The following is a 64,013-nucleotide window of genomic DNA, read 5'->3' as shown; positions in this document are numbered from 1 at the left end:
TATTATATATTGGACAAATTAGACACATTGTTTAATTTCATAAATCTTGTATTTTATAGTAATTTAATACTACATTCAATCCTTAATATAAGAGCTAGTTAACTAATTTAAGATATTAGAGAATTTTATTAAGTTAGTTATTTATAATAAATAGATATTATATTCCCTATAACACTCTTACTAATTATGTGTATTGGCTAGACCCACTATTTAATGCTACATTTAATATGTGCAATTACTACTATTGGCAACACCTAGAAAAATACTCCATCCGTTCCTTATTATAAGAGACATTTGATGCTTATGGCATGTTCCTATATATAAGAGACACTTACAAGTTGTCTCTATTTTTTTGTATTGATTTACTATTTTACCCATATTTATTATCTCCAACTCACACTCTCTCTCCCTCTCACTTATCTTTCTTTTAATAATTTAATTGTTTTCTCTCATGCTCTCTCTCCTTATTAATGAGGGCATTTTTGAAAAAAAAAATTATACTTTTTACACATTAATTGTTCTTAACTAATTTTAACTGTTTTTTTGATCAACTTACTTCGGTTATTTGTCTCTTATAATAAGGAACGGAGGGAGTAACAAAAGTATGGTTCGAGTCGTGTCTAAAAACACTGTCCTTAAAAGTTATTCCACCACACAAGTTAGAATAAAAGGTGGCACTCCCCAAGATTAAACGAACCCTTCCTGCGTAGAGTGAAGTGACAGAATAATAGAAATTTAAAACTCAAGAAAAGAGAAAAAGGAAGAGAGCTCGGGGATAGAACTCAACGTGTTTTAACCATGCACCACAAGTTGCCTTTTATAGGCAAATAATATGTGATCGTTGGACTGTCATAATGGTGATTAAAGATGGTTTTAATAACAATTAAAAGAGTGGTTTTTAAAAAATTGATTAAGGTGAATTAAATCATCTTAAGGGCATTGACTATAGTTTATGAAAAAATAAAACCAACTAATTAAGACACATAAATACTTCAACGATCGTTTCTAATAGTCAGTTCTAAAGACTTATATTCTTAGCCAGTTTATTAGCTGAAGCTCAAATCTTAATAAACACTAAGGTTTTCTCAATCCTGAGTAATATGAAACTTCTTTTGACATACTCACATACTAAAACTCTAACAACTACAAAGATTACTTTGAAAAAATAATAAATAAATATGAGAGATAAAGTAGATCGAAGTTTTATATTTAGAATCAAATTGAATGTCAAACTAAGTCTTATATTATAAGAATTGGATGTAATAATATAGTTAGGTTCATCCCTCCCCATTGTTCCCATTGTTTGGAATATAAGAGATCCATCGCTTAAAATAGTATCAAAGCTTATTATCTAAATTTACTTAGGGCTCTTTCCTGTTTTGATAAATGCTCAGTCAGGCAATTAATGCAATAATGATAAATATCTGGTACATTGAAGAAAAATGGTAGCTAGGAATGGCTCGTCGGTTTTGTCATATTTCCAAGTTGATTTCATTTTCATGTTAGACAACGTGACGGTGACGTTTAAGGTTGTGATCAATAGTTGCACAGATGAATGAAATTTGAGTGGGATTTTCTTCTTCTTTTTTTTTTGTGGCAGCGGCATACGTGGCGCTCCGAATCCACCACGGAGGGAAGTTGCCATTAAATCAAAATAGAAATTCATTATAAACCCTCTCTAATATTTCTTATATACCTCACAAAATCCGAATACTTCAAATAAGAAAAAGTCTTATATCGATGATTTCAATCCTTCTACAACATCGTGGATCCTGTCTTTATGGTGTATGAATATCGTTATTCGTTTTAAAATCGTTTATTTTGTTCTTGCTCCTCTTGGCCCTTTTTTCCTCTTTTAAAAAAAAATGTTCTTGCTTTTTCTTTTGGATTTGCAGATCTGTTAATCAAATCTTTAATTGATTCACGTTACATCATGATAAGATAATTAAATTACCCTTCATGATGATAAGATTCTTCGTCCCCCATATATCCGCCTCTATGCTTTATAATTATTATTTATACCCCGTGCGGGTCAGTTAAATCTAATTTTTTATGGAGTCATTTGTATAAATTATTAGAACTTATTGTCATTATTATTATATTTATTTAGGTTAAATTATACGACACTGTTTTGAACTCTGAATTAGGTATAAATAATCCTCTTAAGTCTTAACCTTTAAAACTTAATAAATTAGTATTATATATCTCCTTAAACTATTATTGATGCGTAAATAATTTTCATGAAGTTTAAGATATGTACAGATAAAAAATTAATCGCAGTTAAATGCATAAATGTAAGATTTTAAAGGAATTCATTGAAGAGTTCCCAAGGTTATGAAGATTAATAGGTATATGTTTCAAAGTTCAAAGAAGTTATATATAATTCGCCCTTTTATATACCATATAGATATACTGTAGGCCCCGAGGTTTTAGAGTTTTCGTCATAATGAAAATTAAATATAAATGAAATGATGATCTTCTAATTTAGTCATTAAGATATTTAAAACGGTGAATACTTTATAATGCGACTCTGTGTTTTTATTCTTTTTTTTTTTTTGTTAATCCAATATATTCATAAATTATTTTAGATTTAAAACTAATTTCTTATCTATCATTCTAACAAGTACAATTCTCGAATGCCGACCTCTCTCTTTCTTTCTTTTTTTTGAATTAAAAATCTCATATTAACATTTTAATTCCCCATAATGATCTCTTAATAATCCGCTTTGCGATATTTATTAGTTGATTATATATATATATATATATACACACATATATATAAAGGGTACACACCACTTTTGACTGTTCTTTATATATACTCTCCTCATGAACTTCGTATTCCTTCTCATTTTTGTGACTTCTGATTGTTCTATATATACGTACCATCCGTTTTAATATCTGCCACGGTTTCAGCCTTTAATCAATCTCTCCATCTCTAAATATGGAACTCAAAAAGTAAATGTAATCTTGTCAAATTCAACCGCGCACAGAGTTTAGTTTTTAATACAAAAATTGGAATCAGAGACATTGAAATAAAAATAAAACTTGTAAAACCCAAAACCAAGATATCGCTAGCAATTTATCAGCGTGTCAAGGGTCCAACTATAATCACATAAAATATTAAAAAAAAATGAGTTGCATATAAATCGTGAGTAATGCACTCATTAAAAATTTTATTTTATAATATTGTAAGTTGTGAGTTTTATTGTAGATTTTATTATATGTATTAATAGATAGCGATGATTATCCATTAAATGCACATGATGATGCAAAAGCACTATAGTCAAAAGTTCACGTGATGTCCCAACCATAAGATTAACAAATTGGTATAATTGTGTTGCAGTGGAGGACCTTGAAGGGGTTCTACTTTATTCAGGTATTGTGTAGTTTTATGACAGCAACGAGCATTGAAAATTCCACCCATCCACATGTTGAAACATAAGTAAGTCATGGCAACATAAATCTAGTTGGTAAGACATAAAGAAATATTCTTCATATATTAATAGCAAATGATGGTCTTAATTAGGCTAATTAAGTGGGGTTTTCGAAGGGATTGAAAGCTGCCTTTCATTTGAGGCATCATTTAAGACCACTTTATTTTGGTAACAAAACCTCTTAGTGGATTTGCCCCAAATGATTCTTCAGACACAGCCCAAAGTGGCCCATATTCTTATGAAATAACATCTAGTGTAGTTGACCACAATTAAATTTAAAATATTACAAGTTTAATAATGAATGGACATGATTTTTTTCTATATCAAAATATCAAAACGGTAAGCTCAGTAAGTAAACTTGCAAGTTCAACCAAGCTAGCATAAATTTAAGATCAAGTTAACATGATTTTATGAGGGAGAGATGTAAAAACAGTAAACTAATAGAATCAAACTGCGAGTGTAATAAGAATGTTTGCCTTAGGAACATAAAATCATTTAAAGTAAACTAATATAACCCAAACACAGCCTAAACAGGGTTAGAAATAATAATGTTAATGTACAAGTGGCAAGGAGGTTAGATTGCCGTGAAGTAATTCAAAAGAGTGAAATAGAGAAAGTAAGGGGCATCTTACGTCTAGATCACTGGATTCTATTAAGGTAGCAGTGCTCTATTTATTCTCTTTCACCTCCTCACTCTCTGACCATATGTCAAATAATGATTCCGTATAAGAGAAGAAAATCAGAAAAATGTGAATCTCAAAGTTTCTGATCGATCCTGTTATAAAAGGCAAAGATGCTTGGAATGAGAAACCTTGAGCACACCCTTCTCCTTCCTTTGATATGATGTTGAAGATATCAATTCATAATTCAGAGCAAAGATAGATGCAAGAGGTTCATGCTCAGTCATAAAAGGATTCGAGCTCCTTAATGGTCGCGCACACAGATTCAAACATGGGTGGCAGAGATGGGACTTGTTTGGAGATCATTAATAATTATGTGCAGTACGTAGCAACATGGTTCATCTTTGATGAGTGGATTTTGCTTTAGAAAGAACTTTGAGAAGATCGAAGGTGGAGATGCATGGGCACGTATGTATGAAGCGTAGTAGCTGGGCGACGCCGTGGAGATATTCATCTCCATCTTTCGCCACCAACGTTATTTAGTTTCATGCATACGATGTAATCCCTCCTTTCAAAGGACAGAATCTTGCTCATGTTGATTCGCCCTTGGTCGCGATTCTTTAGGCATGAAATTACAGATTTGTAATGAATTTCCACTCTTCCTATTGTTTATGGTCTCAATGTACTTGGAAAGTCTTTGGTCCTCCTGTGAAGGAAAAACCGTATGTTGATCCTGTCATCTTACCAAAAAGAAACAGGAAAGGAGAAAACAGGAACTAATTTCCACATGCTACTTTAACTAACCATCATTGTGTCAAAAAATTAATCATGATCGAATTCAATCAACTCCAATTCATTAGTCGCAGGACGACGACGACGGCGCGTCCTGTGAAGACGACGTCGTCTGCTGTTGCAACGACGGCGTGGCCTGTTGCAACGACGGCGTGGCCTGTTGCAACGACGGCGTGGCCTGCGGCGACGACGATGTCGTGGCATGTTGCAACGACGGCGAGTCGCGACACACAGGACACGACCAATTAATCCTCAGCCATTCGTCGAGGCATATAAGGTGAAAGTAATGCCCACATTTTGGCATCATCCTTATCATCTCCGACTCCAAATACTCGCACATGCAAATCGGACATGTCGTGTTGTTTCGTTCGTCGGCTTTCGTATGACAGTACAAGAAACTCGGGTACGAGTTGATGACGGCTTCAACTTCAAGGACTCTATTAGGGGTTATTCCCCCCGCTTCATTGTGGACGGGGTTCTCTTCGTCGTGATGGCCGTCGGGATTATTACCAGATGAGTCAGGGACGCCGTCACCTCGGTGGCTGCTTTGTTGATGGTTGCCGCCGCGGCACGAGCGGAAAATGGTGATAGATACGCGGATGACGACGAAGACGAAGAGGAGGATGAGGAGTGCCTTGGTGAATAAGGAGCCGATGCTGAGGTCGGTGACGAAAGAGGTGGTGCCCGCATCAGCACAGTCGTCATTGGCGGCGAGGATGGAGGGTTCCGGCGACGACATGGGGATTAAGGGAGGTGGTTACCGAGAGAAAGGGAGGGGATATATTTCCATAATATATCATAAGAAGAGGCATTTGGAAAACCAGAAAGGTCGAACCCGGAAATGATAGGTATGAGCAGTTGTGTTCTGTTAGACAATTCACCAGACAGGTGCAAGCCATTGTAAGCTGTTTATAACAGAAATCTGCGAGAGTTGAATTTTATATATAACTGTTTTTCTTTTGTTTCAAGATGATTATCGTTGTTAACTACCATTATCCGATTGAATTTACAGTTTTATTTTTAGTTTTATACGTTAAAAGATGAGAATTAATTCCATGCATGTTGTTCTGGTCAAAGGGGGAAAACATTCTGGTCGTCTTGTTTTTCTCTGATTTCAGTTGTTTTCTTCTTTTTTTTTTATCAAAAGAAACTTTTATTTCTGTTGACTGCAGAAAAAGAACAGCACAAGAACTGTCCAAGCAAGTATCTTAATACATCAGAATCAGAAACCACAAGAAAATGAAAAACTTCTTGCTACTAACTACGCAGTCAAAAAGTTTCTTACCGTCAGGTTCAATCACAGCGTTTGGCACCTGAATTTCAGTTGTTTTTCCCCCCCAATTTTTATCTTTATCATATATAAAATTTAATTTTATTTTAATATAATTAATTTTTTAAATTATTCGAATTATATCTTCTTTTATCTACTGCTAAAGTGTCGAAAAGTCCGCATGCGAACACTTTTTATGTTAAACAACTTAAAATGACAATGTTAGGGAAAAATTAAGAATGTTAGGGCATGATAGATGAGAAAATAACCATGAATAGCCCTGCATTTGACTATATGTATGACGCCACTTTGACTAATTAGATTGGACTCACTGGAATAGGTATGGCTAGGCCCCATGTTTAACACGTACAGTAACAAAAGGGGGGGGGAGAGAAATCAGAAAATATTATTGCCAGTATTAATATAAAATACTATGGCCAAAACGTATTAGTATAAAATTTAAAAAATCATACTGTTTGATCATAATTCGTGAATAATACTATCTCCGGTCCTAATTATAAGAACCAGTTGACTAATTTAAAGAGATTAAGAAAGTAAGTTAAGTTAGTTATTTGTCCTAAATAGGTGTTGTCTTTCATAAAATATTCTTATTAATCAAATGTATTGACTAGAACTATTATTATTAGAAGGGTTACTTTGAAAAATATATATATAAATATGAGAGACAAAGTGGATTTGGGTCTTATAGTTAGGATCAAAATAAAAATTAAATTAAACAGGATTCTTATATTAAAATTTAAAAAATCATACTATTTGATCATAATTCGTGAATAATACTATCTCCGGTCCTAATTATAAGAACCAGTTGACTAATTTAAGGAGATTAAGAAAGTAAGTTAAGTTAGTTATTTGTCCTAAATAGGTGTTGTCCTTCATAAAATATTCTTACTAATCAAATGTATTGACTAGAACTATTATTATTAGAAGGGTTACTTTGAAAAATATATATAAATATGAGAGACAAAGTGGATTGGGGTCTTATATTTATGATCAAAATAAAAATTAAATTAAACAGGATTCTTATATTAAGGACTGGAAGTAGTATTATTGCCCAAACAGCTATTTCTTTTTTAAATGATATCAACTGTGCGCTAGTTGGTAGTTGGTACCAGGTTTTTAATGAGATAGTTCAGCAGTCCCACGCAGATTTTTTAATTTTCAAACAAGAAATAGTGATGAATTTTATGCTTGCTTTGTTTGTGTGATTCGGCCGCAAGTTATTATTCTTCTCTTTTTATTTATAAGATACTTCTAATATGTTTTACATAGATCAGAAAAAATTTAAAACTTTATTAACTCTCATTTAAAATTTAATAATTTTTTAATTTTATCCTTATTTAATATATATTATACCTCATGTGAACAAAATCAACACAATAATAAATGAAGAGTAAAATTATACATTCATACAAAAAATTTCTCTTAGTGTCCCATAAATAGAACCAAAAAATGTATTCTCTCTCTGCTCTTATGGGAGTATTTTCATAAAATTAACTTGTTATTCATGCAAATTCAAGTTCTTATCTATATATAAATCATGCCTATGCTGGATATTGCTCATGTATAGTAATATTTTACATTATTAATGTCCACCATTTTTATAAAATTGTCCAGTCACCGGCTGTCGGCCCAGCCCAACTGTTGTCGGCCCACAGACTGTTGAGGGGGTGAGCTTTTTATATCTTTAGAAAACAGGGCGTTTTAGTAATTGTGTTTTAAAAATTATTTGCAATCAAGAACGTGAGTCTTCATGTATTTTATGAGACTTTTTTTTTCAAAAGGCATATGTATACTCATATTAGAGATAATACTCTTCAAGACACTATAAGTATTAAATGTAAACATCTCTTTTAATAAAAAACCGAATTTTAATTGAGAAAAAACCTATTCTACCTTATGTTTTAAGTGGCCTTTGTGTGACTCCAAATTTATAGCGAATATACTTTTATCTTATGCTCTTTTTTTTAATTCATACTTTGACTGGTGTCTTAGGCATAAAAGAACCACACCAATTCATTCTGAACCAAAATTTACTGTGATGACGGTACTGCAGGGGATGTCTTGCGGGAAAATAGCACGGTAATTTTCCTCGTCGTTCACTTCAGTCCAAGATAGTGCGTCGTTAGAACTTAGATGAGCCATCTTTGTCAGTTCCAGAGGAAAAAACGAACACGAAAAACGCTGACCCATTCTTTGTGGACACTCGACAAATGGATCAAGTCGGTTGTCAACTGTCAGGTCCATAAATGCATGAAGACAAAGTTCAGTTCAGGACTTGGAAATTCAAATTTCCACAGCTTAACGAATGCCTATAACCACCAGTTGTTACCATATTTTCCTTTTCAATGAAAGGCTCGTTATTTTTAATCAGTTGATAGGCATTTTTTTCAGTTAAGTGTTATTATCCGGTGGACAAAACTCTGCTCCTAATTTTTTTCGTTTCACTTTCAAACGACGCAAAATAAGCTGTTTATATTCATTACCAACAATTTAAACTTTGGTGTTTTGTCCTCATTTAACATAACAGAGCCCATAGCCCATAAAAATGAACAGTTTAAACTGTATAAACTATAGGGAAAATTTCCAACCAAAAAAATTGAAATTACTAAATCCCAAATCGGGTAACAACACTTTATTAGGCTTTGACAATACTAGACTTACAAATAACAACACGTTGTCATAAAAATTTCTTATTTGAAATTTAGTAATTTCAATTTTTTTTGTGGGATTCTTCCTAGCTCTTCCTTTAAATATTTTAGAATTCTATGATGTGGAATTTCAAATATAGACATATTACCTCCTGTTCTTGATATGAAAATTAGTCTGACATTTATTTTAGTTTTAAATATAAGACTTTAATATATTTTATCTCTTGTATTTATCTAATTTTTTTTTAAAATACGTATTGTGGTTGTTTCACATATTAAATATTTTATCAAACAATACACATGACTAGCTACAAATATATTTTAGAAAAATGATATATATTTATTACAAATAACCAACTTAACTAATTTTTTTAATTTATTCTAAATTAATTTTTATATTAAATATTGCGCATACTCCTTATATCAACTTTCAAGAAAGCACATATCGTCGCGGCTTTTGTTTTGTTTTGTCTTTTTCCTTTCTTTTTTTTTTTTTTTCCGGGTCATGGCATGAAGAGTTAGTCGCACACGTGCTTCGAAGTTCGAACGTGTGTTTTTTCATGTTTTTGGCGAACGAAGAGATATGGGTTTTATTTTGAGAATATCGCCCATCACTTTCATTTTTGGTGCACCGTCTATTAAAGTATTAATATTAGTGGTGCCTCAACTATTCTTTTTGCCTGGACCCTAGATACATAAAAAAAAAAAATACAATAAAAAGAATTTAAAAAAATTGAAAATTATTAAATATCAAATTAGGTTTAGTAACAATACGTTAGGGTTGACAACATTAAATTTATAAGTGACAAATTTGGCATTTACAAATTTTCAATTTTTTTAATCTTTTTTTAAAAATGATATTAGGACTAGACACATATAAAAAAATATTTTAAAGTGTTGGAGGCACTAAAAAATACTACTTCTAGTTCTTAATATAAAACCTTATTTTATTACTACAAATCATAATTCAAGGAACGCAAGTTTATTTTTCCCAGCTTTTTTATTATATAAGAGATTATATCATGTTTTACCATAACCTGTTGTTCGATTCTGGAATTTCTCCACTTTTTCGTCACTTCCTCCAATTCCTGATTCATTCCTTTCACCAGCTACCGCCTGGACCGGAATATATATAAACTTACGCGTTTTTAGCACGTCTTGACTTTTTTATTAATTTAATTTGATATTTATCCTATATATAAAATCTATTTTTATATATTTAAATTAATAATAATCAAGGAAAGAGGGAAAAAAAGAGAATTAAAAAATTGTTAGAATATTTTTTAAAAAATAACATATTAAATAATTTAATTAATATTTTTAATTTGTTTAAATTAGTTAATTATATATAGTAGTCACTGGAAACTAGTCATGTCAGAATTTAATATAAAACCGTTTTTACTTTAAAAAAAAAAAAGGTAAAGTAAGATGGAGATGGTAAAGACGAGAGAGATAGACCCACTTTTGAACATGTAGGTCCCACAACAAGGTTCCCCACCCTCTCTGGTTCATCTCACTTGACGGGTCCCTCTGACCACCCATAACATTCGAACCTCGAAGATCAGGGGAATAAATAAATAAAAATAAGAAAACTGGAATATTGATCGATTTCTAAAAATCATATCTAAGCAAAGGAGCTGTTGTTTATCTACCCATAGTTGAAATTAGAACCACGTAAATCTCTACACCATAAAAATAAAGACACAAACCTGATGAAAACTTATGACGAAAAATCGTATCTAAAGTCTAACCTTACGCTTGCAAATCATATCCTTGACCGATCGGCCACTAATATCAATAGTCAAAGAGCAATTCATCTTGATCTCCACATGTTTCTTCACGATATTCCAAATATTCACTCTTCCCGGAACTATCGAGTAGCTGGTCATGTTCATCTCGCCGCCGGTGATGTCGGTGAAGAGGCCCGAGCTGCTTATCAGTCGGTCCGCCAAGACGTCTACCGTGAGATTCATCGGAAACGTGCTCCTCGCCTTCGCCCGGCCCGGCGGCCCATACGCCTCCGCCACCGTGGTGCCGTGGTAGTTGATGGTGGTGGTGGTGTTGTCAAATCTGAAGGACACCGCATTAGGATTTTTGATCGACATGGCCACCGCCAGAGTCATATTAACCCTAACTTGAAGCCGAGGCACTGCATCGACCTTGAGATCCAGATTTGTGACTTTCACCTGATTCATTGTTATTTCGGGATCTTTGACCTTGAACACTGTAAATATTAAGATGATGATGATCACTATAATTACAAGTAGAAGAGAGACTGATATACATCCGCACCATTTCATTCTTCTCCGACGAGCTCCCTTATCGGCGCCGGCGCCCGAAGTTGGGGCTAGCGGCTGAGCTTGCTCGGGCCCGCCCATAGATGACCGGAGAAAAGAAATGAAGTAATTGAAGGCCGATATGAAAGACCAAGGAGATGAATTTATTTGGGGGCTGAGAATATATAAATACGAGTATATATATAATTAATTAATCGAGTCAATTGTCAGCAATAAGAGTGTTTCTTCTATTTGTTAGGGAATAGAAAGAAACTTGGAAACGGACTTCTATTGGAACATGAACCGACCGACTAAAGCAGCAAGCTGGTTTTGGGTCCCATTTATTATGTTTTAAGAATATCTATGTATTATGTCCGTACTATATTCTCGTTTTATTTGAAATTTCTTTTTTTTTTTTGGTTGGAAAACTTGTTAAACGATCTAAATTTTATCTTTTTCATTTTTTGTTTTAATATTTTCATTTTAACCGAAATAAAAATATAAGATGAAAACTTTTTCCCTCCAGTGTTCTTATAAAACTTTTAACTTTATTTATTTTGCCATCCAAAAACATTTAACTTATAGAAAAAAAATGAGTAAAGAGTGTTTTTTTTGGATAAAGCAAAGAGTGTTTATTATAATTTAAACCATTTAAATTAATTTTGAATGTCCTAAATTCAATTTAATTTCTTTATTTTTAAACAATTTTTTATTTTAATAGGTAAAAAAATTTAAAATATCTTATAAATGTAATTTATTTTAAAAAATAAGTTTATCATTAAAAATTTTAAATTTGTATTAGATTTTGATTAGAGTGTTGGATATTAGGGGTGTTCATGGAACGAAATAGAACAAGGATTTTGTCCTGTGTCCCGTGACGGGATGGGGACGTCCCGCTTTCTTTTTTTTAATAAAAAAATACTATAATTTTTTTATATGAATTTTTTATGTTATAATGCTTATTTTTTTATTGGACTTCTAAAGATAAAAACACTGTAAAAAATATTATGTAGAAAACTCAATTATATAGTATAAAAAAAGGTACAAAAATGATACTGTAAAAAAAATACCATAAAAGAAACACTATATAATAATTTTATAAATTATTTTATTGAGGAGGGAGATTTTGTTGAGATAATACTACAACTTAAGAGTTAAAAATACCATAAAAATAAGATTTATTATTAATAAGTAAATTAAATAATCTAATAATAATTATTAATAAATAATTTTTTTTTTAAAAACCCGAAATGGGACAATCCCACCCCGCATCCCATCCTATCTCAGTTAGTGTCTCGTCCTATTCCATCCCATTTTTGTCCAGTCTTGAAAAATTTTTTTGTCTCATCCCATCCTGAACTCATCAAGACTAGAATTGAATGACCGGAATGAAACAAATTGAACACTCCTACTAGTTACCCGAGAGCTGAAATTTTAAAGAAGTAAAAAAGTCTCGCAAACAATAAATGCATCACAGCCAAGAAAAAGGAAAAAAACGAGTCAGACTTTCTGGAAGGCAGCTTCTCAATGAGAATAGTGACACGAGACGCATGATTTCTTCTCCAAGAAATTAATTTTTAATTTTGACTTTCTAGGAATAATTTAGATCAAATTTTTTAACTTATTTTAAATATTTTCCTTCCATTTTTTTTTCACCTTGGGTATTTTCTTTCAATGAAAGTGACGTATTTGAGAATAGTAATTATTTTTTAATCGAGATAATTTGAAAAATCAAATAATTACAATTTGTAAGACTCCTGTGGTGGCAGCAGGACCCCACATCCATTCTGTATCTCTTCCACCAGCCTTTTGGTGGCCCTCAACTCTTTGCTCCCGACATCCTTGACTTTGCCACCTGGCAAAGTACCATGGTCCCACCTGCCACTTTACTCATCTTCAATTTCTCTTCCCAAGGCTAAAAATTATAGGAAAAACTGGGGATAAATTCCCGTTAAAAAATTAACTGACAAACGATCCCGTTGTATATATTAAAAAAAAAGGCTACACATAAAAAAAAAAGTTAAATGATACAACATATTATTTACACATAAAGAATTAATTTGCACATAAGGAAAAAAAAGATTGCATACAAAGGAAGATAGGAAACCGGTTTCGGTGCTTATTGGTTTGATGAGCATCTTAAACTCATCAAATCAAGATCGTTCATGTCTCATTTGGATGATTCAGATTTGATTTATTTTTTATTTTTATTTGTTTAAAATAATTATTTTAATATATATAGAATCTAAAATAGAAATAATCTCTTAACTATCATTTTTCAAAAATAATTTTTATTTAAAAATAACTAATTAAAAATTTTAAATCTAAATCGTTCAAATCAGATATAAATTATTTAGATGTGATGAGTTTATAGTGCTTATCAAGGTGATGAGCACTGAAATTAGTTCCGGAAAGATAAACTGTATGTAACATAAAGAAATTAAATTACACACAAGAAAAGTTGAGTTGTATAAAATCCTAAGAGGCTATTTGCCAATTAATTTCTCAATAAAGATTTATCTCAATTAGCCCAAAATTATAATAAATATTTTCCAAAATTAAATAAAATATTGACTAAAGTATACATTTGGTCCTTTAACTTTATGTAAAGTTTTAGTTTAGTTCCTTTACTTTAAAAAGTATATTTTTAGTCATTTAACTTTAAAATTGTTAGTTTTAAATGATGATTTTTTTTATAACAATTATGGTTGTTTTGAATATTAAACTTAATATATTGACATTTAATATTGTTTTATCAGCATTTAAAAGCTTAATATCATATTTTTTGTTAACAGTTTTAGGGTGAAAAGATTAAAAGTTTACTTTTTAAAGTTAAGGGATCAAAATAAAATTTTAGGTAAAATTAAATGGCTAAAAGTATACTTTAGCATAAAATTTTAAAGGAAGAGCTTTCATTGGGTTAATATGTTTATTATTAACTAACTCAACATATAGAATTCGTAATACCTTTTTGTGGATATTCATAATTAATTAGCTCAAAATAGGTCAAATCTCTATATTCTTAAAATTGTTATGAAGTTATTTATTGTTTCATCCAAAAAAATTATTTATTGTTTTATTCTTTTATTAGAAATTTATCAGTGAAGGGGAATGTAAAAAAATTATTTTTTTCAAAAAATAAAAAATTTAATCATAGATAAAATTGAGATTTATTTTTAAATAAAATTAATGGGTTAATGACCCCCCTGTTAAAAATAAGGCAGGGTATGATGAATTTATGAGACAAGTGATAAAAAGTTGATGTGGTTTGAATCAGACCCGGCCAAACCCATGCCATGTGGGAAGCAACAAAAAGTTGCGTTGGCATTAAAATTACTTTTGGAGCATGAGCCTTTTTTTTTTTCATATTCAAAAGTGATCTTTGAAAAAAAAAATTTGGACTTGAAGTCACTTTTTGAGTGTTGAAAGCCAGATTTAGCTCACCCTTGATCAGCGTCTTAGACTATAGAAGTTTAGCTATAGGCCCCCCAGAAACACAACATGAACAGGGGAGTTTCTCCAGACGGGTCTTCGGGCCCGGACAGGCCTAATTCTGTCGATATGTTGCAAATTTCCCCAGGAGTAAAATTAGCCAACAGATTCTTGTACGACTATTGAAACACCCAAAACCGAGGCATGACAGAACCAGATCATACATAGGAAGACACAAACAACAATATAGTAAGTCTTTGACTCCTGAGACTTTGTAACGCGACATACAAACGAAATCCAGCATGTACTCGTGAACAATGCGAGCATTAAACGACATTACATCAAAGGTAATGGCAGAGAAATACTAGATGGAACAAGCGAATGTTATAATTGTTTTGAGAAATGAGAATAAAAAAGATGTCATATATAATTGAGCTAGGCAAACCAATCAGAGAGGGTAGGAAGCTTGATCTCGCCCTGCTGCGAAACAGGAATCTTGATGTTGCCGATGACAGGGAGATCAATTATGAACACCAAATCCAATTTATAGTCTATGTCCCAGTCCTTGGCCACGTCCCTTCCCAAGCTCAATAATATACTGTGAGCCACCTTCACTGGCACTTCCACCATTGTCGATGCCTTCGCCTTCAACGACCCCGGGTCTGGTATCACCCCTGTTGCTATCTCCCTGCAACCACATTCTCAATCATTTAAGAACTAGATTTGTAATTCATCTTTCTAATCTATCTTTGTAATTCCATTTTCAATCCTGTGGCTTCAAGAACAGTAGCGAACGTACCTGCCATCGCTCTTGAGCGAGTAGGATATTTCACAAATGGGCAGAGGAGTTGGGTATGGATTGGAAACAGAGACCTTGGCCAAGTACTCGACTCCCTCCCGGCTCACGCTCTTGAAGTCGACATCATCTACACTCGCCTCCGGCATCGGCACGTCGGCGATCTTCTTCGCAACGTACGTCTTGACGGCCTGCGACAGTTTCCATAAACCTATTATCACACTCACAGATATCACAGCCGCCGTCACTTTTGTCCTCAACCTCCATCCCCCCTTCATTTTCAAACAAAACTCACTCCCGCGTACGTAGTCGTATCGATCGGAGGCCCGAGGCTGCACGTGACCTCCGATCTCTGAGATCTGAGATTCTCGATCGATCGCTAACGACGGGAATGGAGGATAGATCCAAATCCCACGACTTGGCGTGGTGTTATTTCGATTTCCAACTTGGTCGGTGCTTTGATTGGACGCTTCTTTTATGGTGACGATTAATTATATGGCGTCTTGCATCTTAATCTGGATTATTACTTCACATGGTTTGAAATTTGAATCTTAATATTAATTGTGTGGGATCTTGTGTAAATTAAGGTTCATGAAAACTGCAGCTTCACGTGAATTTTATAATTCATATGGGGACAGAATGGAAAATTAAATTAAATTTTTGATATTTCAAAAGAACACTTTACTCATTCATACTTGAGAATTGAAAGTTTGAGATGATGGGGATAATCAAACATCACCTAATATTGTTTTTCCCCTTTTTGAGCCAAAAAGAGTGAACTGTTGTTTTCCCCAGAAGATCCAAGGTAGGTGATGAGTAAGGTTATTGCTTATAACCATCCGCACATACGAATGCGACAGTTTCACGTATTTATTGGGGGAAAAAAAAAGTAAAGCAATTGTGAAGGCGTGTGACTGGTTTTCTTTTCTTGATTTGTGAACAAATTTCCGGGAAAAACTGCAAAATGCTGCGTCCATGATTAATAACAATTAAAGACGTGGGATGATGCTACATATATGAAGTTTTTCAGGAAACTGATTTGAATCGTAAACCTCGTCATCGAGAATAAATCAAAAAACAGATTAAAGGATGAGGAGAGATGTGCTTGGATGAAGATATAAATTAACGAGAAAGGTGAGGGGAAAAGCGAAGGAAAAAATTAAAATTGCAGAGAAATGAAAGAAAGAAACTGACCTCCATTGATGAGCGCTGTGTGTGGACGACGATTGTGGGTACAAGGAAGAAGAAAATGCGGTGAATGGAGATTAAGGAATGAAGTTATATATGTGTATATATATAACTTAATTTGTGCATCTCGGCAAGCAGGCGTTACTTCTATTTATGTAGAATTTTTTCAGACGTATGCGACAGGTTAATGGCCAAAGCTAGCCCGCAATATATATGATATTCTTCCGGTCTTTAATATAAGACCCATTTAACTAATTTGATTAGATTAAAAAAGTTAGGTAAGTTAGTTAATTATAAAAAAATGGCACATTTTTCCTAAAACACCATAATCATCTTTTTTAATACCCCCTCTCCCTCTTCTATTTGATTATGATTGAGGGAGTATCTATAAGGGTAATTTAGAGAAAATTGATAAATATAAGAAATGGGTCTTATATTTAGGATCAAAATCAACTCAAAAATTAGATCCTATATTAAGAACCGGAGGAGTATTAAAATTGTACTTAATGGGAAAATAACACTCTCGATCCTCCTCTCTGACGATAATATACATGTATATATAATTATATGGGGGTGTGTGTGTGTGTTAAATGTGGCCATATCTTCAAATTAATGTGCCCTAAAAAAACGAAATTAATGCTTGTGTGTATATATACATATATATACACATTTGTGAGAGGTGCTTTCTTTAATATTGATTAGGCTACCCCATTAGGACTAAATCGTATATGGGTTATTTATTTAGTTTGCCATTCTGTTTAAGGTCGCGAATCGGGGGAATTTGGCAAATGAATATACAAGAAGTCGGTACAAAAGGGATTTCAATAATTAATTACACACGGCAGATCTGACAATAAATATTTATTTTCATAAGCAACAAAGTGCATGGAACCTAGCTTAATATACAAGGGGTACAAAAGGGAATACATAAAATAATGTTCCCTTGATTGCGGCGATTACTCCGAATAAAATTCAATAGCGAAAGAATATTGAATTGGAGTTAAATAGTTAATCACTACTCCTAGGCATAACGCCAGGCTAAAAATAATCAATACTGCACTACCTTACTCTTCAAGAAGAATTGAATTACTAGCTCCCGCGTTATGTAATGGCCAATTGAAAATTAAAAAAAAAAAAAAACTACGGACTCCCTCAACTCTTGCATTTTAAAAGTGTGAGCAACAAACCAGCCGGCATTGTTGGGAAGATACCATGTTCATAAAGTACTACTTTTTGACTTTTTCACATTGTTATTTTCAATTTTTCATACATCTATTCCAAAATATACTCCTCCGGTCTTTAATATAAGACCCATTTAACTAATTTGATTAGATTAAGAAAGTTAGGTAAGTTAGTTAATTATAAGAAAAGTGACACATTTTTCCTAAAATACCATAATCATCTTTCTTAATACTCCCTCTCTCTTTTCTACTTGATTATAGTTGAGGGAATATCTATAGGGGTAATTTAGAGAAAATTGATAAATATAAGAAATGGGTCTTATATTTAGGACCAAAACCAACTCACTAATTGGGTCCTATATTAAGGACCGGAGGAGTAACATACAACATCAGTGTTTGATAATTAAATATAGTAGTAATATAATTTGAGAGGGGATGACGATCTGAGTTAAGCCGAGCTCAGACTCGGACTGAGCGGCAATTAAAAAGACATTGCCATTTTTTTTGCTAAAAAAGACGTTGCCATTCATATACTCTTCTGCGTATTATGTCGAGCCCATTCTTCTTTGGGCCGCACAATGTAAATAAAATAACTGTTGTGGGCCCACTCTTTACTGGCTCAAGCCCGCTTGCTTAGCCCAGACTAGGAATTCTACGCATGCGACTCGCTCACAGTCACACCGGAGGGCATTACTGCTTTCTTCCTTTCTTTGTGCTCGCCTCTGTTCTAATTAAAGAGCTGTGGCGGCGGCCACTTTCAGAGGAAGAGGAAACTAGCAAAGTTGCTGATTGGGTGTCATACGGTACTTGGGACTTTGTTAGATTAGCGACAACTATACCTAGTAATGTTGCTCAGAAATTAATTAATCACGTACGGTCTTACCCCCCGTGATAGAGGCTGGAAATAATACTATTTCTTGGAACGCCACTGATGACTGGAACTTCACAGTGAAGAGTGCTTACTTTATACTTGAACAGTCCCCTAACAATGCTTTCCAATCTACTCTCAAAGCAGCAGTATGGAAGTGAAGAGGGATAAACGCATCAGAGTATTGGTCGCTTTTAATAATCGACTTCCTGCAAACTCATGGAGGAGCATGTGGTCTCAAGCTTCGCCGTTGTGTCCTCATTATGATGATGGCTGTGAGGATGTGTTGCATATCCTTAGTCGTTAGGCACTCTGAATACGCAAGATCTTGTCTGGTTACATTTGTTAAACCCCAGGTATGATTCTCAATTTTTCTCATCTTCGTTACGTGATTGGTCTGCTCTAAATTTGAAGAGAGATTTGGGAAATGATCATAACGGTGATTGGCAATTTATTTGGGGTGTTTCAATCTGGAAGCTTCGGTTATAGCATAATAATGCGGTGTTTGATGATGATTTTATTAAGCCCTCCGAGGCAGCTTTTATCATTTTACATGCCTGGAAGCACTGTGTGAAGATACAGGATTTTGAATCTGACTGAGACTCCTCCCAGATTAATAATTCTACCTGGACACCTCCCCCCAGGGATGGGTTAAACTTAATGTGGATGGTGCAGTTACACATTCTCAGAACAGAGCGGGATGTGGGGGCAGATGAATGAGCTATGTTTAAGGGTCTCAATCTTGCTTGGGATCTTGGTTTAAAGAAGGTCATCCTCGAGTCAGATGCACAGAACTTGATCAACATGATGATCAAATGGTTCTTTAGAAGATAGAGGTAACCTACTGTTTTTTCAAATCAAAAACTTCATGCGATATCCCAGGGAGCTGCGAGTTTGCTATATTTCCAGGGAAAGAAACAAGGTGGCTGATCAGTGGAAGGAGTTTCCAACTATTCCTTTTTAGACAGGAGTTCTCTCAATTTGAGGATCCTAGTGGCTAACGATTGTCTGGGATCTACTCCCCATGTTTAGTCTTTTTATTTTCTAGGCTTCAAGCCTTCTCTTGTATAAGAAGCCAAAAAAAAAAAAAAAAACAGGCTCGCCTTTTTTCTTTTTCTTTTTCTTTAAAGCTATGCCTTGTTTAGTTTTTGTTATTAATCATGTAATTAGGTTCACAAATTTTGTTGTTAGAATTTATTGATTTTAAGTTTTTATTTGTAATGTCTTAAAGGGACAATACTTTTGTTAAAAAAAAAAAAGAATAAAAATAAAGTTAGTATTTATCCCACGAAATTTTAGGAGGAGAAAATAGTTACGTTATTTAAGAAATAATGACATTATTTCCATTTTTATTACTTTAGAAAAACAAATGAGCAAAATGTGTTTATCTTAAATTTGACACCAATATAAGGGGATATAAAGTCCATAGACATGGGCATGAATCTCAAAATTGAAAAACTGTTCTTTTTAATATTTTGCTATCTAATCTAAACCGTCTTCACGAGTTGGCCTAGAAATCCAGCAGCCAATAAACCTGAACTCCTATGGTACTATTCATAGGATAGAGAGAGATAGTTTTTCTTGATCCTATTTATAAATCACTTCATTAAATTTTTGTCATCAATGTACTATGTACATTGTCCTCTATTTATTAAAGTATAGATGGTTTTTTTTTTAAAGTCTATATATGAAATATGGGTAAAGTTGAAAAGTTGTTATATTTTAATAAAGAGTTAATAGAGTTTAATGTTTTCTTAGTTTGTGTGAAACATATTAGAAGTCCCTTATCCAGAGAAGTGTGTGTGTGTGTGTAAAACTAGATGATTAGAGGCACTGCATATATAAGTCGTACGTATACACAAATTTATATGTTTACAAACAAACGAGTATGTAAAATGAAGCGTAGAAGACATATAGCTAGAACCAAGCCAAGCAGTTGAAAGAAAATGAGTGTGATCAACCTTATTTTACAGACGTTTATTCTTTCTGTACCTTTTTTTTTCTTTTCTTTTTCCTGACATCAGAAACATTTGAAAGGGACGGAAGATGATGGAGGGGGCAGGTGGTAGCTAGCTAGAACCTGGTAAGGAATTGGATCTGCTTGAGGAGAGGGGTGAGGGTTTCCATGAGCTTCTCACACGGGTGGTTGTGAATTCCCTCGTACGTTGTCACCACGATGCCTGTATCTCTCGACAACCTCTGCACCTGTTTCTTCACATTGCATGTGTGGTGCGTGCATCTGTAGTAGCTCCTTTATTTTCCATTGTTTCCATTGTTTCATGTCAAACACACCAACCCGCCCATGTCAATATTATATTTATATATACATATATATTCACCTCATTCATATATATATATATATATATATATATATGCGCATGTAATTAAACCTAATTAACAATCATAAATGTTTGCTCAAAAAAAAAAATCATAAATGCATGTTCTTATATGGATTTGGATTCAATCAGAAAAGAACACATAGTAATACTACCTCCGGTCCTAATTATAAGAGCTAGTTGGCTAATTTGAGGAGATTAAGGAAAGAAGTTAAATTAGTTATTTGTAATAAATAGATGTTATTTTTTTCTAAAAATATCCTTACTAATCAAGTATATTAATTAGAACCATTATTGTTAAAAAGATTATCTTAGAAAAAAATACATAAATATGAGAGACAAAGTAGATTAAGGTCTTATATTTAGGACCAAAATAAAAGTCAAACAAGGTTTGATATTAAAGATCGGAGGTAGTACAATAGCAGCAGTACACCATTCCATCTTCAAATTAAAGAGCTTATCTTTTTAAATTTTAGGACAATTATTTATAGGTATATATAAACTTGAATACCAAAAGTTATATGTTTCTCCGAATTATTAGTTTTTCAAAATATGTGGGGCAGATGGATTATTGATGAAGTTCTTGCCGAATTCCTAATAAGTTTTCATGAAGACGGATGGATCTACAGGATCACCAAACATCACCTACTAGAAACTGATGCGAACATATACATAAATCGCATGATGATGTTATGAAACACTTAAAACACAATTAGCTTAACCAATTTTTTTTATTAGTCTGACTTTTCAATTCCTGACAAACAGCCTCTTTTCTTTTCTGGGTAATGGTCTCTTTGACCATGCAATAAACTCTACCTAAGGAGGTTTAACTAATTATGCTCTGTGTGTGTATCCAAAGCACCTTTTTTTTTTTTCCTAAAAAGAAAACTCTAATACTTTTACATTCGGTTTCACATAAAAAATATGTACACGGTTGAAGAATCAAGTGTGTGTGTGTGTGTGTGTGTATCATGCACCCACTGTAAAGTGATTAATTAAGATTTAAGAAGGGAAAAGTTATTTTTCCCCAGACATCTATTATTAGAGGAGAAGAGATTATCAGTGTAAAAGGAGCTCGTTTCACAGGGTTTGGTTGATTTTGGTTAAGACTCGAATCCAACTGATAATGTTTTTGCACTGTCCCGGCCGGCCCTGAATTAAACTGATAGTTCTAATTAACTTAACAAATTGATCAAAAATGAACTTAGAAAATATTGGACCTGGTTGGCTTAGTTAGTTATTTAAATATGCATGGATATCCAATATAATTTGATAAAATTATCAATATGTTATGTATAATAATCTATTAGAAATTCATAAGTCATAAACAGTATAACATATCTTGGATTTGTGCACCACATAGGGTCACACGCATGCACTTCCTGCAATACATGTATTTAATGCACGATAGCATCTGTTACATAAGTTAATATACTTACGACTTCACAGTTAAAGGAGAAAATTCGATTAAAAATAGTCATACACACACACACACGAGAAATTGGTAAAAGAAGTTTCAATAATAAATTAAATTTAGACCAGATTAATGTCTCGCAAAAGATTATAGACCTAATGAGTATTTAGTAGGATGATTAGAGAGTATTCGAAAGTTAAGAAATGCAGGTTGAACTAGTCTAGTTATAGGTCTGAATATTGCACTCTCTATTATGGTCCAAGCTTTTATGTCAAGCCCTGGACTCTTTCAAACTCAACCTAATTCAACTGTTTATTTCTTCAAACTCTTAGTCTATTTAACTAAGTTAATCTGTACAATTAACAGAGAAAAACGTTAAATCTGATGTTTCCTTTTACTTGTTTGCCCTAAATGTGTTATATATTTCTGCCATATACTAACATATTCAATTTTTAGCACGCGAAATAATCTCCATTATATATATTAACATGCATACTCTATCTTATTCTTCTTTGTACTTAATTATAAGAGTGCAATGAGATGACTTATGGATAGGCATCTGTCTTTGGGGGGGGGGGGAAAGAAAGAGTTTGAAATGACCTCTACGAGATGCTTAAGTTTCAAATTAAAGGCTATCAAAAGTTTAATTTATGTATTAGTGACACATGGAATATGCTGAAAAAAGAAATTAAAAAGAAAGTTTTCGTAGTTTAAACATACTAGTCCTCGCAGGATGGATATTTCAATTTTATCATTTTCATTTTATTGGGGTTCATGCTCTTATTTACCCCTTTGTCTTTTAAGAAAAGATGTCAAGGCATATAGATATATCTCACCGGGATTATAAATTTGCGTTTCGGGTCCATAAAAACGTTGTGGTTTTACTGTCTTTTAACGCTCACCATAGGTATCTTCCGTGATTATATGCATTTATTGTTACGTTAGAGATCATTACTTGTCATCATCCTAGCAAGTTCCCCGTAAGAAGTAAAACAACTACTTTTTTATGCTATCAACATTGTAAATTAAACTTAGCTTGTTTTATTTATGGATACCTGCACTCTCCCCAGTAATTTAATATAAAATTTTCTCATCATTTTTTTTCTTCATCAAACTAGTTACTCTCTCATCTCTTTCTAACAAGTTTACAATATAACATGTCTCGTCCAATAAATTACTACTTCTGACCTAATTAATCAACCCAATTCATCTAACTAAGTGTTTGCTTTTTTGAAGGCAATTTTGATATTTTACAAGAAATACTTAATTTGAAATGGTTAATTGGAACTTATATAAAAAAGGGAAGGAGTAATTTGTTCAGAAAACATTACAAGTGACACGAAGGGAATAAATAGAGGCAGTATCAAAGGATTAAAAGAAAAACTTATTAAAGCACAGTTAAAAGATACACAAACCTGGGATATACGCTGTTCTTGACAGCTTTCTGGCCGTACTTCCTCCAACGATAACCATCGTCGAGAATATCATCAGCACTTCTGGTCTGAAAAGCAAACCTCGGCCTCGTCGACTTCTTCAGCCTACCTCCTCCTCCTCTTCTTTTCTCTTTATTATGACTCTCCTTTTCCATATCCTCATGACCTCCATTCATTTCACCCATTAAAGTCGACGATGATAAACCACCAACACCACCACCTCCTCCTTCCATCATTGGCTTGTAACTGCTTGTAATATTAACGGCGTCCCCAACCCCAACCTGAAAGTTATTGCTCTGCCCTGAGAATATGTTAGCCCAGTCAATGTCAAGCAGCCCTTGAGGGTCCAGCGGCTTTTCCAGCACCGATGACGACGATGCTTCCACCCCTGGCGGTGAGCCCGGGAAGATGAAGGTAGGGTTTTGAGGCGGCGATGATGGAAGCAGCGGCGGAGGTGGAGGGCTTGGTGGGTCCACCTGCAGGAGGTGGTTTTCCATGTTGTTGAGCTGCGTTTTCTAGGGTTTGGCTGTGAGAAACGGAAAGAAGTTGATAGAGAGAATGAAAGTGTGTTTGAAGGTTGAAATTTATAGAGAAAACAAGAGGAGGAGAAAGGTGGTGGGTGGTAGAAGAAGTTGGGCAGACATTAATACTAAACAAGACAGATAATATATATATATATATATTAAATGAATTAATTTGATCAACTATTTTTATGGACATATAAATGTTTGTGAAGGGAGGATTAGTTCATTGGTGATAACGAAAGGAGAAGAGGAGGTTGGTGGGTAAGGAACGCTTACTTGTGAGAAATGGGAATGAATGTGAGAATGAAGAGGAAGTACGGGAAGGGTTTGAGGCAGTTGAACGGAAGTAGTTGAAATTTAGGTTGGGTTAAGCATGGCTTACAAGATAGCTTAATTGCCTTCCTGTTAATTACTACTTAATGACATTCATTAGCTTAATTAACTTTGGGCTAATCACTTAATACACAACATCTATTCATACCACCATGGTCTTGGGTGGTCAATTCTCATCATCCCTAAGACATCTCACTATTTACAACTTGCCTCAACAACCGTACACCATTCTTACGTTCATTCATTTTGTTCCTTCCATTTTACGACTCATTCAACTCTACTTTTTATTTCATAATTCGCACGTGCTGAATTCTTTTTCTTTTCCTTTTTTTTTTTTGCTGGTGGGATGCTCGTAAAGTTTGAGTTTTCAAAGTTTTTGAATTTGGATACTGGTAAAGGTTGTATTGCTAATAAATGCTACATGCGTATCATTTTGGGAAACCAATGGATTATCATATCAAATTAGATGGTTTAAATTTAACATGGTATAAAATTAATAAATTTTGAAAAATAATAACACTATGAATAATTAAAGGATGAAGGTGCAAATATACCTATGAACTTATACCAAATGTGCGCCTGGCACCATAAACAAACATTGGGTGCAAAAATACACATGATGGTTTCAAAAAATTGCAAAAATACAATGACTGTTAATTTTTGTAACAATGACTATTTGTTTGATCGAAGGCACTGATGTGGATGCTGACATGGCTTAGAGAGTCTAATAAAAAAGAGTGAATGTGCAAATATACCTGCGAACTTTTGTCAAATATATGTCAAACACCAAACATAAACCCAAGGCACATAAATACCTACTATCATTCTAAAGAACCCTAAGATACTATAGTTGTTTAATTCATTAAAAATGATTGTCTAACTCAAACTTTTGACCAAACAAGGTGACCTGGACGTTAAGTTAGTATTTCAGTCTTCCTCCTTCAAGTGTAAGTCCCTCCTTTTTGCAAATTAGAGGAGATGTGACAAGAACAACTGAGAGAGAGTAGGGTTGCTCTCTTTAGAAAAAGAGAGATTTTGATAGATAAAATGATGGAGCAAGTTTTGTGAAGAGTTTTAACTTATTTATTTTCAATGGAAGTGCAATAGTGAGGAGAAAACATCATTGGGATCGGAGGGAGACTGAAACGTGATCATTTGAAAGGAGAAGCAAATTGCACTTGAAGGAGGGAGACTGAAACACTAGCTCAAGGTCCGTGTTACCTTTTTTAGTTAAAAGTTTGAACTAAAAAGTCATCTTTGATTAATTAAACAATTATAGCATTTTAGGATTGTTTTGAAATGATCATAGATATTTTTGTACCCAAGGTTTGTTTATGATGTCAAGTGCATATTTGGAACAAGTTCATAGGTATATTTACATCTTTATTCTTTTTTATCAGACCTTCTAAGCCACATAAGCATTTATGTTAGCATCTACGTCAACACCTTCGATCAAACAAACAATCAACATTACAAAAATTAACGGTTGGGGTATTTTTATAACTTTTTGAAATCATCATGTGTCTTTTTAATCCAAGATTTATTTATGGTATCAGACACACATTTAATATAAGTTTATTGGTATATTTACAGCTTCACCCATACTTAAAATGAGTCAAATTGAGAGCGTGACTTGCACAAACTCATTTTTAGGATAAATCCAATATACCATTTATGGTAATGAAATACAAGTTCAATGAGAGAGAAAAAAACTGTTAATTTCACAAAATCATGCGATCTTTTGGAAAATTTAATAGTCTGCTGTGAAAATAGAGAAACGCTAGCCGATCCCGGCCCATAATGAAGTAAGACAGACATATACAAACCCAGTTTGACATACTGCATAGGCTATCATCCCGGCCCTTCACGGATGACTTAAAAGTAAATATACATTACGGGAAAAAGCCCCGAAACAAAATCAATTTTTTAAAATTAAATTATTATTATTGAGAATAAAATACATAAGGTGCACAGAAGGAAATGGAGTTTTAAACAGCGCCCTTCTTGCTTCCAATAACTCAAGAAAGTTTCAAAAATTTGCAATGCCTCATTTAACTTGAAAACAAATTGAAATCTTCAATTGCCTCTAGCAATTCTATATTAGCTCGATCCTCTCTTCGAGATCCTCTATATTCATTCTATCAACTAACTCGCAACGATCTTAAAAATTGATACATACAGACCATGGAGCTCCAAGAAACAAGTCCCTGTGTAACTTCGGCGTAGCGATTAATATCAGCTGATGATCATCTTGTTCAGAAATTCAGCATGGTCGGGAAAATATTCCATCAGTTCATTCTTTGTCACCCAAACAAAATCCTCACACTTACGAATGTTGAACTTGTTTTTTGCAATTACTTGTGACTTGAAGAAGAATTTCTGACAAGATTTCAGCAAAAAAGAAGAATGGTAAGCATAATTCACAGTGAGAAATAAATGCAGCGTGGGATCACATGAAAAAGCCAACTTCCATATTCATGCAGTACAACTGCACCAAGACAAGAAAGAAAGAAAAACCCTCAAAGATGGGTAAAAAAAGGTATTTGGACTAGATTTAGGAGAAGTCCTAGAGGGTTGAATTTTTATCAACTCCTGGAAAAAAAGCTCCCCAAATTTTTATGATTATATTTAAAAACACTTGATAAAAAATATCTAATAATTGTACTTAAGCTTTTCTCCTATGAAATTACGTATGACCAGAGGCTAAAAATTGCAATAACAAAGCACTGAAAAATTTCTCATCAAGGCACCTTGAAGGATGCAGACCCTGGCGCATCATCTGTAGACTGAACAACCATATGGGCCATTGGAGCATTTCCGACAAAATAGGTGCTAGAAAGATCTCCTATGACTGATTCCAAAGCAGACTCAGCACACTGCAAATTGTTAAAACTATGAGGGGGAAAAGAAAAGGAAATAAATGTTAAAGAAAAAAAAGAAGAAGTCATATAGCAGTTTCCACCTTGCGTAGTGTCTCCTCTGATTCATAAACTTTTTCTGGAAAATGCCAGACGGGCTTTCCACTTGGAGCCCCATATGGTATACCTTTCAAAAGAAGGTACAATCTTCTGTCAAGAGCTCTTTGCAATGACCTGAAGGGGTGTAATTTAAAAATGTTTAATAAACAATTAAAAGAGTACGCCAAACTAATGAGTTTCCACATCTTTCAGATTCTCAAATTATACAAGCTACTGCCACCTCATTCACCATATGTAAACATTAAAAGTTACATATACGAGCATTCTTCATTATCAATCAAACCAACATGCGCAAGCATGTTCAACATTGCAACCCATTCATATGTAACAAGTAAACACCAGTAACCAAAAGGCAAGGCCATAGGTATGGCCTATGAATAAAAAGAAGAATAAGAGTGCATTATTATAATAATAAATGGCAGTTTAAATTAACTTTGCCTGACAAAGATTTAGTTAAAATATAACTAGGCCATACTTGTATGTCACTAGTTTTACACTAACATATGGTATAAAGTTCTACTAATGAAACAACAATTAATATAACTGAGGCACACACAGGAGTAGTTGGCTGCTAAACCAACCCAATTACAAATAATCAAGTCAAGTAATATGAAAGAGAACCCATGCAATAACTTATTAAGAATGCCCTTAACTAATACCATCCAAGAGGGATGGACAATTGCCCAGTCTGAAGGATGCTAGGATAAGGTAAAATAAATACATATTTCATTGGATTGACATAAATGTATGACATTTCGGGTCCCTGTATGTAGAACCATTTCATTTTCCCTCATAAGTTCCCGAGTATTCTTGCCATTTTTATTTTTTTTTAAAAAAAGAAAGATACCTTCTCAGGGTAAATCATGCAAATCCAGCAACTTAATGCATACCTTCTATCATTGCTTTTGTCAGCTTCAGTGACTCGAGGAGCTGGCACATAGTCAATCTGATAGTCACCTTTCCCCCTGGATGTAACATAATATTTGCATAAAGCTATGCGAAATCAAATACTTATTTTTACTTTTTTTCAATTATCATTATTTATCTCTTTAATGGATGCATACAGGAAAGAGAAGACACTAAAAGAAAGACTATGAAGGTGAAGAAAGTAAAATCATGAGAACAGGTTGTAACCATATTGCCCCAAACTAGGACCAAACAAAGAAATACAAGTTATAGTTGCACCAATTCATTTTTCAGGTCATAAGAATTACATTGATGCAACAGCTAGAGTTTCACTGCACCATACGGTTTAATAAGGACAGTGGAAAACAGTAAGACATATTAATAAGATAGCATATATAAAATTACAAGAAGTTCCCACTCAGGAGCACAATAACAGATTGGGGCAGTTTTGAAACTGAATTAACATTTGCAATTCAATAGGAAAAAGGAAAGGGAACATTGGAACCAAATCAGTTCTTTTTATGAGTCACAGCATTATAAATTAATGTCCGGTATAAATATCTAGACTTAATGATGTGACCATAAGCAAGTACGCCAAGGATTGAGATCACCATAATGAGGGAAACCAGGAAACATAACAATCATATCAAAGCTTGGTATTTCAACATCAAGTATTAAAAACATAAATAAAAACAAACTAATACCTTGCATTCGATCTGTCTAGAAACTCATCTGGATATCTGCGCCGATACTGCTGTCGCCACCGAAACCTAAGCATCCCAACCCATAGTAATAAAAATCATAGTTCTAAGACAATCATCAACAGAATTGCGACATAGTAAATGGCACAGAGAATGTAGAAGAGTAAAATAAGAACCACCACTGCAACCATCGGTTCTTCAAGTATGCTGAGCAAATTCAACCACAACAAAAACACTCATTTAGTTGCCTTAAAGATTGGAAGAGGCAAGAACTTGATACTAAGTTACGTGCATTTTATAGTTCCCTTCATTTGGGTCTGTCAGAATCCCGTCCAGATCTAGGAACTATGTACTAAGAGACAAGTATTTCCTTTTAACTTCTGTAAGCTAAAGCTCATGATTTTCCCTTTAACACTCTCTTCCTCCATTTCTCCCGCAAAAGAACAGCTCTTTCTATGCATCTGTTAGTTTGATCACTTCGTTCACTCCAAAAAGACGAAGAAGAAGAATCCCAACGCCTACATTTTCTCAGCACACAAACAGATAGAAGATAACAAATGCAAGGGGAAAACTCACGAGAATTCTTGAAAGGCATAAACAGCAGGATCGATTTTGGGAATAACCACGGGCAGCCTCTCGAAAAGCACAGAAGCAACGATTTTCTCGGAGCTGGTAGTGCTAAATCCTCGCCTTGTTAAGAAAGGTCGAACCAACGATCTATGCATCCTTAATCTGATAAACACAGAAAAAGTTCCATCAAATAGCCAAAAAAATGAATAAATATGCCGAAACGGAGGGACTATACACTTCGCTTCTTAAAGAAAGAGAATATAGTTCCTTATTACAAAAATCATAAGCCTTTCGAAAATGAGCAACTTGTGGCAGAGTGAACAGTGACGAAAAAGAAGAAGAAGAAGCGGATGGAGGAGGAGCTCATGTTCAACCTGAAGCAAAGGAGTAACGAGCGACGGCCCTTGCTATCGTGACAGTGCGAGTTCGAGGGTTCTCGTTTCCCCGTATTGTTACGACTCCTTTTTCCAACCATGTTTAGGAGGTTTCATTGGTTAGCTGGGAAAGATTTTTAATTATTTGGCCCAAAAAATGAAATATTTAAAATTAATTTCTGCTTATGACTTCTCTAGATTTTCTTTCACAAAGAAATTTCATCAACAGCTTATCTCATTTTTTTGGTGAAAAAACACGTATTGTTTTGAGGGCCTGTTTGGGTATCTCAAAACCGTGGTTTCAAAGCACTTTTCCGCAAAACGAGATAATCTCCTCCATATATTTACTTCGTAATCGGTAAAAACACTTCTGAAACCATGATTTGTTTCTATCCAAACGCACCCTTAGTCAATAATAATTCATCTCCAATCCCCAGCAAAGTGTTAAAAAAATATATCCTAAATTCCTGCACATTTCTAGGTTCCTCTAAATTAGGTTTGTTTGGATGTGGATAGATCATAGAACTATTAAACAATATGGAGAGGCAATTAATATCATCATTAGAGAAAATACTGCTGACTATTTGCTAACGAGCCTCACCGATAACATATGTATACTAACCAGATAAGGATTAAAATGCTACTTCGAATTAGTATATATATAGAAAAGTCAAATGAGTGTATAAATTGCCTCGCCAAAAATGTTTAACCTCATGATGTTAAGTTGTTAATATTTTGTCCTTCACAGCTTCCTCTAGGTTGTAGAAGGCAAAGTGGATCTTAAGTAACATCCTGTGTTTTCATCTGAGAAGGATGAATATGTGTGAGACATGATCCATCAAAGGTGAATGCACACCGCACGAATTTACAATATCAAGTCACAATACCGTTAATGTAGGGTTCGTTTGAATTAGCGATTGGATAAGTATCATGTCATAAACTATTTAGCTACACCTACCCACTTGTTACAGTGAATTCCTATGATACAAGTGTCATGTCAAGTAACAACCATACATAAGAAAAGAGAGAGAACTGCTAGACTACGTCGACAAAGCATTTATACACTAAATCTCAGCTTCTTCCTATGCTTCAAGGTTTATTCTTTTCGCAGATAAATTGCTTTTCAGTTCGGCAAGAGATTCGTATCAGGTTACATAACAAAATTCTGCTGGATCCTCATGAGCACCCGAACTCACAACTTATGGACGTATTGTTGGCACTTTGATGCAAATAAAAAGCCTTTGCTTATCTAGAGCTTCCCTGGATATCTTTCAACCACCTATCCACCTGATCTCTTATGCCAAATCCTCGGCTAGGCTTTAGAATTTGCTTAAACAAAGCCATTTTTGGAACATTCCAGTGCTCCACATGCCTGAAGAATTTGCAGATTTGCAGAGATGTGAATGCAAAAATAATTATGTGGGTGAAAACTAGAAAGCAAAGTGGTCATAAGCTTGACACTAATTAAACATTCCACTTACCTGCAAACTCTTCCAGATTGTGCATCAAAATAGTATTCTGTATATCCCGTTGCTGCAGTTTAAATCAACATGTCGTCAAATTACATGGCGCATCATATAGTTAAATTAGACTCATTCTTCGTAATTAAGAAGGCATGTTTTCTCATGCATTGCATGGAGTTTTAGATGAACCACGTTGTTCATAAAGGTTAATTGTAATTAAAAAGCAGAAAAAGGGGAAAAAAAGGGAGAGAAAATGAAAAATTACATTGACCTACGCGAGTTTTTTGAAACCTAAATTGACAAACCCCTTCTGATTCAATACCAAAACCTCTTTTTTAGTCTATAGAACCTGGACTCATCCTTTCCAGCTGTGAAAATATTGCAGTAACCTCCCTTCACTTTTTCATAAATATTAAGTCTGCCTTCTGGTGATTTGTAGTTATGGGCCACATTGAAACTGAATTAGGCTGCTAGGTGTTTCTAGATGGCAAAATGCATACATGGTACAGGGACTGGCTGCAAATTTTGCAAAACTCAGAGAAGCTGAAAAGCAATTTACTCAAGAGAATAGAAAGTTCAAGTAAAACACGGTGATCTATATAAAATATTCTATGGCAAGATTAAACCGATAAGGAAAGCAGCCTTTCGGCCTTCAGTGGTTTGGTTTAGTTGATGGAAAGCAAGAAAGGCGTACCAGAAAGAATGGGTCTCCATGGAAACGATAAAATACAGCTGAATCGCCAGTGGCCAATTCCCTTATCCTGCAAACAAACCAGACATGTAAATCCATAATATGCCTATCGACTAAACGGGCCACTTGCAAAACCAAAGTTAGAAAAAGCACCAGCGCAGTGTCAGAGGTTGATCTCACCTCGAAGTCTTCCCACTTCATAAGCTTCATGTTGGACGTTACAAGAAGTGATCCAAAATTAGTGCAGTTCCTTTTAAAACGTTGAAGCCCTTTGAAGGAGCCTGCTGGATCAGCAAATTCACAATCCTCTTCATAAGCATTCAAAGTGAGGTTTCCTGAGGGTGAACAAGACCAGGTTACCCAGGCGAAATGCCCATCAGAAACATCTAAAATCACTGACCAGAAAATATTCAAATTTGCTAGAGTTTATCTGAGCAATCACTTGAGGCTGCTATGTTTGAGCTTTATTCTATGTCACTGGAAGGACACTTTAACCATGTGACACAATTTCTACTTCTATAGAGTCTTAAGAGAATTTCAGACGTTTTTCTAGGGGTTTTTGAGTAAGCAGCAACTGGCACAACTCTTCACATAATGGGGAAGCAGGACAAACCCAAGGCATTTTTTTTAAGTTCAACCCAATTCCATTGAGAGAAGCCAAAGCTACGTAAAAGATATTATGTAATAATAGACTACTAGGGGACATGCCAAAACTACATAAAAGATATTATGTAATAATAGACTACCAGGAGGCATGCAATATTGTCAGAAATATTGACGACCGGCTATTTTAACCAGAGGGATGACAGTACCCACATTTTGAGCGAATACGGGAATGGCAACCAGAACTTGTTCTAAAAGATTTAGCAGAATAGCATTTTACTATCTTCACTAAATGATGTAAAATATCCTTAAGCATACATGTATGGATGTATGCATGTACGAAGGATGCAAAATATCTTTGAGGAAGCCAATTCGTAGAATCAATCATCTTTCAAGTATAGGGTTTTACTCAAACTAGGAACAGGAATGAAGAATAAACTTGAACGAACCGTGTTAGGGAAAAACCTGTAACGAAGTAAGACTTTTCAAAGTCCTCTTTGATGGTTGCCACAACCGCAGCACGATCAACTGCCCCTGAACCATCTCCGGCAAGCTCAAGAGTTCTCTCAGGGGCTTCCTCGATTGAAGGGGAACGGAAGACAGAAGCGGCAATACCAAGAAGTTCAGAACCATACCATGCTATCTTGAGAAATGCATTTTGAGGTTCAGAATCTTGTTTTGTCGAGGAATCGGTAGTTGGATTTCCTCCATTGCACCGCAATCTATAGGTCTTGCGGGGAAGCTTCGATGGAAAGATCAAAGTATGATGGGAATTGAGGCGGGAACAAACGGAAGCTACGGAGGCAACACTTGCCATCCGAGAAGTTCATGGGGCAACAGTTACTCGCGCGGTTTGTCTAAAAATCTGACATTTCTGGTTTCTAAACAATTTATAGCCATAGAAAACAAGAGGAAATGATTTTTCTGGATGAAAGTTGGAGAGAACATCTTTCCAATTTTTCAATTCGGCCTCGTCGTTCAGAAGTAATTGTTCGCCTCGCCAATGTCAACCCAAAAAAAATAAAAAGAAAAATGATAAGAAAAAGAAGTTGGAAATTACTAATCAACCAGATATTTCTGTTCAAGCTAATTATTTCTTCAATTTCAGTATCTTATTGAATCAAGTTCTTTTATAGTTAGCCTTGAGTTTGTAGAGGAAAACTTCGCTAATTACAGTTATCAAAAATTAAAAATCATTCACAGGACATGTAAGAGAGATGATAACTAGAATTTTCTTCAGGATTGATGTTGTTATAACGAAAACGATACAATTTATAAATGATAGCCAACATCCACATAAAATATTGTAAATGTAAGGGGATGCCCTTCCTAAGCTCCATACAAATACATAGGAGGGAACACTAAAATTAATAATTGAATTTAAAACACATTGAGATTTTTAACTGAATGGTGTGGAATATAAGAGGATTAATTTTGCATATGACGCAACATCATTTATACTAATAAAATTTAAAAATAACGACCAAATTAAAAAGCATAAAAACTATATATAAAAAGAAAAGTTACCGTAAAAAATATACACAGATCACAGGTGTTCAAAATGAAATCCTCCCCTTGGGTAACCTCTACAAATCATCTTTATGCAAAAACAATTTCGAATTCCTTTGCTTAAAAAGAGAGACGGTTCTGAAAGTGAAAACTAATAAGTAAAAACACTTCTAACCCAAAATTAACAACTAAACCCCCAACATGTGCCATTTGCAAAAACGTATTCCCCTCCTAAAATATTGTAAATAGCGAGCTTCAGGGACTACAAGTCTACAAGCGTATTTGACTGGCAAATCAAAATAGCTCCATCTCATCATGAAAATATTTTCATGTTCTGAGAGTTATCTTCCCCCTCCCAAAGTTGCCTATTATATTTCTGGAAACTGTTGCCAGTTGCCACATTGCAGCCAACAGAGCCTTGACGGCAGGGGAGAACTCATCACCTCCTTCCCCTTCATTCTCTTTTTCAGGAAATTCTGCACATTACAGTGACATTCTGCAGTTCTCCTTTTTTCTTTGATTCAGCATATCATCTCAATAGCAGCTGGAAGAACACGAATTTTTCTTGGAAGGAACCCCAGGTGCTCCCCATCAGATTGAATGTAAACCCCACCCTTCCCAGAAATGTCCTCTACCTCAATAGAGTGTACCCTACAACACAAAGATCATTATGACTGAGCATCATCACAAATCGTGAGCTTGACATTGCATTAAATAATTAAACAAAATAAAAAGAAGGAGATGAATAAAAGAGTTCTTTAATTTAGCTGGAAAACCTAGCATATTCACAAATTATCATGTAAATCAAACACAATAAATGCCAGCTCATACACCGGAGTTCAGTTGCATATTTTATCATCCTAACATGCAAAGCAGTTTGCTCATTAATGATGCTCATTGATATCCAAATGAATCAGTTAAAATGCCACTTGTATCGTAAGGGTCATTGTTATCCTTGTGACATGAGAAGAAAAACTAAAAACGATCTTGGATAAATGATATTTACTCCTACGTGCTATGTTACAATTTAACACCACCATGTAATTTAACATCATTTGTCATCTAAAGTCTAAAACCTCAGCATGCAATGAAGAACTAGCAAGTACAGGTGTGACGATTGAAGAATGGTATGATGCATTCACTAGAAAAGATTTTACCTTCTCGAAGATACATTTCTCACAGACAAATGTGTACCATTGTACAGCTTATGTAATTTGAGGATGAAATCATACCACTTAAAGTTTTGAAGAATAACAACCTGCAGAATTTGGAAGCCAAAAATTCTATCAACTTCAAGTTATTTAAATAATAAATAAAAATAATTTTTTTTGAAAAAAAGGCAGGACAAAGGAGCCCCCTTAGCCAACAAAATTTTAAAAATAGATGCTAATATTTATCAAGGAGATTTTAGAAAAAGGCATTTCACCTCAAGATTTCCACTATGTGGATCAGCATTTGGTGTAATTTTCATCCCACCCCCGAAGTATTTTGCATTTCCAATGCAAAGAGCTGTAACTAGAGGACATGTCTCCCAGTCACCTTCATTCATCTACAAATTTTCACATTTAAAGCTTATGTAAAAAATTTTTCGTGCATTAATGTGAAGCCTGAATAGGAGACTATGCTTTGACATTTATAGCAACACAAATCAATATGTTACACTGACTTTGATTCTGAAATCCTGGTTATGATGCCCCATAAAGGCTTGCAAAGCGCCAATGACATAGCATAGTTTACCAAATCTCTTGTACCTAGAAGCATAAAAACCTGCCTTGGCACTCCTGCAAAATTTTGTAAGGCATGTATTTAGATAATGACCTGAATCATGACTCGTAAGTCTCCATCTTGAATTTCCAAGTTACACTTACAAATGAATATCAGCAACATTAATGAAGTAGTGGTCTTCTCCAGTTTCTCCAGTAATGACACCAACATCTATCCTTGATCTCACCCCTAAATAACTCCTAACATTAGCATTTCTATAGGGGAAACCAAAAGCAAAAATAGTAAAAGGTTTTTCAGCAAGATCTGCCAATCATGAACAATAACATGAGAAGAATAGACCAGCAAGGTAACTGAAGATCAACACCTTTAGAAATGCGTTCAATGGCCTCGTAAGGATCATTTTTCCTGGCAAAGGAAACAGACGCGTCCATTCCAATTAATTCTCTCAGGGTTGTATACTCCATAGATGTTACGGATTAAAGAAGAAATAAGGCAAAGAAACCATAACTAACCACCCAAATGTTCGTGCAAAATCAGAGCCAGTACCCAGGGGAATGAGCTGTACAAAGGCAGAACATAGTTATATCATCCGCTGAGAAATCCAATCAGAAGATGTGTTACAGATGACTGAATATAAGACCACATGCACATGTTTCAAGGAGAATATCGCATTATAATAGCAATTACTCACACCAAGAGCAGTTGAATGGGAAGGCTCTTTAACATGACTGGTAACAGGTTTTCCAGCCCAGAAGAAACCATTAACAACCTGCCATACATAAGTTGTAGTAAGTGAGGAGTCCTCTAGTTTAACAAATTCTACTAGACAACAGAGATGTTGAAATTTCAGAAATAGTGATGCATGATACCAGCTAACTGTCAGCAACCCAACGAAAAAATTCTAGAACAGACCAACTCGGATAAGACAATTTACAAAATGATTTGACTCGGGACCCTAATCGTGTGGCGATTTCAATAACAAGCAATCCCCCAATTTATACCGCCAGCCTGCATACTCAATCAAACAAACAAAACCCCCCCCCCTCCCAAAAAAAAAAAAAAGAAATTCTAATGGAAGGGGAAAAAGAAAGCATGCAGAAAATGTTAGCACCTCATGAAGAGTTCCATCACCTCCAACCGCAATGACTGCATCAGCCCCCTCTCGTATTGCCTGCATATTATAGGGTGACAATAACGAGGAAAAAAAAACTCAGCAGATATAATAGAATAAACCCAACTAAATTCGATTTCCAAGCGCTACTTCTTTAAACCAACCTCTCTCGTTATGTCAATAGCATGACAAGGACCTGAAGTTAAGGATTCACATATCTATCAAAACCAAAACGCAACAACACGTGAATTAATGAATTAAAACAAAAACGAAAGACACAGTATTTGCAGACTTCATCAAAAGAGAGAGAACTCACATTGCATTCTTTCCCAAAGCGAGACCGCAGATATGGAAGAAGCTGTTTCCACTCTCTACCCGTCCGACCATTAGCACCTGCGCCGAAGTCCCAGTATAAAAAATTCAAATCTAACGGCCGCCATCAAGTTTATATCTCATTAAGAATATGGGTTTTCTTTTCCCAACAGATTTTCCCGGCAGCCAGACAGACAACAAAAAAGAGACTAACCTCGAGGATTGACGACGAACACGAGGTCGCGTTGTCTAGAGGGAGAGGAGGAACCAACCCCACGGAAGCGTTCGGAGGAGAGATCCGGGGCCATTGGCGGGAGCTCCGATCTGAAAAGCGAGGGTTTAGCCATGGGCATTCCGCTTCCTAATGCCGCAATCTGATTCTGATAATAGCTGCTTGGAAAAGTATGACCCGCCATCTGTCAGCGAAAGGCAAATATGCGATCAAATATTTTTTAACTAATGACTAATTCTGAGAGGAATGATAGCCGATAATCCGCAATTCTTCACTCATGTCATTCTATTTTTGATTTCATAGCTCCCTGCAAAAGTTTTGCCTGTGCGTTTGGATTCTGCAAGTAATCAATCGCTTAGGAGAGAGAAAGATATTAGCGACGACATAGAAGGAACACCTTGGATAGGGAGTTGGCAGTTAATATTAATAACAATGAGGATCTAGGAAATAGGGACGACACGTCAGCGAGTCAATTTTTCTTCCATCGATATTGCAGTTTACTTATTTTTCTTTTTGCCATCATCCATCTTGCAGTTCAATGCATTCAATTAACTAAAACTAACCATTAACAAATTAGGGAGTTGGAAGTTGGAAGGGAGTTGGAAGTTGGATAGAAGAATTTGCATTTCCCCAAACAAGTGAAGTGAACATGACTAGTACTACTATTACATTGCTCAATACACCCAGTTCCCTTCAAATTAAAATCACCCAAAAAGTAAGCAAAATTTAGCTGAATTAATTATATTAACGAACTTTTATTCAATTTGACCATATAATTTTGAAGTAACTATTATGAAAAAATTAGCATCAATTCAAATATATAGTTTTTTTAAAAAAAAATAGCCAGCCAAATTTAGATGACTTGGTCTTTTTCATCCTATATCTAAATGGGCTAATTTGTGTTTCAGCGTTGGGCCCAATTTGTTAAATGGCCTTAAAAACCAAAACAAATGGGTTAAGCATTGCACACGCAAGTCTATCTTAAGTTCTCAACTGGCGCTAATAAGACCACTGAGATTTGTACCACAAAAAAGAGCAGTGGGATACTAGCGTGCGTAAAATTTATAATGACTTGTCATCTCTTTTTTCAAGACTAGTTACAGTAATTACTACTAATTATACTAAATCAATTTCAGATTCAAATCATGTTTTTGTTTCTTATCAAATTTTTTTAGGGCCAAAAAAAGAGATAAACAACTGGATATTGACCAATACAAATTTGATCTAAGAATTTAACTCATGCTGCATTCAAAAATGGGTTTAAATCCCATTGTCAATGCCGAAACCTTCCTGTTGGATAGTAATTTGTAACTTGTAAAGACTTTTATGATCAATGATGTGGGGAATAACTTGACGCTCATCTGTTCCCTTGGCCTTAAAGGGGCCTTTCTTTCTTACTCTATTTGAAAAGTTAAATAATTAAATTTACTTGTATAATAAAGAGTTAATACAAACTCTAGTCCTTTAAATTTATTTTCATTTTGATTTTAGTCTTTTAAGTTTCAAACCATATATTTTGATCTCTTAAGTTTCTTTTCATTTAAAACACTAGTCTCAATAATCCAATTAAAAAACTTGACCATTTTGTCTCTTAGAAGACCAAAATCTATAATTTGAAATTTAAGGAATAAAACCAAAATGAGAACAAATTTGAGAGACCAAAGATTATATTAACCCTATAATAAAATACTCTAATTCCAAATTGGCTTTATTTTAAACTTACGAGATCTTGCGTTGAGAAACTTCCCATAATTTTTTTCGGACAAACCAGAAACTTCCATATTACACTTGAAGAATTTGATTCAGACAGATCTTATGTGTAGGAGTACTTTTTCACTGCATTAAATGGGTTCAAATTATAGTCGCCATTCACATTTCATTTTTATCACTTGAACTAGCACCAAAGAAACATGCCAGCCCAGGGGAAGTCGGTTTCTTCTAGTGTAGTATCGAGATCTGATCAACTCATAAGGAAAACATATAAAATGAATCTGATAACATTATAGATAACAAGTCACCGCAACAACAAACTGTGTTTCTCTTTCTATAAACCATAGGGCGGCTAAGAAGCCATAGATCTCAAGGCCAGAAAGAAAGTGGGGAAAGAAGGAGCAATAGGAATGATCAAAATTCAGAACAGAGGTTTTTTACCATTTAACATACCAAGTAAATGATCAAGAACTTGGCTCCCTCCATCGCGCAGGCCCGAATGCATGAATTCATTCGTTATCCAAAGCCTAATCCCTGCTATCTGAGAAGCTGTTTCCATGACCAGCTTAAAATTCACATATACGTCTTCATAATATACAGCAGCTGCAACAGGTACCTGACCCGGCATTGATCCAAATTCATTTAGCAACAGAGAAATTTAACAGAATAATCTTCACGAACAAATGAAAAAATGATGCAATTTTCAAGTGTTTGTTAAATGTAATCCGATAGAATCATAAATACTGCCTGTATTGGTAACATATACATCACGGTATAAGTTTGCTGTAATTAATGTCTCTGCATGCTTTCTCTTTTCTCACATTAATAATGAAAGGTGGTATCATATTTTCACAGTTAATTTCCACAATAAATTAGCTCTAGTGATTAAAATTTTGGATTTGGATAATTTAGATACAGTAAACGTTGGCTTTTCAGACAAAAAGTGGAACAAAAAAGAATCCCCAATTCACATGTCAACAGAATGCCAAGCTAATATTACTATGCACAAATCAATGACGTCTGTAAATACCTGTTTGTCTGTAAACCAAAACTGCCAACCATTTTACTAATAAGGAAACGATTGAAACTGGATTATATGGATAAAATATAATATAATTGCTGTTGAATTTTTAGATTAAAAGATTTGACTGATTTGAGATGCCAACATACTATTACATTTCTACGCAAAACGCTAGGGTAAAAGCAGTATACCTTATTGTTATTCAGCACCTTAGTGTCATATAGTCGAGGCCAATCCTTCTTCTCCGCCAGTTTATGAGCTACATCCTTGAATGGTTTCAAAGCATGAATCTCATCAAACATCCACGGGAAAATCATCTGTAAATGAAAATAAGCATGGTCAACATGTGATTCTTGTAAAAAGAAATTAAAGAAATAAACATTGATCTTCAGCTCTGAAAACGAAAAGTATTCTTTAAAGAGGAAAACAAATGCGATACATTACAGCTCATATTCAACCTATTCATGCCCTGAATCAAAAGCACTCTTAGATAACAAATCATGAAGATCATGAATTATTTATACCAAAGATCAATGAAATTACGGAAGTCCAAGTGTGGGTGCAGGCCTGAAGCTATAATTTTGAGTGTGTCTCTGTGTGATCTTACGATTAGAGTCAAACCTAATCTTGAATTCCCTTCGGTTAAGGTAAAGTTAAAAAATCAAATATTAGAAATCAAAGTTCGCAAAGAATCATATTCTGAATAGCACTGAATTAACCATGACGCATGCATTAAAGATGCTTTTATATGGCAAAGAACATGATGTTTATTTTACATCTTACCTCTGCTGTGAAAAGTACAGGGTGGCCTTCCCTTGCAGCTTTAATAGCATCGAACTTGCTTTCATATTCTGCCCTTATTCTGTTAGCAGACCACCTACTAGGAGCACCCTACAGAGAGATAAAGATTGAGAATCAGAGATAAAAGAAAACCACAGATTATGAATAAACGAAAAAGGATTATGGTATCCACCTGACAGTAGATGGGTTCGTGCAGGACGGCATAGAGGGGATTTGTGTCAAAACTCAACCACTTCTCAAACTGCATAGATGAAAACCCGGACGGTGATCTTCAATGTGGAACTTGAGATCCAGCATTCAAAATTTATATCTCGAGGTTAATTACTCACAGAACTTAAGAAGTTGTAGCTGATTCTCTTTGGTGCTCCTGGAACTAAAATGGGATCCCATACTCTTTCAAACCTATAAAGTATACAGGTTAGCCTGTAACATAATGGGGAGATTAATTTGGTATTTCAAGCTGATTAAAAAGGTACTATTTTCATACAAATAATGCATGCGCTCAAACCCAGCTCCAGATCCCAAGCCAGAGAGACCAAGAGTCTGGAGTCCTCTGGGGGTTAATATGCCCCCAGATGGAAGCGTCACCTAAAAAAAGAAGTAATAAGCAACTGAAACAACTTTGCATGTATTTTCCACATCAACAACAATAAGAAAATCCGATAAGGCAGATACTTGCCCCTCCCTTTTCAGCTAAATAATTAACCAGCTCTTGAACAATTTTGACATCCTGGGGATATCTTTTGTAGTACTTGTCATTTTGGCATATAACTTGCTCATAGCATGCCCTGTATACAGAATCTGCAGTACAAGCATCTCCAATTGGAGGAATTCCTCCTGTTAGAAGGACTTGTTTCAGTCCCTGTGGTGCAAAACTCAAATATGTGACCCCACAAAAGCCACCAAAGCTCTGCAACAGTTGCAAGAACACAGAAGGAAGAAAGTGTAAGAAGTTATTGAATACTCAGGTTTAGTTTCAATATTCTAAAAGCAAATCAAACCAAATGATCATAAAACAACTATCTAAAATATGAAACTTACAGTAGGAGCAATTTAGGAGAAAAATATAAAAAAGAAGCAGCATTCCAAGGAACACTAGTTAGGCCTCAGCACTCGTTCACATAAAAACCAATAGGAAAAAGTGATGTGAATACCTGCCCCAAAACTGTCCAAGGCCCTGCATCTGGAACAACACGCACTCGAATAAACTCTGCATCATTTACAATACTATCAGCTCGGAAATGTTTCAAGTAATCAGCTAATTCATCTGCAGACTTGAACTGTGACATTGATGACACTGTCAAGGGAGTAGATAAGCCTGTTCCTCGCTGCAAAAACATGCATAGGAAATTGAATGAGTGATAAACCAAAACTTCATAGGACAAAGAAGAGGATGATGCAAAGGTCCAGCAAATCATGCCTGATCCATTAAGATGACACGAAAGTCTTCACACGCTTTGTGAATCCATCCACTGGATTCAGTTGGCTGCGGACACTCAAACCCCGGTCCACCTTGCAAATATAGTAGGCATGGCAATGTTTGCTCTTCTTTGCCAGCTGTGACAGCACAAATGGACTTTTAAAGAGAAATAACAGGGTAAAATGGAAAATTAAACATGTAAAACTTAGCATGAACATTCATCCATCGGGCATGGCACTAAATTTATCACAGACAAGTTTCTGTATGATGGATGACCAAATAAGTGATTTTGGTGCGTACAAACTAACTAAATTACAAAAAATATACAATACGGAACAAATCATGCTTATTCATAGTTCTGAACAAGAGAAATCGATTTTGCTCAAGTTGCCATTGCCAGAATGACGAAGCACTTTTTAGTGGCATTTTGATTATATACGCAATCATAGTTATTAATACCACATCATAGCTTTAGCTAAGCAGAACAGCTCCCAGCAAAATGTCAGATGCGTAGCATTATGACTTTCATTTAGCTCCATTACGAGAACCACTTTTTTGTGTGGCTATAGCTTCCACTTCAGGCACTACATATAAAATACGCCATAACAGATCTGAAGGGATTTTGCAAACTTGTTACAGATTCAATTGACCCGTCCTTGGACAATCAATATTGGATAATTCATTTTGATTTCGTCCACGAAATCAAAAGCATGAAAAGAGGATAACGCCACCCTTATCATCTTGTGCTCTTGATTATACTTTGAGCATGTTAAAATTGCGTATGATATTTTCACATAGCTGGCGTAATAGTATCTGCTCAGCGCTAAAGTATTTTGGAGTTCCTTGGGCTACAAATGACCTATGCGCTATTAATAACCATGTTCACAATCTTCATCCAACTGATCAGGTTCCACTTCGGGAAGTTACGGTGAAATGGATCCAGAACAAACATGTGGACTTCCTAGTTCCTACCTTGTCCTGAGGGACTAAAATAATCTTTTTTTTTCCACCCAAACGATGCGTCTTCATTTCTTAAAATTAGAGTTTCAAATAAGCATTTTAGTGAGAGGAGGAGGAAAACGAAGAGTAAACATGATCAACTTCTTCGAAGTTCAAATTTTAAAGATGGGGTAGAGTCATGATCAACTAAAATCTTCCATATATAAAATTAGCATCACAATAGTACAATCTAGATGGCCAGCAAGCACTTCATGAGAACTCTATAATGCTAATTCGGCTCCCGGACACTCATTAGTTGATTCTCTATCCAATAGAATATTTGGCATCGGAATCTGGATTCATAGCTTAAAATGAATGTTTCTGGGATAACTTCGTTTTACACAGTTACTCACCCAGCAAGATTTTTTTCCGTATAAAGTCAACAACAGAATATTTGTACAACGCAACCAAGGAAAAAAGTAACTGGAAAATTTGCATTGAATCCTATAATCTCTATGACAGAAGATCCACAAGATCAATTAACTGAAAACAAATGCAGCTAAAGTCGATTATTTTGTTTGCACCAAGCGAAAACATTTTTAAAAAAAAATCAGAAGTGAAAATAATTTTGTCGTAAGGGATACCTGCAACAACTTCACGAGTAAAAACGGATATCTTGGGAGAGGAATGAAGATCAAGAGTGTAGTCTAGAGGTACAGTGAATCGATGATCACGAAGCCGAAGCTCCGGTACAGAGTACCAGTTGCCGGAGACATGCTCCGATTTAGAGGCTGAAGATGTGGAGTTTTCTCCTTTCATCACAGAGACGATATGGAGTGAGCTCCGGCGAGAATATACGAAGGACTGCTTAGGGAAGGTAAGATTTTGTATTAGCGACTGCGTAGCAGATGATACTGCAAGAGAACGATAACGGAGGGAGCAAAGCCTTGAAGCAGGCGCGTAGAGTACAGACATTTTGTGTCGCGAGTGCAATCGCGGCAAACCGTTTGATTACTTGAAAATAAAATAAATAAATATTAAAAACAAATGCTGCTCCCATTAAATACTTCTGCAACAGGTGCAAAGCACCATTCTTGCCGCCAGCCCGCCACTTCCCAATTCGTTTCCCCCTATTTTTCTCCAAAATGGCCTTCTTCACCTCTCTTCTCAGAAGAGCTTCTTCTTCATCATCTTGTTCACCTCTTCTCCGGAACCTTCGTTGCTTGAGCAACGTCCCTGAAAACACTGTGTATTCGGGACCCACTTCCCAGAGCTCGATCAAGAGAGTGACGCTGACCTACCTGAGGCAGAAGCATAGAAGGGGCGAACCCATCACCATGGTCACTGCATATGATTACCCGTCGGCGGTGCACTTAGACACTGCCGGTGTCGATGTCTGTCTCGTCGGGGATTCGGCATCCATGGTGGTTCATGGACACGACACCACTCTGCCGATCACTCTCGACGAAATGCTCGTTCATTGTCGTGCCGTTGCTCGTGGCGCTAAGCGGCCACTTCTGGTAGGGGACTTGCCGTTTGGGACCTACGAATCCAGCACTGGTCAGGTGCGTTTACTTTGGTTAATTGTTTAATTGGCTTAGTTTAGAGAAAAGTGTGGTGTTTGCCTAATGAGCTTGAAATCCTACTTGTTTTGTTGATGAGGAAGCTCTGTTTCTTCCTCCGGATGTTCACGCTTTTTTCAGAGCAAAAAAATATGCAAATATGCTTTTCATAGCCATTTTTGTTGCGACAAAATTATGCAATGAGTCTTGTTAACCTTGCTTTTAAGTTTCGATAAAGAAGTTGTCCTTTTAACCTAAAATTTTGTCCGGGTGGTAGAGAGGAGGTTCGGTGTATTTCTTCTAAAGTTGAAAACACAATTAACCTTTTCTCAGAATAAAGTTTGTTCAAAATATGCTTTTTATAGCAGCTGTGAGAACTGAGTTAGTTTAGCTGAAATTGACATTGACAACAAAGATAAAAGAAGATTTTGTTTTATTTCTTGTGTAATTACAACTCAGACCAATATAGATTCCTTTTGTGGGTGGTCAAAAGGAACATAGAAGTTTGGAATAGGGGATAGGGAGAAAGACATCTAACAACCATCAAAGTATGGGAACCCCAAAATGTCCTTCAAAATGGCTTAATTCTTATGACGTCTTTAGGGACTATTTTGGAATTAAGTTTTTTTTTTTTTTAATGTGTTACTGCTCCTTTTGATTATAAACAGGCAGTTGATACAGCTGTTCGTCTATTAAAGGAAGGGGGGATGGATGCAATAAAATTGGAAGGAGGGGCACCTTCAAGAATTGCAGCAGCAAAAGCTATTGTTGAAGCTGGAATTGCTGTCATAGGACATGTGGGACTGACTCCACAGGCCATTAGTGTGTTAGGAGGTTTTAAGCCTCAGGGAAAGAATGTGTCTAGTGCTGTCAAGGTCGATTCCTCTCACATCCATCTATTTGAGACTTGCGCAATATTCTCTAAGGTCCTGAAAGAAACTTCTGCGTAGGTTGTAGAGGCTGCTTTAGCTTTCCAAGAAGCTGGATGTTTCTCTGTCGTTTTAGAGTGTGTGCCTCCACCAGTGGCTGCTGCAGCAACCGCAGCCCTTCAAATACCCACAATTGGAATTGGGGCTGGTCCATTCTGCAGTGGACAGGTTAGCTAGCTTAATGGTCTTCGTACCTAATATTCTATGCTTGATGTTTTCTTTTTCTAAGAGTTAAATGGCCTAGATTCATACTATTGTTTCTTTTCAGTTGAAAGTCACTTGACCATTAATTGATTTTAAGATGCTTATTCTTCGTCAAGTGGCTTTCCCTGTCACTATAATTTGATGCTCTCACATAAAATGTTCGCCTTTTCTTTTGTTTTTTTTTTTGGGTAAAATAAAATGTTCACTTCTGATCTGGACATACTCAGTTAACATTGGCCTTAAGAGCTGCTAGTACCTATTATTAAATCTCTAATTATGCCATCAATGAATGTGAGAGTGAGATGATGAAGCAAACTGTGTAAATATACAATCTTATACCTTATATTTTAGCCACTGAAATTACTTTCTGTGCACAAGTTAGCCAGTAATACTATCTTCTGTTGAATCCTTTGCACCTTGTGATTTCTTCAGTATCTGTACCTATGCAGGAGAGTGATCTAGCCATCCCTTTCTCATGTTCTACCCAGTGGATATTCTTTACATGTTTCCAATTTCCGAATAATAAACCTAGAAATATTGAAGGGCCAATTTCAATGACATAGGTGCAATATGAATTCTTTACTTCTTACTGAACTATGCCTTAGCTCTTTATCATGATTTTCCTCTTTTCTAGAAGACAAATTCCTTGGTAGAATGGTGTTCAAAAGATTAGTAAACTAACCAAACATGCACATGTACTTTTAGCATGTTTGGCGCACTTTTAGTGAGACTGGCTTCTACATTTGCTTGGCTTATATATTTCTAATGGACCAGAATTATCTTAAGAATCTCTGTTTCCAGAACTTGATTATTTAGTTACACAAACTTTCTAATTTCATTTTCATGTTCATGCAGGTGCTAGTTTATCATGATTTGCTTGGTATGCTGCAACATCCCCATCATGCAAAGGTATTTCTGGCAACTTTTAGCCCATTTTCTTTCATTTATTATATGACTAGATAGAGATTCGTCTATGCACAACTATTGTTTTCTTCAGGAAAATTTGTATTCAAACGCAATCTCTTAAAGAAAACAACATTAAACCCAATTATAGATCCGTCCAGTGTTTAAACACAATGAGCAGAATTGTAGAAAACCTATCATGAACTCCGTGGTTCTGCTTCTGCAGGTCACTCCAAAATTCTGCAAGCAGTATGCTTGTGTTGGAGAGGTCATCAATAACGCCCTATTGGAGTACAAGGAAGAAGTGACAAATGGCTCGTTTCCAGATCCTGGCCATAGCCCATACAAGATCGATGACACCGATGTTAATGATTTTCTACATGAATTGCAGAGGTTAGGTTTGGACAAGGCGGCATCGGCAGCATGTGAAGCAGCTCAGAACGTACAAGAATCATCCAAATCAGTGGAAGAAAATCCCTCAAAGTGAATGGTATAGGAAGAGTTTAAAAGGCCATTCTTCCTTTTCCCTCGAATCCCTCCTTCACAACACTACAGTCAATAACATAGCTCAAAGAAAGGTAACAGATAGTCGCTACTATCTCAAGGCAGGTGGACTATATCAATGCTATACTCTATAGATACTTTTTGTATCGCTTTAGTACCTGAAAATATGATTCTTGTTTCAGCATTATAGGATATTTGATGGCTAAAAAAGATTGCATGGTATCATTCAGCAACTCTGGAATGCATCCATATTGTCAGATACAGAAGTGTTGCACAAAAAGTTGTTTAGATGATCGAATTGATAATCACATTAGTTTTTTAGGACCAAATCGGGGTTTATGGAACAGCTTGAAACATATAAGTTTGCAAGGGAGGGATACTGTTTGGAAGGTGATAAAGAATTGCAGAACTTCAAATATTTTGTTCCTTGTCTACAGTTTTTCTTTTTCAGAAAAAATCCTTCAAGGCATACTCACCCATCATTTTTCAGCTAAATAATCGACTAATTCTTCAACAAGCAAGTCCTTGTGGTGCTGAACTCAAATATGTGACTGTACAAATAGCACTATATCGCCAACAATAAGAACACTAAGAAGAGAGCGTAATGAAGCACTGAATTTCAAGATGGCACCGGCCCCAGTATTGCAAGACAGAGCAAGTGTTAGATCCCCGATGATTTATAAATCTATTTTCCATAAGCTAAATTATCAATCCAATTTTAAAATCACCAAGAAGTTACGATAAAATAATTTAAATTCGGGACCATTTGGTTCAACTAATATTAAGCACTTTTTTAAGTTTTATTTTAGCATTAGGAACCAAATAATATTAAGCACTTTTTTAAGTTTTATTTTAGCTTTAGGTTACATGTTCAACTCTTCATGACTACGATGAATGCATGAATTTCTTCTTTTGAGTGAATATAGGAAAAAAAATATTTGCCTAAATAAGGAGCTATCACAAGTTATGTGGGAGCATGAAGGAAGAACAAGAGGAAAGTGCCAAAAATGTATAAATCCCAGTGTTGATTAACGTTTCTTGTCTTTCCTTTTCTGGTACTTTGAATCCCTCCCTCGAACAGACTATACTATAAGCAGAAGGGTACAGGTTGACCTTTTGATATAGTCAATGGTGTCTTCTTGTGTTTTTTTTTTTTTTTGACCAACTGTAATGTATTGTCCTTTTATACGAGTTTATTTAGGCCTAAAATGTGTTGGGTTTATGCTATTGACTTTAGCCGTGGCTTTAAACGTCATTTAAGTTTGAAAATGTAGCATTTACAAGGCATTTATTGGTGTTTCTCAATATGTCAATTAAAGGGGCGCAAAATATTACTCTCATTGTAGAACATTAGATTCTCATTTTTACCCAATGAATTTTTTTAAAAAAAAAAGAATCTGTTTCCTCAATTTTGTTTGTACGACATATTGATTAGAACATGCTAGCTTAGGTGGTAAAATCAAAACACCTAAATCTTTGCCAGCGGCTGTGAAAACACAAATGAATTTTTGAAGAGAAATAACAGTAAAATGGAAAATTAAACGTGCAAAAATTAGCATGAACATCCATCCACTGGGTATTGTACTAATTTATCACACACAAGTTTATGTATGATGGATAACCGAACAAGTGATTTTCTTTTTTTTCAACCAGCGAATCAAATAAGTGATTTTGGTGCTTACCAACTAATTAAAATATAAAGAATATATATTAAGGAAGAAATCATGCTTATTCATGGTTCTGAACAAGAGAAATCTTTTTCTTTTTTGTACAAAAAAAATTTAAGTGAGTTGGATCCCCAGGACTCATTAGGATCAGAACATGTCTCCATGCTCAGAGAGTATTTATAGATATACTTACAGATCACCTACTAATAAAGTTGATTCGAATGAACAAGAGAAATCGATTGTACCAGCTAACAGCTATGAAGTGATTTTGCAAAAAGAAAAACCATATTGGAAGTACTTATACTTTTTTTCAATTTTCAATTTGGTACATATGTGTTTTTTGTTCTTAACTAAATCTTTAATTTTGCTCTATTAACATCATTAATCCTTATGTAGAGACTAAAAATATCAATAGAACAAAATTATAAGAGCTAATGTTGCTAAAAAGATAAAATTAAATGTTTAATTAAAGAAAAAAAACATATAGTACCAAATTAAAAATTAAGAGAAAGTATAGGTACCTGGTTTTCCTTTTGCAAAATTGCCAGAGATTCTAATGGGCCCAAATCAATATTGGATGATTTGCTATTTGATTTCGGTGACCAAATCAAAAGCATGAAAAGAGGATAATGCCGTCCCTTCTCATGATCTTGTGCTCTCGATTATGTTTTTGAGCATTTTAAAATGGTGGATAATATTTTCATTTTTCAGAGCAAATCATGTGGACTTCCTATCCTGTCCTCATGGATCATGTGCATCCATAAAAATTTGAAATGGATTTTGTTTTGAGATGACCAGCTCTTCTTTATAATCGTATATTCGACGATTTGTTCTGCATAATGGAGGTAGTAGAGCTCAACAACACAATCTTTTCATTATTAAAATTTAGTTATTCAATCGCTTATTTATGCATGTGCATCATGCCAGACAAAATCACTCGTGACAAAATGGAATATTAGTATTGTATTAACAAACAAATATTAAAACGACTGCATCATGATTCACATGCACGACAAAATCACTCGTAAAAAGGTATACTACAATAAACAAATTAAATACCACCTCATATCCTTAATATTCGACGAAATGCTCGTTCATTGCCGTGCTGTCGCTCGTGGCGCTAAGCGGCCACTTCTGGTAGGAGACTTGCCGTTTGGAACCTACGAATCCAGCACTAGTCAGGTGCGTTTAGGACCTATGAAGCTTTGGCTCCTCATCCAGAAGTTCGCGCTTTCTCCAGAACTACAAATATGCATATTAAATGGGATTTTCATAACCATTTTGATCATAAACAGGCAATTGACACAGCAGTTCGCATATTAAAAGAAGGAGAAATGGATGCAATAAAACTGGAGGGAGGGGCACCTTCGAGAATTGCAGCAGCAAAAGCCATTGTTGAAGCTGGAATTGCTGTCATAGGACATGTGGGACTGACTCCACAAGCCATTAGTGTTTTAGGGGGTTTCAAGCCTCAGGGAAAGACTGTTTCTAGTGCTGTCAAGGTCCATTTCTCTCAAATCAATCCATCTATTTGAGACTTACGAGAACAATTTCTCTAAGTTCCTGAATAGAAAAAGAAACTTCTATAATCTGTGCAGGTTGTAGAGACTGCTTTGGCTTTGCAGGAAGCTGGATGTTTCTCTGTTCTTCTAGAGTGCGTGCCTCCACCTGTGGCTGCCGCAGCCGCCGCAGCCACCGCAGCCCTTCAAATACCCACAATTGGAGCTGGGGCTGGTCCATTTTGCAGTGGACAGGTTAATTAGCTGCCTTAATAGTCCTAGCTCGTACCTAATATTCTGTGTTTTGTTTTTACTTTTTCTCGAAGAGTTGAATGGCCCAGATTCATACTGATGTTTCTTTTCAGTTCAAAGTCACTTGACTCCTACTTGATTTTAAGATACTTATTCTTCATCAAGTGGCTTTCCCTGTCACAATAAATTTGATGCTCTCACATAAAATGTCCACTTCTGCATTTAGATTTATTCAGTTAACGTTCGCGTTAAGAGCTACAAGTAGCTATTATTAAATCTCTAATTATGCCTCAATGAATCTAAGAGTGAGATGATGAAGCAAACTGTATAAACTCACAATTCTTTACCTTGTATTTTAGCCGCTGAAAGTGAAACTACCTTCTGTATACAATTTAGCCACTAGTATTATCTGCTTGATCCAACGGAAAATCATCTAAGAATCTCGGTTTCCAGAACTTGATTATTTAGTTGCACAAACTTTCCAATTTCATTTACTTTAATGTTCATGCAGGCGCTAGTTTATCATGATTTGATTGGTACGCTGCAACATCCCCATCATGCAAAGGTATTTCTGGCAACTTTCAGCCCAAGTTTTCTTCTTTCCTTTATTATTTGACTAGATAGAGATTCGTCCATGCACAGCTATTGTTTTTCTTTCAAGAAAGTTTATATCAGAGGCAATCTCTTTAAGTAAACAGCAGCATTAAACCCAATTATAGATACCAGTGTTTAAACACAACGAGCAGAATTATATAAAACATAATATGAACTCTGTGGATCTGCTGCTGCAGGTCACTCCAAAATTCAGCAAACACTATGCTTGTGTTGGAGAGGTCATCAATAAAGCCCTAGTGAAGTACAAGGAAGAAGTGACAAATGGCTCATTTCCAGGTCCTGCTCACAGCCCATATAAGATCAATGACACAGATGTTAATGATTTTCTAAATGAATTGCAAAGGCTAGGTTTGGACAAGGCGGCATCGGCAGCATATGAAGCAGCTCAGAAAGTAAAAGAATCATCCGAATCAGTGGAATGCATGGTGGCATCTATTCAGTGATTCTGGAATGTATCCATATTTTCAGATACGTACAGAAGTGCTTCTTGGAAAGTTATTCAGATTATAGAATTTTTAATCACACCAGTTTTTTAAACATGTAAGCTTGCAAAATGTTTTTTTTTTTTGGGGGGGGGGGGGACCTGTTTGGAAGGTGATAAAGAATATTGCAGAACTACAAACTTCCTCGTCTTTGTCTACAATAATTTTTTTTAGGAAAAAAAAACGTTTGCTTACCCCTCATTTATCTGCTAAATAGTGGACTAGTTCTTGAACAAGACAGAGTTAATGTTGGAATATCCAATTGTTTATTAGTATTAATTAATTATTTGAAGCGGTTGATCGATCAGTTTATGTCTGATAATATGACATGAAAAATTTCGTACCAAGACTGAATTTGAGAGTTTGAGAATTGAGAGCTATGGGGAGTTCACTTATAAGTTATCTCGCTCACAATTTTTACAAGTTTATCTTCTTTCAGCTAAATTATCAGTCTGATTTTAAAACGACTAATAATTCACTATAAAATTTTAACGATAGAGTCGTTTGGTCCAACAGATGCTTTCACCTTTTCAAGTCTTATTTAAGCATGAAATTGCATGATAAGCATGTGAATTAATGTTAAAGGAGTGTTTGGTATAGAGTAAAAACACTTTTGAAAAAAAATACTTTTAACTAAGACAAGATAAAAGTCGTTTCACATACTCACTTTAAACTTCGTAAAATCATTTTTAAAAAGATAATTCAAATACCCTAAGTGAAAAGTGAATATATGTGTGTGTGCGGGCGCCTAAGCAAGGAACTATCTGACTTAGACAAGTGGGATGGAACAAGAAGAAAGAACAAAACAAAGCGCATAAATCCTTACTTCTGCTGCTTAATATAAATCCCAGGTGTTGATTGAGGTTTCTTGTCTTCCTTTTAGGCCTATAAATCCTTACTTCTACTACTTAATATAAGAGTTAGTTTACCTTTTAATTTGGTTTTAAATATAAAACCCCACTCTATTTTGAATCTCACACACCATTGGTCTAATTAAAAATAAAATTTATAATTAGAACCAGAGGTAGTATTTATCTATTTTTTTAAAATAGTTCTTGTAATAATTACACGTGTTAAATATTTCATCAAATAACACTTGATTAGCAAAAGTATTTTAAAAAAGACAATACATATTTATTACAAATAACTAAGTTAGTTAATTTTATTAATATACTCAAATTAATCAACTAGCTCTTGTATTAAGAATGGAAATAGCATAAGCAGAACTGTGTCTGGGTATAGGTTGACTTTAAATTTTGGTACACTGTCTTCTTCTTCTTTTTCCCAACTATTACATATTGTCCTTTATGAGTGTTTCCAGGTCGGAAATGTGTTGAGCTTTTGTTGTGATTGACTTTAGCTGTGGTTTTAAACGTCACTTAAGTTTGAAAATGAACTACCATTACTATTATTTTATATATAATATAGTTTTTACGAAGAATATCCTGACGTTTCTCAACATGTCAAATATAAATTATTGCAACGTCTTTAGGAAAAAAATAAAAAGGTTTCAAAATATGACTTGTTTGTAGGGTATTAGATTCTAATTTTTATCCACCAAATTTAATATCTAAAAAAAATTAATCCGATTCCTTAATTTTGTTTGTACGAATTTGAATATATATAACATAGCACTAGCTTAGATGATGAAATCAAAATAAATAAATCTTAAGCTTGTTGTGGCAAGTGATAAAAGTCTTAAGGGTCATTATTATTCACATTCACAAAGTGCAAAATTATGCATGAATATTAATTGGTGGAAGCTGAGTTTAGAGGAATAGACCCAATCCACTCAGAAATGAAGATCACATAAAATAATTGATAATCGAACCGGACAAACTGAATTGGTATGCCTACCATTTTATCTTCTCGCTGACGTGGCGCTCTCTCCTCAGGCCATGCGTATTGGGCTTACGTGAACTGCTTTGCCTCTTCGGCCTGTTTCGTTTTCCTGAAGTCACCCCATTTCTTTTTCTTTTTTTTTACTATTTAATTAAAAATTGAAAATATAAATGCCATCCTACTCTATGAATTTTATAGCAGCATATTTTTCAAGGAATTTTATCATATTTTCAGAGTGATTAATATTTTTATCTTGATATTTAATGTATTTATTAAAAATACCTTATAATAATAAATAGAAGAAATATTACTCCTCATCATTAATGTATGAGTTAATTGAAGGTTGAATTTTGTCATGAGCATGATATCTAAACTCATTTTGTTTCTGATATTTATTATTTTTGGAAACTAATTTATATAACTTATTAGTTGTTATATGATCTAACATTATGTAGGGATATTTTTAAAAAATTATGTCACATTTATTATAATTAACTAATTTATCTGATTTTGTTAATCTACACATATTAATTAATTAAGTGGTTTTAATATTAAGAAATTTACTGGTCATGAATGGAGTATAAAGTTGAAATGATAAAGTGGTAAAGTTTTCTCAATTGGATTGAGAACGGAAATTGAACCGTCAATGAGGAGGAGAGCTTTACTGGTATTAATCAAAATTTAATTTTTGTTTTATTATATTCCACGGTGTGCTGGGGAAAAAGGTCCAAGGCACCAATTGGTAAAATGGATGTTCCTGGGAATTAGAACCTAATTCCCTCTCCAATTTTCATCTCTTAATTAATTTCACGTCTCAGCAGTTGCCAATTGGTGGCCACACACAGTACCAATGGAATAAGCATCCAACAATTACGTAGCTCTCTGTACAACCTTTTAATATGTGTGTGTTAAAAAAAGAACTTAATTCATGACGAATAAACAATTAAAATTATAAATGTTCTACAATTCAAATACTCCTCTAATCATATTCAAAAGGTAGAGAGAGAAATTCTGTTATCCTATTTATAAGTTATTTTATTGAATTTTTAGTATAAATGTATTATTTTATCCTTTACTTATCACAATATAAATAATTTTTAAAAAAAGTGTTTATATTAAATAAGAAGAAAGTTAAAAAGTTATTATATGTTAATAGATAGTTAATATAATTCAAGATTTTTTCTGATCTATATGAAATATGCTAGAAGGTCCTTATAAATAAAACCCAAAAAAGTATATATAGAATTTGATTAAAGCGAGCTATCATTATTGATTGATGTGAATGTTTCATTGGTGTGTTTTGAGCTCAAAAGCATGTTTTAATATTGATAAACTCATAAGCCGTAACTTATCTAAATTTTTTTTGCCTTATTTTGTATTTTTTTTCATAATATTCACGATATTTTCAACTTAATAATTAGGACAACTTAGTAATTAAACACGTAAAATCTCTTGTTATGAAATTTTTTAAGACTTCAAATTAATTTGATAATTTAAAAATACTTTTTTTATATTTAATTCTCTCTGGGACTTAATGCAAATTTCCCTTAATTTTTTATTGCCACGTGTAATTTCATAGAGATTTCATTTAATGTTGGTCAGATAAAATACATTTAACTTAATACTAACTTTTTTTTTTTTAAATTTAGTTTACCTACAAACAAAGAATCTCAACGCCCGTAGGAAAGTCAGACGATGCCATATTTACATATGCCAAAGAAAAGTCAACCCCTAACTGAATTAAATTAAAGTAAAAGCAAATTCACCAAAAGCAATAACATTTTTATAAACACCACAAATCAGTCAGCTCGATCAAAATGCTATAAAGGCCCATCAAATTTAAATTTGGATTATAAATATTAAACATATCAAAGATATCATTCGCTAACAATTCCTTAATTAATTCTACTGATATTAATTAACAAAGACATAAAATCCCTAATCTACCTTCTCTTCAGCTCTCACTGTACTGGAAATTATGGAAGACAAGCAACTTTTCTTCCATTTGTTAGTGAAGATTCCTCCAAATTGTTCCACCTCTACAGAAAATTTAAAACTAAAAACATTTTTGAAAAAAATGTCAACTGTTTTTTAATACATACATGCAATGAACCAGATTTGATCTGCACATAATGAATTCTAAATGTACAAGTTAAATCTGAATCATTGTATATATGCAGCAGATCACATGTCACTTGTACGCAGAGAGCCACCAAATGAATCAACAATTGCCGCCGGCGGTGGTGGCGGCAGCGTTTGTTGTCGGCCACGCCGGGAGAGTGAAACCAGTAGAGAAGGGTTCGGCGAAGCAGTCTCCGGGAATGGGCTCCGCCGCCGGAGGTGACGGCCCCGTAAGTTCATCTAACCCTTCGAAGAAATCATCTGTTAACACCGAATCTGATAACCCAAGCTCATCGTCTTCCTCTTCCTCCATCAAATCTTCCATTTCCACCTTGCTTTCGAGGCCTGTGCTTTGAGGTACTGTGTCTTCTTCTTCCACACCAGAGGTCGCCGGAGAACCGACTTTCGCCGGGGCTTTGTCTGTTTCAACGCCGGAGCCGGAGCCATCGCCGGCGGTTGTCGAGGGCTTCTGGCGGGTGGAACCGGCGAGAGAGTTCCGATGAGTAGGAGCAGGGTGGTTGTGCTCCGCCGTGTAGGTGACTATGAACATCGATGGGTCCGATCTGTTCCTCTCGACTTGTTTCCGAGCCAAGCATCCTTTCGAGCTGCTACATCTGTAATATCCCCTGTTCATCACACAACGAAACGAAGCTTAATTAAGCCATAAATCATATCATTATAGCTTCTTTTTTCTGCACTAAGAATCCTAATTCGGATCCAAAATTGCACCAAATTCAACTCACAGAATAAATTCTTGAGGAGTTATAGGCAAAATAATGGTGAACAGTCCAAGAATTACCTCGGATATGGAGAGCCTTTGATGGGTTTCTGGCCATATTTCCGCCATGCCCAGATATCAGAGGAGAGAGACTCGGCTGGAACCTGACAAACTTTCTTAAGCTGATTCTTCCTGCGTAATGGAAGATAACACAGAGAGATCATGAGTCACAGGCATTACTTTTCTCAGGAAACAGCCAAAGAAAAGAAGTGAAGATGAAATTGTCAACTCACCTTCTTTTAGATCTTGGGGTAGTGGAAACAGGACCAGGATGAGACATCTTATTCTTAGGCTGCAGATTCTGTTGTTTGTGCGGTGTCTGAACAGGTTTGGCGGGGGCAGAGGGAGAATTGTAGGAGAAGGAGGAAGAAGAAGGAGAGAGGGGAGAAACTAGAGAAGACGATGAAGAAGGAGGCTTGGTTGATTTGGCGAAGAAAGGCTTACAGAGCTCGTGCAATTCTTCAATGGAGGAAGAAGGTCTGGCTTCAAGAGGGTCTAAATCTGAGAGGGGCAAGACCTGGCTAACTTTTTCCGTCCCAACAAACATAGGAAGCCCAAAAACAGAGGAAGATGCTGAGGAGGTGGCGGTGACGGCGGAGGAAGAGCCGGAGGAAGATGAGGAGGAGACGGTGGAGCATCCTCTGACGACGGCGTGCAGATCCCAATCGTCCTCCATAACCGCAACTAGAGACAGGCTCTGAAAAATGTCAGCAGCACCGTGCTGCTTTGAGAGAGAAAGACAAAAGAAGGCGCTGACTTTTTGCGAGAAGAGAGAGAGGGAGAGAGGGAGAGATGATAAGGTGCAATGAGCGAGAATGGGGATGTTTATATAGAGAGAGAAAGTTGGTGGGTTGTTTTTCAATTCAGGTTCACACTGTCTCGTTTTGTGAGAGAGTGCCAATTATAAATAAAGAAAAGTAAAAAGTCAAGAGTAAATTACTCCGATCTCATAATTTTTTATTTTTAAAACTTCTATACTACTAATTCTTTTTGAATTTTTGGGATTTTATTATTAAAATTATACAGGCGTTGTATTTTCAAATTTCATACAATTTTTTTTTGACAAAATAGACGAAGAACTACGCAGATATCATAAGATTTTAAATAAAAATTTTATTGTCTTTTTCATCTTTTCACATGTTGCATAAAAAAACTTATACAATTTTATTTGTTTCTAATAAAATTTGTGAGCAATAAAAAAATAAATTTAATGTATAATGTAAAAAACAAATTAAAAAAAAATGTAATGAATCTTTTGAAAAGCTAGGACTGTATATAATTTAATAAGGAAAATGAAAAAGAAGGCGCTGTTATTCTTTTGGAAGTGGTTGGCAAATTGGCATCTCGATGCTATGCGTATCTCTCTCTCTCACAACTTTCTCTCTCTAGATGTGAAAGCAGTTTTGGGAATTAGGGGGGTTGACTTTGCAAAATGTCAAAGGGGGATGTGACTCGGCTCTTGATTTCATGGCAGAAAAGTAAAGCAGAAACCACACGCACTTCATGAGCACCCGCTTGAGTTATACCGACAAATCATATACTACTATTAGTATTATTGTTCATTTCATAATTATCAATAATACCCCGTAAATTATTGTAAGACCTCCAAAAAAAATAATTATAAAAAATCTCACAATAAAACGAATATATCAAAATAAAAAAAAATCTCACAATAACTTAGTGGAATGAAAATTCCGATAGGTATAAATTGATTTGGGTTTATATTAGCTTTTTATTTACATTTTTTTATAAGAACGCGCTGTGATTTTTCAAAAAATATATTATGACACGGTTTAGAGACTTAATGATTGCTCGTCACGTTATGTGTAATGAGGGAGAGAATCTCCTTTAATTGACATAATAGACGCCGCAGTTGCTAAATCGAATTGATCGATTCAATTAAAAATAATATCAATAAATTGGTATCTAAATAATTAAATCAATCAAAGGTTATCATAAAATTAGTTGAAAATAATCAATTTGTAAAAAATATGTAATAACATAACAAAAAATTGTTCCACTAACAAGTGGAAGTATAAATATAATAAAGCTAAAGTTTGTATTTAATCTTTTAATTTTATATAAAGTTCTAATTCGTCCCTTAACCAAAAAATATATATATTTTTATCTTTTAAGTCTTAAATTGTTAATTTTAAATGATAACTTTTTGTAACAATCTGTTTAAAATGCTAGCATTTAAAAATGTTTTATCAAGATTTTAATGTCATTATTTGTTTGCCAACAATTTTAAAATTAAAGAGTTAAAAGTATGTTTTTTAAAGTTAAAGAATCAAATTAAAACTTTGTATAAAATTAAAATACTACTACTTTCGGTCCTAATTATAAACTCCCGTTTGTAGTCTACAGACTACAAATGGGGACTTATAAAATCAAATTAAAACTTTGTATAAAATTAAAGTACTACTACCTTCGATCCTAATTATAAGTTTCTGTTTGTAATCTGACCAAAGGTAGTAAATCTATATTTTATCCTATAAATAAATCATAAATATAACATCCCGCTGCAAACTTACCGCTTACCATTTGGATTATGGCATTTGCTCGCATGATATGATGTTGGACTGCTTGGTCCGAAAGAAAATAATTGTGATTTACCTAATGGGTGTTACATGGTTTTTTTTTTTTGTTTAGTTTAAATAGTATAGGTTATAATTTTTTTTTTAATATTTTGCTAGTACAAGGATTTGCGCCCTGGAACTAATGGAGGTTGAATGTGGTGGAGGTAGCTAATCTCTTACAGCGTAACAAACTAAGATTTAAATTTCTATTAAAAGAGGTATTTCATTTAATACTTAATAGTACCTTAAATAAGAGGATACCTATGTTTTAAATTAAAAAAAAAAAGAGTAGACGCGCTGGCACCAGAGATTATCTCTTGAAATACTGAATAAGAGGAGGAGTTAATTTTAAAATGGCATGAATTTACTCAGCTACTCCAATATTTTCGACTACCAAGCAGGGGAAAGAGGGGAAAAAAAAACAATCAATATTACGATAGGTTATATGCACATTTTACAAAAGCCAAATAGCATTATAACTAAAATTGATTTACCTTTACTTAACCAAAAACTTCTATAGCCCACTCGATCGACATAGCCCCTGATTTTTGGCGTTGTCTTGTTTACATTATCTAATTGAAAAATTAAAAATAATGGTCCAGTCAAAAATTAAATAAATAAAGAGAGGATAATAACAGAGTTAGGAGATCAGAGTACTACTATTGGAAAATAAAAAGATCTCAAAATTTATTTTTCCCAATTTATGCATTATGTTACCTCCTTTCCTAATTATAAGATCTTATTTGTAAACTATAAACAAGATGTCATAATTAGAAGGACATTGCGAAATAATAATATAATAATATCAATTAAATAAAGCATCAAAACATTTTAAATATTAAACATTTGTAATGCATTGCATGTCATTAGCACTGATATATATATATGTTTATACACGTGTTTAGAGCCCAGCAATTTGTAAATAAATGGTTCACAATTACTAGGCTATGTTCTCTGTGGTATGATTTTGTTATATATAGCAATAAATTCTCTTTGTTTTTGCCAGCAGGAAAAAATATCGAAGTTAGGCAAGATTAGAGTGGATTAACCTTCTTTTCCAAAAAGGTTATATTAATTCAGGATTTGTCGTTGTTCCTTTACAGCCTTTTCAAACTTTGCTTCACTCTCAAGCCTTCTTTCTCATGTAAAACGACATAAAGTTGTGTTTTGTGAAGAGCACCTTTAAGCATCGTCTATCTCACACACACACGCACACACAAATAAAATTTTTACAGTATTTTTTATTTGTTTAAATTAGCTATTGAAACTATTCTCATTTTATTTATTTTAATTTCTCCTACGAAACTTTTTCATACTTAACACTACGCGCAAACAAAATACTTCATTGATTTCTTATCATTTCACATAGCCTCACTAAAAACCATCATTTTGATCCTCATTCCCTCTTCTTATCTTGTTTATTAGATTGGATTTTTTTTTGGAACAAAAGATTGGATTTTTTTAAAAATGTAATTAAATTTTGTTAGTTATGTCAGATACATGAGCTTATATTTCAAAAAATTATTATCCAAAAAAAACCTTTAAAAATATTTGGTGCCATTAATTTACAAGATCCTAGTCCCGATAACACATCATAGACGATATAAATATATTTGGAAGAATTACTATATAAAGTTCTAAGAAAAAATACCCACCAAAAAGTTTTATAATAAAAGTTCTTTTGAATTTGATGTCACCTCAGAAATTTCAAAATGCTGTAAAGTTGTCTTATATCTTCAAAAAGCTAACGGTAATCATTAAAAAATTGATACTAGCAATTAATAATTTTAACGGCAAATGTATACATTACTCTATTTTAACATTTTACAGGATGGTCTTGAATTAGAAAAAACTTTCGAGACAATATTACTATTAAGTGAAAACTTTTAAGATTTTTTTTTTTTTTTGACTTCATAGTAATTCTGTCAAATGTTCTTTTTTTGGGGACCGAAAACATTCTTTTGGCAATTGGCGTAAGCCATTCCTGACTAGATATGGAATATCAAAAATGAAACTCGTAATCACCCATCTAGGCTACACAGTACGTGGTCGGGAAAAAAGCCGCGCGTGCTTCGGTAAGCCTGGTTTAGCGCGTGGAAGATATAATGTCCTGTGTATAGTATTTTGTTATGTTCGGCGGTGAGGGTCGGCTAGGAGGCAAGGACAACGTTCACAATGGCAACGTGGTGAAGCGCGTGATAGCTTTGCAGATTTTTGTGTTGGTAGTGGGGCCCATCCTTTTCGAGAAATGCGAAGATGTTAAAAAGCGTCCGCCCCACAGCATCGCGGACGCGTGCCTCGTAATCTTGGAATATGCTCCAGGGGTGGTCTGGTCAGGATCCTATGATTCCCAGATCGGACGGCCACTAGATGGTTCACGGTCCCCAATCTGTACGGTTCCTGATGGGCTCCCACGGTTCTCATTGGTGCGCGTAAAAGTATGGGAGGATTAAGAACACGGTTCGACCCGGTTGCATTCAGAGCTTCGAGACGTGGGCGGCACGACCACAAACAAGACTCTCCGGTGGCGGTGGGGACACCCAGCCAGACATGCGGCCTCACAACTGGCCACAAGCAACTCGCAAAATATGAAAATGAAAACCATATGCATGCCCCTGGTCCCTTTTAATTATTATTTGTAGTAGTTTCCTATATATGAAAAAAATCATTAAACATATAAAAAATTTTAGTTTTACCTTTATTAAATAGTTAGTATATTTTTTTCTCACTCATTCTTTCTCTTTTTACCTTTATATTTGTCTCTCTTAATTAATAGGAGCAGAATTAAAAATAAAAATTAAAAATAGTACAAATAACAAATAAAAAGTATCAAAATTTCTTGCGAGTAGTAATTGAAAAGGACCAGAGTGGTACATTTAATTTTAATGTCTTATTTATACATAACCAAAAAAAAAACTCTATGTATGCATATATATTTTAAAATTTTATACCACAGTAAGAATTCCATTCGTTGGCAGAAAAAAGGGCAGGAGTTACTTTCTCCGGTTCAAAATACCATTAGTTCCAAACAACCATTATGCGTATATCAATAAATTAGTTAAAAATAATAAATATATAAGACATTTTTTTTTTCCAGATATATTCTTATTTATAAAGAGAATAAATAAGTGAAACAATGAGCGAGAAAAATGATGAAAGAAATTTTATGGGAAAAAATAATGAGAGAGTATGTGATAAAGAATAAGGATAAAATTAAAAAAATATATTAAATGAACATACAAGTCCAAAGTATAGCTTATTAAAAAGTCAAACTCCTTTAAAACTTTAAAGATTATATTCTTCCATGTAAGGTTAGTTATATAGATTATTACACTAAGAGTATAATTACTTTCTCCAATTTTAAAATATGATCCATTCTCATAATTCTAAATACATGACTCTTTACAGTTTACAATATTATATGATGTAATATTTATTAGCCATCATTAAATATGTTCCAATGCTATTACTGTGATAGTAAGTGAAGAAGTATAGTATATACTCATTATCCCATTTTTTAAATAAAATTAAATAGGGTAAATTCGGGAAAAGCGCATTATTTTTTTAATCAAAAAATTAAGTTATTTTTTTAACAAAAAAAAAAGGTTATTAACTGCTACTATAAAAGGGCGTGTAATTTATTCTAAATAATGATGCCAGTATAATTAAATTTCACGACTTTTAAGGTTGGTGGACCAATTTCACTGGGATCCAGCTTGGCCTCCAGCTTGTCATAAATTCTAATTGTTTATTGAAATAGATGCCTCCCTATATTTTACTCCTTTTATTTTGAATGAAATCTGCAGTTATATATTGACTTTTCTATTTCAAAACAATAAGTCATTTTACTTTTATGCAAAGTTTTGACTGAACAAATCCGTTTCTGACTATTGACAAGTTGCTGCATTAAAAAAAGATTGTGTTATTGGAAGTTGCTCCTCGTTGCTTTTTACAAGTTTCAAATATTTAAATTATGCAAATAAAAATTTAGTTAAAAAATAAATATATGCAAAATATTACTTATTTTCTCAATATACTCTTATTTATGGAAACCTTGATGAGTGGGGAAGAGAGTGAATAGAAAAAGACAGGGGAGAGAATAAGTTAAAAAAGATATGAAATAGTCATATAAGTAATTTAAGGTAAAAATAAAAAAATTAAATGTTTAAATATTTTCAAAGCATAGCTTATAAGAAAGATCAAATTCATTCAAAAAAATTGAAACTTAAAAAAAAAAAATCGGGGAGATCATGTCTCTTGGTTTTCAACAATTACTACTCTGGTCCTCAATATAGAATTTAATTATTAAATTGATTTTGATCATAAATATAAACCTATTTCTCATATTTTTAATTTTTTTTTTAAATTATTCTTATGAATACTCCCTCAACCATATTAAGTAGAAGAGGGAGGGGTATATTAAGAAAGATAATTATGGTGTTTT

At 34.4% G+C, this 64,013-nt stretch overlaps 11 protein-coding genes across 12 annotated transcripts; 2 read left to right on the top strand and 9 right to left on the bottom strand.

Annotated features, from left to right (window-relative positions):
* Nucleotides 1-4,910: 4,910 nt before the first annotated feature.
* Nucleotides 4,911-5,585, bottom strand: LOC114726736 (RING-H2 finger protein ATL67-like). Its single transcript, XM_028913418.1, has one exon. It carries the CDS (start codon nt 5,583-5,585, stop codon nt 4,911-4,913), a length of 675 nt encoding a protein of 224 aa, XP_028769251.1.
* Nucleotides 5,586-10,524: 4,939 nt separating this feature from the next.
* On the bottom strand, nt 10,525-11,163 carry LOC114726735 (uncharacterized). Its single transcript, XM_028913417.1, has one exon. The coding sequence runs from the start codon at nt 11,161-11,163 to the stop codon at nt 10,525-10,527; it is 639 nt and encodes a 212-aa protein (XP_028769250.1).
* Nucleotides 11,164-14,738: 3,575 nt separating this feature from the next.
* Nucleotides 14,739-16,622, bottom strand: LOC114726790 (desiccation protectant protein Lea14 homolog). Of its 2 annotated transcripts, XM_028913498.1 has the most exons (3): nt 16,484-16,622; nt 15,293-15,480; nt 14,739-15,181 (listed from the first exon to the last, which is right to left on the bottom strand). In XM_028913498.1, the coding sequence occupies exons 1-3, from the start codon at nt 16,487-16,489 to the stop codon at nt 14,929-14,931; spliced, it is 447 nt and encodes a 148-aa protein (XP_028769331.1). In that variant the 5' UTR covers nt 16,490-16,622; the 3' UTR covers nt 14,739-14,928. The 2 variants fall into 2 exon arrangements, with proteins under 2 accessions (XP_028769331.1, XP_028769330.1); XM_028913497.1 differs by lacking the exon at nt 16,484-16,622 and having other exon boundaries at nt 15,293-15,601.
* Nucleotides 16,623-20,530: 3,908 nt separating this feature from the next.
* On the bottom strand, nt 20,531-24,397 carry LOC114726791 (probable WRKY transcription factor 56). Its single transcript, XM_028913500.1, has 2 exons — nt 23,692-24,397; nt 20,531-20,777 (listed from the first exon to the last, which is right to left on the bottom strand). The coding sequence occupies exons 1-2, from the start codon at nt 24,204-24,206 to the stop codon at nt 20,600-20,602; spliced, it is 693 nt and encodes a 230-aa protein (XP_028769333.1). The 5' UTR covers nt 24,207-24,397; the 3' UTR covers nt 20,531-20,599.
* Nucleotides 24,398-26,480: 2,083 nt separating this feature from the next.
* Nucleotides 26,481-30,179, bottom strand: LOC114726723 (39S ribosomal protein L46, mitochondrial-like). The gene is made up of 7 exons (XM_028913404.1): nt 30,096-30,179; nt 29,728-29,883; nt 29,155-29,220; nt 28,435-28,509; nt 27,529-27,658; nt 27,317-27,442; nt 26,481-26,945 (listed from the first exon to the last, which is right to left on the bottom strand). Exons 2-7 carry the CDS (start codon nt 29,874-29,876, stop codon nt 26,802-26,804), a joined length of 690 nt encoding a protein of 229 aa, XP_028769237.1. The 5' UTR covers nt 29,877-29,883; nt 30,096-30,179; the 3' UTR covers nt 26,481-26,801.
* Nucleotides 30,180-30,898: 719 nt separating this feature from the next.
* Nucleotides 30,899-33,823, bottom strand: LOC114726722 (uncharacterized). The gene is made up of 5 exons (XM_028913403.1): nt 33,318-33,823; nt 32,430-32,584; nt 32,253-32,319; nt 31,577-31,628; nt 30,899-31,467 (listed from the first exon to the last, which is right to left on the bottom strand). The coding sequence occupies exons 1-5, from the start codon at nt 33,667-33,669 to the stop codon at nt 31,341-31,343; spliced, it is 753 nt and encodes a 250-aa protein (XP_028769236.1). The 5' UTR covers nt 33,670-33,823; the 3' UTR covers nt 30,899-31,340.
* A 517-nt stretch (nt 33,824-34,340) lies between these two features.
* On the bottom strand, nt 34,341-38,102 carry LOC114726719 (sphingoid long-chain bases kinase 2, mitochondrial). Its single transcript, XM_028913401.1, has 12 exons — nt 37,724-38,102; nt 37,514-37,590; nt 37,362-37,415; nt 37,198-37,257; nt 36,778-36,855; nt 36,599-36,645; nt 36,451-36,491; nt 36,230-36,314; nt 36,028-36,142; nt 35,788-35,910; nt 35,519-35,619; nt 34,341-35,012 (listed from the first exon to the last, which is right to left on the bottom strand). Exons 1-12 carry the CDS (start codon nt 37,923-37,925, stop codon nt 34,883-34,885), a joined length of 1,113 nt encoding a protein of 370 aa, XP_028769234.1. The 5' UTR covers nt 37,926-38,102; the 3' UTR covers nt 34,341-34,882.
* A 1,575-nt stretch (nt 38,103-39,677) lies between these two features.
* Nucleotides 39,678-44,624, bottom strand: LOC114726718 (proline iminopeptidase). Its single transcript, XM_028913400.1, has 10 exons — nt 44,277-44,624; nt 42,694-42,830; nt 42,428-42,601; nt 41,953-42,183; nt 41,761-41,861; nt 41,603-41,675; nt 41,446-41,514; nt 41,256-41,363; nt 40,664-40,789; nt 39,678-40,067 (listed from the first exon to the last, which is right to left on the bottom strand). Exons 1-10 carry the CDS (start codon nt 44,605-44,607, stop codon nt 39,873-39,875), a joined length of 1,545 nt encoding a protein of 514 aa, XP_028769233.1. The 5' UTR covers nt 44,608-44,624; the 3' UTR covers nt 39,678-39,872.
* A 75-nt stretch (nt 44,625-44,699) lies between these two features.
* Nucleotides 44,700-48,152, top strand: LOC114726721 (3-methyl-2-oxobutanoate hydroxymethyltransferase 1, mitochondrial). The gene is made up of 5 exons (XM_028913402.1): nt 44,700-45,197; nt 45,863-46,069; nt 46,145-46,291; nt 47,183-47,236; nt 47,457-48,152. Exons 1-5 carry the CDS (start codon nt 44,778-44,780, stop codon nt 47,715-47,717), a joined length of 1,089 nt encoding a protein of 362 aa, XP_028769235.1. The 5' UTR covers nt 44,700-44,777; the 3' UTR covers nt 47,718-48,152.
* Nucleotides 48,153-50,397: 2,245 nt separating this feature from the next.
* Nucleotides 50,398-52,298, top strand: LOC114726733 (3-methyl-2-oxobutanoate hydroxymethyltransferase 2, mitochondrial-like). The gene is made up of 5 exons (XM_028913416.1): nt 50,398-50,583; nt 50,697-50,903; nt 51,000-51,155; nt 51,664-51,717; nt 51,944-52,298. Exons 1-5 carry the CDS (start codon nt 50,398-50,400, stop codon nt 52,208-52,210), a joined length of 870 nt encoding a protein of 289 aa, XP_028769249.1. The 3' UTR covers nt 52,211-52,298.
* Nucleotides 52,299-55,919: 3,621 nt separating this feature from the next.
* Nucleotides 55,920-57,817, bottom strand: LOC114726769 (WRKY transcription factor 22). Its single transcript, XM_028913466.1, has 3 exons — nt 57,224-57,817; nt 57,012-57,122; nt 55,920-56,838 (listed from the first exon to the last, which is right to left on the bottom strand). Exons 1-3 carry the CDS (start codon nt 57,664-57,666, stop codon nt 56,313-56,315), a joined length of 1,080 nt encoding a protein of 359 aa, XP_028769299.1. The 5' UTR covers nt 57,667-57,817; the 3' UTR covers nt 55,920-56,312.
* Between the last annotated feature and the right edge of the window lie 6,196 nt (nt 57,818-64,013).

This window comes from Neltuma alba, unplaced genomic scaffold (genome assembly GCF_004799145.2).
Source record: "Neltuma alba isolate B1F8T4 unplaced genomic scaffold, ASM479914v2 tig00012402_pilon, whole genome shotgun sequence".
Taxonomy (NCBI): Eukaryota; Viridiplantae; Streptophyta; class Magnoliopsida; order Fabales; family Fabaceae; genus Neltuma; species Neltuma alba.
The sequence above is the reverse complement of the archived record's forward strand: the minus strand, read 5'-3'. Positions and strand labels throughout refer to the sequence as shown.

Coding starts and splice junctions, on each gene's coding strand:
- LOC114726736 (XM_028913418.1), bottom strand. CDS start 5,585: ATGTCGTCGCCGGAACCCTCCATCCTCGCCGCCAATGACGACTGTGCT.
- LOC114726735 (XM_028913417.1), bottom strand. CDS start 11,163: ATGGGCGGGCCCGAGCAAGCTCAGCCGCTAGCCCCAACTTCGGGCGCC.
- LOC114726790 (XM_028913497.1), bottom strand. CDS start 15,567: ATGAAGGGGGGATGGAGGTTGAGGACAAAAGTGACGGCGGCTGTGATA. Junction 15,182..15,292: donor TCGCTCAAGAGCGATGGCAG/GTACGTTCGCTA, acceptor ATGTGGTTGCAG/GGAGATAGCAACAGGGGTGA.
- LOC114726791 (XM_028913500.1), bottom strand. CDS start 24,206: ATGGAAAACCACCTCCTGCAGGTGGACCCACCAAGCCCTCCACCTCCG. Junction 20,778..23,691: donor AAGAACAGCGTATATCCCAG/GTTTGTGTATCT, acceptor TGGAAAATAAAG/GAGCTACTACAGATGCACGC.
- LOC114726723 (XM_028913404.1), bottom strand. CDS start 29,876: ATGCATAGATCGTTGGTTCGACCTTTCTTAACAAGGCGAGGATTTAGC. Junction 27,659..28,434: donor GACAAAAGCAATGATAGAAG/GTATGCATTAAG, acceptor ACACCCCTTCAG/GTCATTGCAAAGAGCTCTTG. Junction 26,946..27,316: donor CAGGGTCTGCATCCTTCAAG/GTGCCTTGATGA, acceptor AAATCTTGTCAG/AAATTCTTCTTCAAGTCACA.
- LOC114726722 (XM_028913403.1), bottom strand. CDS start 33,669: ATGGCAAGTGTTGCCTCCGTAGCTTCCGTTTGTTCCCGCCTCAATTCC. Junction 32,585..33,317: donor AAAGTCTTACTTCGTTACAG/GTTTTTCCCTAA, acceptor GTTCACCCTCAG/GAAACCTCACTTTGAATGCT. Junction 32,320..32,429: donor TGAAGTGGGAAGACTTCGAG/GTGAGATCAACC, acceptor GTTTGTTTGCAG/GATAAGGGAATTGGCCACTG.
- LOC114726719 (XM_028913401.1), bottom strand. CDS start 37,925: ATGGCGGGTCATACTTTTCCAAGCAGCTATTATCAGAATCAGATTGCG. Junction 35,620..35,787: donor CACATAGTGGAAATCTTGAG/GTGAAATGCCTT, acceptor CAAATTCTGCAG/GTTGTTATTCTTCAAAACTT. Junction 35,013..35,518: donor AGAAATGTATCTTCGAGAAG/GTAAAATCTTTT, acceptor TTTGTGTTGTAG/GGTACACTCTATTGAGGTAG.
- LOC114726718 (XM_028913400.1), bottom strand. CDS start 44,607: ATGTCTGTACTCTACGCGCCTGCTTCAAGGCTTTGCTCCCTCCGTTAT. Junction 40,790..41,255: donor CTGTACTTTTCACAGCAGAG/GTAAGATGTAAA, acceptor TTTCATTTACAG/ATGATTTTCCCGTGGATGTT. Junction 40,068..40,663: donor AGGTGCTGAATAACAATAAG/GTATACTGCTTT, acceptor ATGCCGGGTCAG/GTACCTGTTGCAGCTGCTGT.
- LOC114726721 (XM_028913402.1), top strand. CDS start 44,778: ATGGCCTTCTTCACCTCTCTTCTCAGAAGAGCTTCTTCTTCATCATCT. Junction 46,070..46,144: donor ATGTGTCTAGTGCTGTCAAG/GTCGATTCCTCT, acceptor ACTTCTGCGTAG/GTTGTAGAGGCTGCTTTAGC. Junction 46,292..47,182: donor GTCCATTCTGCAGTGGACAG/GTTAGCTAGCTT, acceptor ATGTTCATGCAG/GTGCTAGTTTATCATGATTT.
- LOC114726733 (XM_028913416.1), top strand. CDS start 50,398: ATGATTCACATGCACGACAAAATCACTCGTAAAAAGGTATACTACAAT. Junction 50,584..50,696: donor ACGAATCCAGCACTAGTCAG/GTGCGTTTAGGA, acceptor GATCATAAACAG/GCAATTGACACAGCAGTTCG. Junction 51,718..51,943: donor AACATCCCCATCATGCAAAG/GTATTTCTGGCA, acceptor CTGCTGCTGCAG/GTCACTCCAAAATTCAGCAA.
- LOC114726769 (XM_028913466.1), bottom strand. CDS start 57,666: ATGGAGGACGATTGGGATCTGCACGCCGTCGTCAGAGGATGCTCCACC. Junction 57,123..57,223: donor ACCCCAAGATCTAAAAGAAG/GTGAGTTGACAA, acceptor TCCATTACGCAG/GAAGAATCAGCTTAAGAAAG. Junction 56,839..57,011: donor AAAGGCTCTCCATATCCGAG/GTAATTCTTGGA, acceptor TGTGATGAACAG/GGGATATTACAGATGTAGCA.